Raw genomic sequence first — 60,376 nt, forward strand, 5'->3', positions numbered from 1 at the left:
TCATGCAAAAAAATGACACTTTTTAATTGTGTGGCATCCTGGTTTGGTGATTTTTGGTAGCGTGTTCCTGCTTTTCCAAAAAAGGCTCCGAGACGTGTATAAATGCAGGTGGATGGAAACGAATGGAGCCCCCCGGTAATTTTCACACCAGTGAAGCTTGGCGCTGCCATGTCCTGTGGGGAATGTGGGTGCGATCGGAGCTCAGGTGTGATATGAGGCGCCTGGCGGTGTTCAGACAGACGGCAGCGAGAAGATGCAAAGGCAGGCAGCCACAGACATCACCGGCAGCGGGCGGGATCCGCCGGCACGAGAGCAAAGCTCACCATCCTTGACTCGGTGACAGCGGACAGTGACACAAGGATTTTTCGATATCCAGTCGGGGGAGGGGGGGGGGGGCGTTTCTGGTGGTGTGTCGCTTCTCAGCCAATTCGAAACAAACACAGCCGTAGCTTCACGCAAACACGTGGGAGAGGTTTCACAACTCAGGCAAGGCCACATGTGCAGACAGAACACAATGCAAACAGCTATGCATACAAGGAGAGAAGGGCAGGTGGAGCTCAGATTAATGACTAATGTCAACCATTATGCAATCACTTCAAACTTTTTATTAAGAAACTATTTCATGTTAAAAGAATTAAAAGCTTTAAAATCACAGACCATCGGAGTATTACATATGCAGTTTTATTTGTTTGCAATAGGCAGTGACATGAATAAATGACATCTTCCTATTTTCATTTAAACATCATATACATTTGTCCTTCACAAACATTAACTCAAAAAAAAAAATTCAGAATAAAATTATATTTTATTTTTCATCATAACACTGGAGATTCAGGATATCTCAATTGATAAAGCATCAGACTTTTAATCTCAGGGTCTAGGGTTCAAGTGCTTGTTTGGGCAGGGGTCCCGTAGGGGCATGAAGAAGATCAGCTGTTTTGAAGCCGTGTGGTTCGATTGGAAAGTCGCCTGATTGAATCCTGTGGCCAGTAGACTGATGCCACTCTTAGGCTTTTGAGCACAATCCTTAACCCCCACTGGATGCTGGGCGACCCTCTATGTGCCTGTGTGTCTCATGGAAAGTATGATGGAACAGGTAGAAACACTATTTCCCCAGGGGGGTGAATAAAGTATCACTATTCTTTTCTTATTATAATTTATATTGACTATTGTGTTAGGACACCTGGAAATACGCAATTTACATTCTGTGGGTGACATAATTATATTTTAATTGTTCTTTTCTTTATAACCAATGTGTTAGGGCATCTGGAAATATGCAGTCCCTATTCAAGACTACGCCTTGGTACTAAGTTCATCCAGTCTGTATTTGTTCGGTTCCAGAATGATCTCTGCGCGGGTTAGACGCGGACCAGGACACCACATCCTTCGCCACCCGGACCCCCCAGGAAAACGTGCTGCCAACCTGTCCGGTCACCTGATCGCTTCTGCCACAAGCTAAAGTCTCGCCTCTTGTCTGCCTGCCCAATCATTTCCCTGCCTGTGTAGCGGATACTTATTTAGAGAAAAGCCCACAAAATCTCGGTCTCTTAGGAGCTGTTTTGTTAGCGCTGCACTGTTTTTCCTTGGCAGCAGAGGGTAGACACAGTGGCTGCTGGGGCAGGCAAAGAGCAGGGAGTGAGGAATGTCCTGAGCGTTGGTACAGAGAGCCGACTGGGAAATTTCCTACCGGAGCTGCGGTTTTAATCTCTCAGAGCCCAGGGGAAAGACACGAATAAGCTGAACTGTATCAATAACTTGTTCAAGCTGCAGTGAAGAACATGCAAACATAATTTGCTGCCATAGCCTTCAAACTTCCAAGAGCACCTCTGTCACTGTAAATCGCCAAAGCACCCCCTGCTGTTGATTTACGTGCATAATCTGTTGTCAGTTTGAGAGATAAGGTTGCATTGATGTTCACCTGCACAGGAACGTTCGGTTTGTGTCACAGCACATCTGTACGAATATAACTGCCTCATGTGCTCTTGGGTCTGGCTGAGAAGGATAATGTGAATTATTCAGAAGTGTGTCTGTTCGACGAGCTGCACGGCTGACGACAGAGCCTGTGAGGCACCAGCTCTTCGCATATTTACATTTTATTTACATTTAACAATTGGGGGTGAAAGGTACTGCCCAGGAGCCCAACTATGAAATCACTCTACCAACTGTGGGATTTGAATCAGTGACCTTTGGATTACAGGCAGCGCACCCTATACCACTGAGCTACACACCACCCCCATGCAGATCATCATCTTCATTAATGAGCATGTCATGTAGAGACATGGCTGTGGGACCCCCACATAGTTGCAGGCTCAGCAAGCAGACCCCGCAACAGGACCCTCTCATGGGGGACAGCCCATTACAATGGAACCCCCCCCCCCCCAACCACACCACAAGCCAGGGCACAGTGCACAAGCAGTGGAATTTCCTACCAAGTCAATCCATTAAACTCGAGTAGCACCAGAGAGGACAAGCGAGAATGACCTCACGTTCTGCTGAGATGAGTAGATCTGCCACCCCCCCCCCCCCCAACCACCCCAGTGAGGCAGGGAACGCCACAGAGAAACCTCATTCCTATCGAGGGGGGTCCACCTGGCCTGTGGATTACAATGGAAGTTCTTCAACACACAGAAGAATCAAGGCATCTCTCCAGGGGTCCTGGACCACCCTAGCAAGATCACTGATGATCATTTTACCTTCTCCACCATCAGGGAATACGTGGGCTAATCTGGTAACTGCTTAATCTGCCTGTAGCTAGATCCAGCCCGGAATTCCTACATGAGACAGCGAAAGTCTATTTCACTCATAACCACTATTCTACAGCACTGAGCCATATAACCAAGGCTCGTCAAGGATTTGGCAATCAAAATGTCAATTTGGCTTTGGTGTAGAAATTGGACACGACATATAAATGTCAATAGAAATTAGTACCAATTTCAGTATTACAAAGCAGAAAATGCTGGAATTGCAACAGGTTAATGTTTATCTCCCAGGTCACATGACACAGGCTCGCACATCCGGTCACACATTGAAGGGTCTCGACTCGGCCATTGCAGGAACATGCCACTTCTCATTTGTTCTGACCTTTCTGCGGTACCCCTTGACCAGTGTCCTCAGCTGTGTTCTTATCAGCCCAGAACCCACTGAGCTTCACCCTCGGGGGGGGGGGGAGTTGGGCTTTTCCACACTCCTGTTTCCTCGACTTTTTTGACTTGCTCAATCAGCGTGATTTTCTGTCATGTGACCGTGGGCAGAGTCTCACTTCCCTTCACTGACATCTCTGGTTCTTTCAGTCCCTTCGGTGACCTTTGACCCTGGTCACTGTAGCTGTTTTGGACCCCCTTTTTTTCCCGGCATGGGCCATTTATGCACCGCGATTCCTCTCTTTATCTAGGTCATCCTCTTCTGGGAGATTCTCCCGCTCTTCCCTTTTCCGTTATTTCGGACTCTCCCTCCACCTCACCACCCCCACCTAGCTTTTGGACGGTGGGTCCTGACAAGCTGCATCCACCCCCCCAGGAGATATGAAGGCTAAAGTTAGGAGACTCCTGACACTCTCCTCTTCTGCACTCTTCCGACGTGAGAAAGTGAAAAAGAGAGAAATCTGCTGACTCGGACCATATTCAGGCCAGCAGGGGGGTGCAGGCTGAACCCAGCTTCACCTCACGCAGTGCTCAGGGCATGGGGCCAAAAGCAATAAGTTCGGGCTTTTAACTGTGTCAATGTTAGCCCGAAAAATGGGTGGGACCGCAAGCAGTGCATTCTGCTGAAATGAAGACGTGAGAGGGAGCAGAGAGACCCCAGGGTGTTACTCGACGCTGCTCGCGGAGCTCGAGGACGTGACAGAATGCACTCCCGGCTCCTCATCTGCCATCCGGACGCCCATGGCAGGCGAGCACATCACTTTCTACACTGTGCACACTGATTTATCGCCCTTTTTCCTTCTCACACATTGTCAAGTTCAGTTTTTATTTGGCATACATGCAGAGTCTATTCTTGTACGTACTACTTGGAAACCACAGGGTGATGGATAATGAGTCAGACCTTCCAGTCCAGCATGAAACGGGGCCCAGTGACCAACTGCAGAACCGCAAAGTAACGGCTTAAACTAGAGATGAAGACTGGAAATTGTGCAAGAAGCTGTTCCAAGCCCCTGCAGCAGAGGGCGCTGTTTTGCTGAATCCTCTTGCAATAATAAGTATTTCCACAAGGCAGCAACATAACATGTGCCAGTCAGAGGCGTGCTGTGGTCAGTGCATCCCAAATAACTCAGTAAAGCAGAATGTTCTGGGTTATCTTGTATTGGCATCTTCTGTATCTCTATGTTGTCCAAAATAATTTCTACATTGACCATGTATGCAAAATAAATGGAAATGATGGAAAAACTGCTGATAGTTTGCTTTCGAACTGAAAACGTTAACATCACTTCAAAATTATACTCAGAAATTCATGGTTTACCCAATTTCTTAAAACAACCATTAAGAGTATTTTAAAGAAGTACAACCAGATTCTATAAAAGATTTGTGCTTATTTAAAACGCTCTTGGAAAAATTAAAATTGATTTTATTGGACCATTTCTTTTTAAATATTTAAATAATATCAAATGAAAGACGAAACATGTGGTCCATCAGCCTCACCAGCAATTCAGCTGTCACTATGCATAAATCCTCTAGATGCCTGTAGTGTGGACACCACACAAACTACTCGGGACGTATCCAGCAGAACCAGTAAGTGTGCCATTCAAACCTATTTGAAGAGGTTGATATTTTACTAAAATACTGTACTTCCTTTTCAGACGGAGCTACCCACTGGCTTCAGCTTTACTTATTGGGGTTGTGCAACACAAATCTCATTGTGCTGCACACAATTGTGTTGCTCAATCTTTGGGGAAGATGGTGGCACAGGAGGTAGTGCTCTCGTTCGGCAACTGGAGGGTTGCAGGTTCAAGCCCTGGTTCCTCCTGACCCCATCAAAGTGTCCTTGAGCAAGACACTGAACCCCAAGTTGCTCCCGGTGAGCAGGTTGGCACCTTGCATGGCAGCCTCCGCCACCGATGTGTGGATGGGTGAATGTGAGGCATTAAATGTAAAGCGCTTTGAGTACTCGTAGGAGTAGAAAAGCGCTATATAAATGCAGTCCATTTACCATTGCACCCTGACTTTTTAACTCTTGTCAGTTTCATCAGTCAAACTACCAGTTCCACTTGTTACACTTGACCTCCAGATGAGCAAGAAGGGGAGGGACTTACAGAAAGTGTAAAGTGTGGAAGAGAAGGACCTTTTCATCTAATCATTAAATTCTTACCTCTACAGAACTCTGTATGGAAACAGATTTGTGGCCCTTACTAACTCAAATAACGCTCCGCTAAGTTAGCGGAGAGCTGGTGAGGAGATGTTAGGGGTTAGCGGGCCTCTGAAAAGTGTAACACAGTTATGAACAGACACGGCCCACAGGAAAAACAAATCAGAAACATGGTTAAAGTTATCTCACATACATTCGCTCGCTCATCAGGCTGGATGTAATTGCCTGACATAAAGGCTGATTTATATTCCTGCGTCGAATCAATGCCGTAAGTACGACATAGCCATGGACCCTACACCAAGGCCTGATGTACACCTTCCCAGAAACGTAACCACACGGTGCACTGATGCACACCAAGAACTGTGATTGGTCCGCTTTTTTATTTAGGAGCAAAGAAAGCGTACACCCAGGTGCACTTGTACCACTGACAAACTGGAAGGCTATTTATACCTAGCATTAGGTAACACACCTTAGGCATCGCAGCAATCGGTCTACAAAACACTCAAGATAAATATTTTCTTTGTACTTTACAAGACCAACAAAAGTAAAGAGTAGTATAGACACTAACTTTCGACAGGAAAATGCATTAGTGACCAAATTTACAAATTTGTCTATGGTAAGTTCGAAGCAGCGCAAATGTAACCAGGACTTGATAAATAGATACTCTGTTAAATGGTTGTTTTTTTTTTCCTCTTTCAATCGCATGATTCGACCAATTAATAAATCACAGGGTGGGAAAACAAATGCAAGATCCAAAACTATGCATCACCGACCATTCTGCCAGTGTAATTGCTGAGAGACACAGACACACCAGCGCACAACTATAAATGCTTGGAAAGGCGTTGGCCACTGGGATAGGTCATGGCATAGGCTCCACGCAGAAGTATATATCAGCCTTGAAGCCCTAAAGCAGGGCTAGGCAACCCTGATCCTGGAGTGCTGGAATCCAGCATGTTTTCCATTTTACCTGATCAGTTTCTATCTGCCTGAGATCAGGCATGGTTCATCAGAGACCAGGTATGATGGAAAACCTGGATACTGGCACTCCAGGATCGGGGTTACCTACCCCTGCTCTAGAGGCTTCCAGAAGGGAGCACACCCTCAGTGCTTGACCGTGATGGTCTTCACCTCGGTGAAGAAATGGTAAGAGTCGCGTCCGCCCTCCCGGCCCACGCCAGAACACTTCATGCCTCCAAAAGGCATGTTGAGGTCCCGTACAAGCCAGCAGTTACTCCACACCAGGCCGGCCTGAAGGCAGCGCGTCACCCGATGCACCCGGGACACGTCACGTGACCACACTACAGCTGCCAGGCCGTAACGGACGCTGTTGGCGCGCCTGATAACCTCCTCCTCGCCGTCGAAGGGCGTGACGCAGGTCACAGGGCCGAAGATCTCCTCCTGCATGCAGCGCGAGGCGTCCTCCACGCCGGTGAGCACCGTCGGAGCCATGAAGTAGCCGCCCCTGTGGCGATCGGGCAGCTCCAGCGTGTCGACGCCTTCCCCACAATGCACCTGGGCTCCCTCCGACACAGCCAGTTTCACGTAGCCCCTCACCTGAAGGGGGCGCAAGAGGTGCCAATCAGCACTGTGAACAGGCCCAGTCTGTGCCACGTTATTAGTACACTGAAACACAATCAATTCTACTTACAGCCACTATTTTAAGATATTTAATGCAAGAAATATAAAGCTTTTTTCCTGCTGTGAGGCCAGATTAAAAAATAATAATAAAAAAAAAAGCATAAGGACAAATAAACCACTATCTTCTATAAGTACTCTAAAGCCTCGACCTTTTCTAAATGCTCTCTGCTGATCAGGGCTCCATTGTTGTTGCCGCTGTCACAGGGCGCCCCCGTCTTCCACAGTCGAATGGCAGCCACAAACCGCTTCAAGAACTCTGGGTAGAGGCTCCTTTCCACGAAGATCCTGCTGGTACAGAGGCAGATCTCCCCCTGGAGACCAAAAGAGGAACTACAACTAGTGAAAGTTTTTTTTATTTTTGAATCACAAATTCCTTACATATAATTTTCAACCACCTGCCCAAGACAAGGTTACAAGGCTCATCCCAGGCATCATGGGGAACAAGGCAGGGTACCAACCTGAAGGGGATGCCTGCCTATCATAGGACACATTCTACTTGTGGAGAATGCTTCTCCTCAGAAGACCCAGAGGAGTCATGTGCAACACGAATAGGAAACAAACAGAGGCAGGAATTGAACCCCCAGTCCACTGACCCCCCGTGCCACCCCATGGCAGTGCCCGGATGGGACATGATGACCACAAAGCCGCAGATTTACAGGTCACATTTCTAAACTGATACTGTGTGGAAGCTAATGTTTACAGGTGTGTGTGCAGGAACTACACTCACATCATCCGTGTTTGTAGAATAAGAGCACAAATCACTACTGAACTTCATTATTACTCAATAATTAAGGCAAAATGTGCTCTAGGTCTAAGGGAAATTAATAATTCAAGAATCATTCATTAACTGAAATAAGTAAATTATAATATTATAATTATAATGTATAATTTAAAATGTAATATTATAATATAATTAACAAGTGTGGCTGAGTGGGTGGCGCTGTAGCCACACGCGTCCAAGGCTGGCATAGCAGTTGAGCGGTTTGTTTTCTCTCCCACTGTTAGGTCGATTGCAGTTTCTAAATCACTCATAAGAGTGCGAGTGCATGTGTTCTCCACTGGCCCGGCATCTCCAGGGTCTCCCCTATTCTGCTCACTGCCACCCCACGCTGCCTGGGATAGGCTCAGGCTCACTGCCACCCCACGCTGCCTGGGATAGGCTCAGGCTCACTGCCACCCCACGCTGCCTGGGATAGGCTCAGGCTCACTGCCACCCCACGCTGCCTGGGATAGGCTCAGGCTCACTGCCACCCCACGCTGCCTGGGATAGGCTCAGGCTCACTGCCACCAAGCGCTGCCTGGCATAGGCTCCGGCTCACTGCCACCAAGCGCTGCCTGGCATAGGCTCCTGCTCACTGCCACACCACGCTGCCTGGGATAGGCTCAGGCTTACTGCCACCAAGCGCTGCCTGGCATAGGCTTCGGCTCAATGCTACCCTACGCTACCTGGGATAGGCTCCGGCTCACTGCCACCCTGCGCTGCCCGGCATAGGCTCCGGCTCACTGCCACCAAGCGCTGCCTGGCATAGGCTCCGGCTCAATACAACCCTACACTAGCTGGCATAGGCTCTGGTTCACTGCCACCCTGCAATGGCTGACATAGGCTCCAGTTCACTGCCACCCTGTGCTGCTTGGCATAGGCTCCAGCTCCCTGCCACCTTGCACTGGCTGGCATAGGCTCCGGTTCACTGCCACCCTGCGCTGCCCGGCATAGGCTCCGGCTCATTGCTGCACTGCCATACGACACTTTCTACCGAAGCCAGGTGATGGCAGCATCCATCCAGCCACACTTACAATCTCTGCAGTGATCTGATCGCAAACATCTCATACAAGGCTTAGTAACAGATCACACAAAGTTACAGTAGTTACATATTTACTTATTCAGTGACAGTAGCTTTTTAGTTATTTATCATATCATACTCGACTAATACTTGCAACTTATGAAGATGGGATATATATATATATATATGATGGGAATCACCAAAACAAAGTTAAGCAACTTCCCGTCCAAATGTACGCTTCGATGGAATCGCTGAGAAGCAGTGTGGTGTAAACGGCCCTGACCTGGTTGGAGAAGCTGGACCGGACTGTTGTCTGGATGCACTCCTCCAGGTCGGCGTCGTGGAAGATGACGGCGGGGTTTTTGCCGCCCAGCTCCAGGGACAGCCTCTTACAGAAGGGGGCGCTGCGCTCGGTGATGATCTGGGCCGTGGCCGTGCTCCCAGTGAAGGAGATAAGGGGCACCTCCGGATGGGATACCAGAGCATCCCCCGCCCCAGGGCCGGTCCCAAACACGATGTTCACCACCCCGGGGGGCACACCTGCAAATGGGCCAAGCTTTTAACGTTCGAGCTGCCAGCAATTTATATTTTACCCCGTTTAACCGCCGGGACCATTAGCATTAGCATACCGCTAACCCATCCAGAAAACAATGGCACAGCCAGTAATCCTCACAGCAGTAGAGGATTGCTGTCACCCACAAAAACACTTACACCCATAATACAGTCATTTTTATGTTATGTTTTTGTGCTCTGTAAGTAGGGGTGTATTGGTACTTTTCGGTATGTTTTCGGTACAGCGGGGGTAAAAAAAAAACAAATTGCTTATTTTTTTCTTATTATACAGTGGTTTACTTACAAAGTGTAACTGCCATTCTTAAATACAAAGTCTCCATCAATTTTGCTGCAACCTACTAACAGAAAACTAACATTTACTTAAAAGTACATCAAATATAAATATTCTCTCAAGTAAATAAAAATAAATATCCATTAAGGTGCATATTTAGAAAATTACCGCACCTGACCTGTACTGTATTCACATCGGCAGCTTTCTGCTTCATATTAGAAATGTGCAACACAGATATCGTCTCAAAAACTAAACAAACTAATAAAAATAAAATATTTTGCATAACAAAATAAAATTTCCATTATGGTACAACATTTAAAAAATAAATCTGTGCTGTACTTGCATGTGAGGCTTCATCCACCTCTTTCTGAAAAGGCTTCCACATTTGCTGCATTCGTTCAGTATATACAGGCACCGAACCAAAAGACTCACACTGAAGATTTTCAGCATGAACACACGTACCATTACACTCCTATCATTAAGTACTGGTTTCAACAGATTCATTTTATTAAATTAATCTTAATCCCACACCAGTAATAAAATAAAGCCCTCGCTTTAACATAAATACCAAAAGAACTGATCGCTTCAATCACTATTACAATAGGGTATGGGTGGTCTTTCGAAAATATACAAAAAGTGACTAATGTTTTCTTTATTTCATTTTACATTTGCTGAAGCAACGATGCAAATGGACTGGCAAGCCGCTTCCTCTGAAAACAGCACATTTTACAATTCATTTCAAATAAATTAATCTTCGTCTGGATTTTTTATTTCTGGACCTGAACTATTCAACTCTGAGTACCAGACCTTCTCTAACTGTAACCTACAGCAGAAATCTGACTCTGACGAGCATCATCGTTTCACAGAGGGCTCCTCTAACTCCAGGAAGCTGCAGTGATACGAGCGCGTCTCCTAAAGCACGCAGCTGCCATTACAGCTGAGTCAGAAGTTTACAAAGGAGCCATTTTCTGTGCATCGCCACCTACCAGCCTCTTCCAGGAGCTTACACATCATCCAGGCTGTGACGGAGGTCATCTCGCTGGGTTTGGCCACCACGGTGTTGCCCGCGGCGATGGCAGGGGCAATCTTCCAAGTGAGCAGGTAGAGTGGCAGGTTCCAGGGACTGATGAGACCAGCTGAACAGGCAAAGCAATGGACGATCGTTTCAGAAGGGTCACACAATGAAGGAGCCGCCCCTAATGCCTGATAATAAACACGTCTATGGCAATACGTAACACCACACTGCAGATGACAACCTACCGAATTAGACCACGGTTTAGAATCCCATGTGAGCTGCATCTGTTGGACCTTTAGTGAAGGTTCACCAACCTCTTATATACAATAACAATGCCATTTGAGCCATATTGTTACTGACTGGCTGCTGTGCTCAGTGCTGTTAAAAGACCAGCAGCAGCATCTATATAGAACAACAGAAAAATGGCAGATGGCTTCCCAATGTTCTGTCTTTGATCTTTGTATACACCCACTTCTTTTTCCATCAAAGAAAAGACAGGATCCTTCCAGTTAAAGGACTCTCCCAGTGGTAGGCTTTCTGTAACAAGAAGACCAAGCTTCCAGGTATACATAAAGATTCTGAAGCCCCACTCATTTCGACCCAACATCCAGACCTCAGACCTGTACCAACATCCAGCAGGCCGGGGACATCACGCTGATCCGTACATTCGCAGCAGACCCGTACCTACGCCCACAGGGCTGCGGATGGTATAGGTGATGCAGCTGAGGTGGTCCTGCTGGCTACATTCAGTGGTGTGGTGAAGGACGGACGTCGCAAAGAAGCGGAAGTTGTACACCGACCTCGGGATGTCGACGGTGCGGGCGAAGGTGATTGTCTTCCCTGCAGTCCAGAAAGAGAGAGAGAGAGGGCAAGAATGAAAGGCAGCAGAGGACCATGCTGTCATCCTGTCCGGAGTCAGAATGCATGGTGTTCAGTCTACCTTGGTCTCTGGATTCAGCCTGTGCAAACTCCTCCAGGTGGGCTTCGATGAGATCCGCCAGCTTGTGGAGCACCTGTGCCCTGTCCGAGGGGCTCCATGCAGCCCAGGCTGGGAAGGCCTCCTTGGCAGCCGCGACAGCCAGCTCCACCTGGCAGGGACCATACCCCGGTACATCAAAAGTACTCTGAAGGAGCACCAATCACCCTTCACCGCAACCTGCCTCGCAGGGCTGCAACTGCTTCTCAGTGCAAAAACCAGGTGAGAATCAGCCCTAAAAATCCTACTGCAGTGGGGAGAGCGACAGATGTCATATTGTCAAAGCGATTACACCAGTTTAATAACACCGGTCCTTGTACTTTAAGTAAAAAAAAAAGGTGCCCGTACACCCAAAAGATTTCCTATGATTTAAAGTAGATATTGTCTTGATAGTACACGAGCAATGTCAGGTGTCTAGTGTCAATGGTCACATGACCAGAACAGTCTAATTGCTTCACGTACTCTCATGGTGGGGAATTGGGATTAAACAGGTTAAAGGTTAATAATTAGTAGACAGGCAGCACACTGTTGACTCTGTACAGATCGAAGGTCCACTGCTGTGAGTCAGCAGTATATTTTCATTTTAACTGCTAAGACTAAACTCTGCAAAACATATCTGATGATTTAACACAAAGCCATCTATCAACACTTTAACCCAGAGTTCACAATGCTTGATTAGGCCACTGTGTCAGTTATAAACCATCATTTGCATCCAAAACAGCTCCCAGACTAAGCTGGGTCCTCCTGAGGCTTTGGTAAATATTACATTTACCTGCAAATAATTCCAGATTTGACAGTTATAACGTACAACAAAAGTGATATGCACCAGAAATTGCATTTCTTCTCGTGGTAAAAAGGCAAATACTAACAGTCAGGCCATAACGTGAAATCACTGAGCTCAGCCTTGTGACTTAAGGATTTCACATGGATTTTGAACGACTGTGCCTACAGTTTAGCTAACAATGCAGACAACCCTAAATGTTAATTTTAAGAGACTTGACCGGATTTGCACAGGACAAAACAAATGAAAAACACATGCAGCAACGTGTATGACAGTGCAGCATCACATTGCATAATCTCACCTCATCCTTGCCACTATCCGGCACTTTGCAATACACTTCCCCCGTGGATGGGTCATATGAATCTATATGTCTGGAGAACGGCACAAATTTGCCCCCTATGTAATTCTCCAGAACCAAATGAGTTCTGTGGTCTGCTGTTTTGGGCATGATTGTTGACCTAGATCTAAATTTCAGCCCGATGATGCTCTAACGTAAAATAGAATCTACAGCCCCGCGTTTGGGTGCATTTATCCAAACGCAAAAGCAGTCTATGGATACCGCCCCTCCCACCATAAAGGCAGTAGCTGAGGAATACACACAACCACGTGTCCCGCCGGCCAATCACCGCTGCGTACAATGCGCGTGCGTATCGCTAGTCGCGCTCCGCGAGTCGGCACCGGCGATTAATTTGCACCCACTGTTGGAAATATATGGGTTCTATGAAAAACTTGGAAGTTATAGCGTAAGAGGAATTATCTATACTAAAGCCTTTCGCCATTTGCCTACTTATTTTATTTATGTTGCATTAACATCTGCGAGGTGTTGCTTGCTAAATATCTTTAAATTTCTACAAATTGGTTAACTTCTAAACACACATAGCAACCCTGTGCTGGATAAATGGTTTGTGGACGAAAGTTATGTTGCTTAGATCATTTGTATGGATTTACAAAATGAATGCGTTTAAATGATTTCGTACTTTGCACCCTTTGGCGATGCCTTCTCCCCCAGTTTACGGTGCGTGACAGATAATCGTCTGAATAGACCCCATCGCACTTTACATTATTTTGCCCAATAAATTATACATGACAAACTAAAATCGTCTCATAATCAAGCGGTCTTGGAAAACTTCTAAATTACAAAAGGAAAACTAAACATTGAACGTAGGTATATAACAAACCCATCAAAAACTTTAGATGTTTAACTTTATCATTTTAATTCCGTGCTACCACGTTTAACCACAATACAAAACCTGTATGCAGCCTTTTGTCTCGGTTACAGAAATATAACCACAGGTCAAATAGCAGCCTGTCCACACCAATTGCTGACAACTAGGGGTTGCGGGTTATCCAACAGAGAAAAGGGGCTTGGTTATATGAGATATATTTAAAATAAAAAACAAGGCTGAGGAATTGTGCCATGCAGTAGGTCAGTTCATCAGTTCAGAAAAAGAAAAATTAGTAATGGAGTTAATTTTCGGTCAACAACTTTATTCGAGTAAATATTGCTTGATTTGGGAGGCCTATCCGGCTCTGCCACATTGGGCAATACATGTGAACCAATGTCAGTGTTTCATAACAGTCCTTGAGAACCTCCAAACAGTTCATTTTTGCTCCTTCCCAGCTCCCTGGAGACAGTCCACATTTTTGCTCCCTAGGAGGGAGCAGGAATGTGGACTGTCTGGGGGTTCCGAAGGACTGGGCAGGGAAACATGGACCTAGTTCAGTCCCCTGAAACCCACCAGGAGGGAAGCTGGAAAATAAATAAAAAATGGTCCCCCTTTGTTAAATATAACAATGCACAGCTCAATATAACCATTCACTGTACAAATAGACCCCATTTATCAATCCAATTTCAAATACATATACTGTAGTTTATCAAACGCATTCAAAAGAACAATTACCAACCATCTGAACATCTCTCTAAGAAAGGTTTTAGCCTACCCGTAGCTTTAATATTCCAGGAAACCACTGACCAGCTTCATGCTTAAAGATGTGCATGTAACTGACAAGGTCATGGCAGGTCAGACAGAGCACATTTTATGTTGAAGGAAGACTTCACCAGGGGAGGGTCAAAGCTCAAGGGCACTGATAAATGGACAGTTAGATACAAAAGTGTATAACAGATGATTGGAGACAGGAGGTAATATAGTTGTTTCTACAAATATATAATTCCTCAGGAATTAAGGAATAAAACAGGCATTAGAATTAAGAACTGGCAGTTATTTCTATTCCGCTTTTATTTTGAATGAATCAAGGAAATCAGACAAGCTGATTCCCCATTACGTCTGTCCATCTCCTACCCGGCTTATTTAAGGATGAGCTGTGATTTGAGTTCGGTACATTTACAACAATACCAGCAGTTAAGTGCTGCAGTGAAATAACTGAATGCAGGTGCATGAGAAACCCAGCACCACAAACCTAGACAGACACACAAAGTCAAAGGTTCTGTATCACTGAACAGAATGACTTTTACCCAATGAGTGATTCTAAACTCTTACCCTCTTAAGACCAGGTTACAGCATGCTCGTTATTCTTTGCATTTTAGAGTATTTCACAGATGAATAAATCACATTCACAAGACCACTGTCAGCATTTTGACAAAATCCAGATCGTCCTACGGGGGAAAAAAATACATTTAATGAGAGTAAGCCAGCTCACAAGGTGTTTTGAGTCAACCCTTAAAGTACCATTAAGAGTTTTGTTCAATCTGTAAGAGGAGAAAAACCTTTAAAGAAAACCATCAGTACACCATTGTAAACTTTGGCTCATTCACGACACACAAATACAGAGGCGACAATGATAGTTTAAAATCAAATTTAATTGAAACTGGTCTCCTTGGCAGAACCCCTTCAGTTCTTGGGTGTCTATGTTTCCTATGGCACTACGGGATGCTGGGAATGGTGGGGCAGCCTGCCGCTGCAGTGGGCATCAGACAAAAGTTAAGGACTGTAAATCAGGACCATTAAGACTGACTGACTGGGTGATGAAAGGTCGACAATTGTGACCCCCACTCCTGTCCAGGACATGAAGCATCACCATGGTTCACTTCAGGCATTCATTTTCACAGCATTTATCATTGGAAAACCACTGAATTGAAATCCTTGAAGACACATGGTCTACTTAACTATGTCCTTAGCTATTAGTTCTTTGGGCATATTTAATTGACCATATTTGGTTAAATTAACAGAGCTAGACGACTGAATTCGCCAAGTCATCCCAAAAAAAACATTAACAAACCTGTTCACAAACAGGTTCAGCTGGAATGCCAAAAATGGCAATAATTTATATTTATTCCTAGACTTTAATATTGCTATTTGAAGAGCCAACCCCTTCAGATATCGTTCTAGCTTGGCCTTTGAAGTTCTTAATTCAAGTGTTTTTCATGTGCAGCTGAAATAGATATACTCAACCTACATCTGCATGTGCTTCAGATTACGCAGGTAACATTAGGTTTTGAAAATGACCTCAAAATTATGACTTTCAAGCTACATATGAGAGTCCCTGGATTGTCAGTTATGTTGTTGCTGTTATTTATATTGTCTGAGGGGGAATGGAAGCAGCAGGCTGACCGCTATCGGTGCCGTCCAGGAGCAGCGGAGACACCACGGGCCGATCAGCTGAATGATGAGGGGACCTTCTGCAGGTTCTTGTCCTGAAGGTTTTCTTTACGCTCTGGAGCCTTTGTCATGCGAAACGTCTTTTCATAAGACGAAAAAAATGGGTGAAACTTTTCTGCCAGTCTGATGTGATAAAGGTGCAGCACTTTCCTGCAATCCATCAGTATCTTTTGAGATGGAAACTGATCTTCACTCTTTGATCTGCAAAAGGATAAAGATTACACAGCATGAATTTTAAGTACTGCACCATACATACGCTATATGGCCAAAAGTAGTACACCCCTGTAAATTGGCTACACCCACTGATTAAGTATATAATTAAGCAAACAATCACGCAATTTCTCCAACAATTGAGAAGGGGTGGTTACACAAGAGAATTTAGTGACTTCCCACTTGGGGCCATCATAGGACGCCATCTTTCCAGCAAGTCAGTTCTCCATATTTCTGCCCTGCTAGTGCTGCCCTGGTCAACTGCAAGTGAAGTGAGTGTGATGGTAAAAATGTCTGGAAGCAAGTTCCGCTGTGAAGTGGTGGTCACACAGGCTCTCAGAAAGGGACCTGATCGCCCAATATCAACACCCAACCGGAACAGCAGGAAATCCCATCAGCAGTGTTCCAACATCTAATGGAAAGCCATCCCAGAAAAGTAGAGGCTATTAGAGCAACAATGGGCCGATCGACTTCATAGTAATACCCATTGTTATCAAAATGAGGTGTTAGACAACTATTCACGTACTTTGGGTCATATAGTGTATACATAGCAGTTGCAGGTCTAATCAGATTATTTTTTTATGTGTTTTGATGTAATCATTTATTTTTAATTTTATTTATGTTAATGTTGTGTTATTCAATGTCTTTAATACTATGTTGTTATCTTGCACTAAGTGAGCCTACCATCTCATTTCACTGGGCATGCACATGATGACAAGAAAGTTCAAAGTTGCTTTTACTCGCTGCTATAGCGACAGCAGATCATCCTGGCTCTTACCTCGGTCACAACCCCTGCAGCTATTGTGGACCCAACGTAGCGCAACATGAAGCGACCCAGTTCCTTGAAGTCCTTGTAGAGCTCAAGTGCCACAGGTCTCTGGGTCTGTATCTCCACTACAGCATTCTGCCCCTTGTTAAGGCATCTGTGAGCAAAGCACACAGCAATTTCAGACATCCCTGAGACACAGGATTGCACAGTTAAAACTAGACTACCCGGACTAGCTCGAAACATTTTTCCATGGCAACTGCCTCATCGCCCACGTAAGCGCTGTCCTGTGGTCATTTCCTGTTTTATTGTGGTTTTTCATCACTCTGGATTTTGTGTACTGTGTGTTTTTACTGTAATTTCCCATACCTCTATCTCTGGAAAAATAAAGCATAATTACAAGAACTGGAAATACCAAAGAACCAAAAAGTGTGTGTGGTGGTTAAATGGCAAAACCCTACATTCTCCTGTCCGCAGACAGCCCCTACTAAGAGAAACTCACTTTGGTTTCTTCTTGAGGACTTCCCCACTGCTTTTGTGAAGGACGCTCACAAGTTTCCTGATAGTAGCCGGCTCACTGACCGTCTGGTAGTGCAGTAGCACCTGGTTATGCAGAACAAACAACGGCATGCTGAATGAGGCAGACGCACATCATTTACAGTATAACTTGAGGAACAGTGAGGCATCCTTACAGGAAACCCTTGGGTAACGGGGACCGCAATATTGAAGAGCAGGATTCTGGCTCGGAATCGGGAGCAGGCTCTGATCGGTTCCTTGAGGTCACAGAAGACACAGCCCATACTGCCAAGAGACGGAGGCCGATGAGGCCATGCCAGCACACCATTCGCCTCGAGAGAGCGCTGTAGTCTGCGGCATGTGTCACCTTTTATTTTCCACAATGTCACAAACTGACAAACCACAGAAGTCTTTCAGGGAAATCAAAATGCTCACGGTATGATTCACAGTTCGAGAAAAAAAAAAATCAATGAAATTATACCCACGGCACCAAATATAGCATTACGAGGGTTCAAACTGCAACTGGCAGAGGACCTCGCCCCTCTCAGAGCAGACGGGCAGATAGCGGGTTTCCTCATCAAGCTAGAGGGTGGCGCAGGCACCGCAGACGGGCGTGAGAGGAAGTGTGCACTGACTTGATTTTGATGATATCCATGCCAGTCACGGTAAGGCTGACATGATCCCCGGCGGCCGCCCATTCGATTGGCTCCTCATGCAGAGCAATACCTGGAAGTGAGAAAGAACAAAAACTGCCTGATCAGAAAGAGTCTCGGTCTGGAGGTGCAGATAGAGAAGCCCTTTCTCTCACTCACTCTCTCCCTCACTCTTCAATGTGCTCTGACTCATCAGATTTCACTACAAATGGAGGGAAAACATGTGGCCCTCAATGGCCTTTTGAACACGGCCAAATACAGACCTTTTGCACACAAAAACCCCAAAAAGGATCCATCTTGATTCTACAGACTCTTTTTTTCCAACTTCACACAGCACTTTGATGTTAAAGTCAGAAAGCGAAATAACTTTCCCAGCCAGCAGAGAGCGCCATATCCATCACTAATCCAGCCAAAAGAAAGACAGTCCCTGACCATCAAAGTTCTTACTAGTACCACCCAAATCACAATACGGACAGGCAACTATTAGTGTTTAACCCATTTTGGTTAATGACCAAAGAATACAGGTTAAACTCCATACAGGAAAGTTGATACAGTAAACACACCCAGATGACATTACAATATGGGAGTACTGGGTTCCATCTTGCTCCTGAGCTTGGATTATTACACAGATGTTTAACGAAATTCAAATCCTTTGATATTACACTACACCATCAAGCAAGCCCACCGTTCATGGGATCTATAAACAGGCTCCAGATGTAGGCTTTACTACCAATACTGGACTTTTTTAAATCTGTATCAGTAGCTCCCAAAAGTCAGGTTCTATGACAAACATCTCAGACATTCAGAAACATGATGCTTGATAAAAATGTATATGCAGTAATTACCCTATGCACAAATGCATGGCAAATGCTTATGCAATGCACAATTCCCCAAAAAAGCAGGTTTAGACAGCCCAACATGGTGCACTGAAATATTCTGAATTCACTTATGTATTTTCACTCTGATGGTAAGACACTGTCATAGAGCAAATGCATTTGATTATCTGTGGACCGAAAGGGGAAAACAAGTGTCCCAACTGCTTAGGAAACATCTCTGCATGTTGAGAGGAAAGTAATTGCTCAACCTGTCCCTGTTCCCTATTGGGTGGGGGGGGGCGGGGGTACTGGAATGCACAGATAGCCCACTGCTAGCTTCCTGTAGCAGTCAGCATCCCCTCACCCTCAGCAGTGACAGGCAGGCTAGAAAGCAGCCCTGGCGCTTGCAGGAGAGAGGCCCCGAACCAAGCTGCTCTTAGCCAGACAACTAAGGAAACCAGAAAAAATACTGAATGTCTGTTTGGTGACTTGAGAGCAATAAATAACATGATAGGAAAATGGCACACTGAGGAGGAAAAATGAAGCTCCGGAGAGGCGAAGCAAGCCAGCAGTGCACCATAGTGACCCCCCATTCACATCCACTGCATTTACATTATCTGCAAAGACAATCAGCCTAAATGCAAGATGGACGTTACCTGCATCTTCCCAATACTGACTGATAAATGAACTGCCTATGAGCTATTAATTAAATTAAAATACTGAACTAAAAACTTGAACTCGACCGCATTCTTTAAATGGTTTCTTTCATGCATGCCACCAGGATGAATGAAGGGATGGAATTTTATGCTTTGTTCCTGTACAATGAAACCCACAAAGAATCCGTATAATCTCTCTAAAAAAAAAAAAAATGGGTGATGGCAAAGTCAGATTTTGGCTCAGCAACCCAGGCTAATTACGAGCTAATCCAGACCACAAACGAGAATAGTGATCCACACGACAACACCCGATGAGTCACCGCGTGCGTGTCGCCATGGCAATGCGTTCCTGGGTGGGAGGTTCCCTGGGGTGGCGCGGAGCGGGGCGGCTCAGTACCCTTCACGGTGCAGGTCTCGTTGGGAGGCATCACCAGAACACGGTCGCCAGCCTGGACGTAACCGGCCTCCACCTTGCCGGTGACGCAGAAGCCGGAGCCCTGATCTGGGAGCAGAGAGAGGCGTCGCGGATGAGCTGGGGGGGTTAGCCTGACACGGACAGCCGCTATACGGCGGCTAGGTGGTACCCACCTTTGAAAACGTCCGAGACACAGAGCCGGAAAGGCTTCTCCACGGAGCGTGGGGGTGGCCGGAAGGCATCTGCAGGGGGTGGGGCGGGGAGAGACAGCAGGAATCGGTCAAAACTCAGGTCTGGCTGGGTCAGCTGCAGGTTCATCCCCAGCATGCAAGTCACAGCAGGAGAAAAATTTGGCTACTCTGTCCCGTCAACTCAGGGTTTCCATTCCCTCCGCAACCCCCTCCCGCCCCATGGGCGTGGGAAGCCGTACCGATCTGCTCCAGAAGACAGGGCCCCTGGTACCAGGCCGTGAGCTGGGGCAGTGTGCTCCTCACCGACATGTTCTCCCCAGACAGGCCGCTGGTGGGGATGTAGGACACGTCCGAGTCCTGGAGGACAGTGACACACACAGGCGGTGATCAGCACGTGGGGCGGGACAAAGCAGAGCCGCGTTCACATGGGTGGGGGGCAGGGCCTTGCCTTGAAGCCTGCCTGCTTCAGGAAGTGCCCAAGCTTGGTAACAATCTCCTGGAAGCGCTCTTGCTGCCAGGTCACCTGCGGGCCAAATGAAGGGGATTTTTTAAAGTGGAGGGCACAAGATTGGCCATAACTCATATGGAGGGGCCAACCTCATCAATAGCTGATGATGTGTACTGATTCGGTGAGTGACAAGGGAGAGGCCATTCCTGGGACCAATCAGCTTACTACTGTGGCCCAGCCCCTGGGGCGATGGCAGGGGGGGCTACAGCAGGACGACTCACCTGGTCCATTTTATTGACAGCCACGGCCAGCTGGGTGACCCCGAGTGAGCGTACCAGCAGGCCGTGCTCCCGTGTCTGGCCGCCCGCTTCAAAGCCAGCCTCGAACTCCCCACGGCTGGCGTCCACCACCAAAAGTGCCACATCCGCCTGCGGCACAAAGTCCCGTAAGGTCCAGCCACCCATGGCGCTGAGGTGTCAGCGAACCGCGAAGCGAGAAAGACTTCGAAACCGACAGCGAGGTTATCAAGCGCGTTCAATCAGCGGATGTTCTAAGCCGCTTACCCACCCACCCACTGCGGCTTTCGGTGCCTCCTTCCTCCAATCGGCAGTGATCAAGTGTGATTTACTCACGCTCGCTGCAGATCAGCAGACAACGCAGGAAGAGAGACACAGAAGCCTGTTCCTGTGCACATCCATGCATCCAACCATCCTCTAACCACTTATCCTAGTCACAGTTGTGGGAGTTTCTACACACGTTACGCGCAATTCAAAGAGAGCAGCCCACATGCCATTCAGCCAGTCAGCAGTTTCAGAGCACTCTGTCGGCCAGGGATCCCCAGTTCCGGTCCCAGTTTTCAACACAGTTTGCAGATTTCCCAGCTCAAACAGCTAATTATCAGGTTTAGTAGGTGTGGCCCTCCAGGACTGGAACTGGGGCACCCTGACACAGACCATCCCTACCCCGCTGGCTTCACGTGACCACACTGCCGCGTACCTGTGCTGCTCCAGTGATCATGTTGGGAATGAAGTCCTTGTGGCCGGGGGCATCCATGAGGGTGATCACCTTCGTTTGGGTTTCAAACTTAGTAATGCCCACATCCATGGTCACGCCCCTGACATGGGACGAATGGCTCAGTGGAAAGTGCTGGAGCAGATGAGTCATAGGACTGGAACATGCCTGAAAGCACAGCATCCAGCAGCACATACCTGTCGCGCTCTTCCCCCGTCTCGTCCAGGACCCAGGCATAGGCGAATGAGGCCTTACCGGCCTTTTTGGACTCCTGCTCGTACTTATGCATGGTTCGCTTGTTGACATTGCCCAAGAGGTAGAGCAGGTGGCCCATTAGAGTGCTCTTGCCCGCGTCCACATGACCTGCACACAGGCACTGCAGCTAATCACCTTCCACAGAACATCACTTTGTGAATGTGACCATGACACCGGGGGGCGGGGGGCAGGCATACCAATGACTACCAGGTTGAGCAGTGGCTTCCCGCCTTGGCGCTTCTCCAGCTCCGCCTTCACGTTCAACTGCTGCTTGGCCTTGCCAGGGGTCTTGCTGGGCGTGGGCACAGTGGGCTCCTCACCCGCCGCCGAGGCTGAGGGGGGTGCCGTTTTAACTGGGGTGTCGGGGGACGCCAAGCCAGGGCTGTCCTCAGCCACCATGCCCTTGCTTACGAATGACAAAGGGCCACCAGTATCCTCGGGGCTGCGGGGGGAGACAAACACAATAGCATCCTTCTTAAGGGTTTATTTTTAAAACAAGAGCTTTATTAGTTGAATTACTTAAAAACTCTTGTTTTTGTGTTTTTATGACATTTAAAACAATGAAAAAAAAGCATGGAAAAAAGGTGTCGGCTTTCTTCTTTTTCTTTTTTAACACCCACGCGTATGAGCAAACTCGGTAGTGCTCACTGGGCCAATGTGAACCCGAGTGCACCACTATCTACCGAACACATCCTCTGGACTTAAGCACCATCATCTGACACTTGTCACGCAATGCCACCCACCAATGATGGTGACAAATCCACATGGGGGGGGGGGGGGGGGGAGACACATCTGGCGGGCCAGTTCAGCATCCAGAAACCTTCAAATGGCTGGCCTCTATCCCTCCCACAGCAGCCATTAAACTGACTCACTGTACCTACCCCACATAAGCCAGCCTCATACTGGGACATGTTCACCATGAGTCAATCAGGACAGAAGTCTCTTTGCAGTTGTAACCAGGTCAGCATGGTAAAAGCAAACAAGTGGAAGGGATGACTGTGACAGCAATGGCTCCGAACAGTGAGCTAATGTCACTCGGGTCCAAGCAGTGGGACCAGCAGCCCTGGCAGTGACTCAGGTTCGGTACTTACTTTGGGACGTCAAAGCCCATGGTTTGCTTTTTGCCGGACACAGTCATGCGGGCCACTTTGGGGAGAACCTCGGCATCCAGCTTACTTCCCTGGGGCTCTCGTGCTCTACCTGATGAGACAGAGGGGATTACTAGTGCAGGGATCTGGGCTGCACGTCCTGTCACTGACAGCTCTATGGAAAAAGGCAGTCTGTGCCATTGTTTCAAAGCCAGGCGCCTCAGGGGGGAAGAAACGCATCACGGCGAGCCAGTCATAAGGCCACCGTGACTCATAAGTGTCATCTGCATGCTGGCGGGTCACAGGCGGCCCGGCGAGCAACGGGTTAATGCTGAAAGCCCAGCAACATTTTGCACGCTCTTTCAGGAGGGAGATCATCACCAACCTGAAAAAAAATTAACTGCAGACTTTCGTGTCGCAAACCGAACAATAACAAATATCCAGACTGTCAGAGCACACCACTATTGGTGCCTGGCAACCAGCAGGTTTATGCACCACCTGCCCAGCCAGACACTCTGACGCTTGACGGACACATGCATCATGCATCTAGGAGCTGCGAGGAGTGCTGCACAACACTAGGACAAAAAACAGCCTCATCATCCAAAATGCCAGCATGAAGTAGGTACCAGTGACATAAGGGGAAGTGGTTCAGATGAAAACAGCCTGAATGCTGCGAGTGAAACCGAGGGGCTCATTTAGAGAGTAACATCTAAACTTCCACATCCTCGCACAGGTATGACTCAGCCACCTGTGTAAACAGTGCCGTGTTCTGCTCTGCTCCACGGCACTATGATTCACAACAGGAAATGACCTCGGGGCCCGGGAAGCCCTGTACAGAGCATCACGCTGTTCTACGGCAGCGGCTCAGATTTGCTGAATCACGACGGGCCGGTAGTAGCGGCGACCTGCCACCAGGAAGCAGAGTGGTTAAAGGCACCAATTTGGAGAAAGAAGCATTAATTCTGGGAGGGCTCCTGCTCTCGCGAAACTGACTTGATTAGATCTAAACATCCGTGACGACCTCAAAACTGACTTCATAAAACCTTTAACTAAACGTTTTTAAAAAAATAACTAGAAAACTTCAATCGAATGGTAATAGAATAGAAAACTACTAATGTCTCAGCTTGTGAACCTTATTACCTGTAAATATTATATAACTGTGAAATACAGATGTATACAAATATAAACAAATGTACTGTATGACGCTTTTACCAGAAGGTGTCACTGTACTCAGTAGGAGTGAGGCTCTTACACAGATGCACCACCGGCCAACAGAGGAGCAACTCCCAGACAAAAGAGGGTCCTTTTACAGCCTAGAAACATATGCCCTGTGCTTTCCAAACACGCCAGAGGAGAGTCAGACATGAAGCGAACCAGGTCGTCCTGGGCTGGCATGTCTCCGTTACAAGGAAAGGAGGGCGGCTGTGAAAGTGATCGCACAGTGAAACGAGCTCGCAGAGGCGTAGCCCAGTGCCACCCAGCTCTGCCTTGTCATGGTCTGGCATGACTGCAAAGGCAGCTGCTGGTTTCAGTTCACTGCGCCACTCGAAGGCAGGGACTGCACTCTAGGCCAACATGCTCTGAGCTGGGCTTACCACCTCTGCCAATCTGCTTAATTTTTTTTTAATGCAAGCAGTAAAATTAGTAAAGTTTCAGTATCAGAATACTTTCTGGAGACAGACGGACTTCATGGAATAGAGAAAAAGTTTGACAACTGGTTTCTATTTCAGCCATTTACAGTTTTCCAAGTTATTCTGATTCATTTATATTAATTAATTGCTTTAACACAGTGTTTCCCAACCAAGTGCTCAAGACCCACAGATGATCCACGTTTTTGCTCCGTCCCAGCTCTGTACTGGGGGTCCCTGAGGACCGGTGAGAGAAACCCGGCTTTAACAAATATTGTCCACATTATAAATAGGAACATGAATCCTAGCAGTGCATTGGCTGCGGAAGCACGCTGCTGCACCAAGTGGATGGAGAAGGGCACTGGAAAACCTCCTTCAGCTCAGGGGAGCAAGCAAAGAAAGGGACAGAGACACCTGCCTGTCCACCTGCACTAAGGAGGCACTATTCCTACCAGCTAATTCAGCTCAGGGCCACAAATGGCCTTTGCAGAATGACAAGAAGGAAGGCCAAGGAGATCAGGGTCAGCACGTGATCGCACAGAGGTGATTCCTCAAAACTCTCTAAATAATTCAGAAAAACATTTTATTTGCAAATGTTTCATGTTTTTTAAATCATTAAATTGTTTTCTCATAGTCAAGAACAGAACATTTAATCATGTAATCAAATTAAAGACCTTATCTGCCAATAAAACTCAGATGTCCATTGATTGACAGACATAATTTACAGATTTTAATTTTTAACTATTGGGCCAAATATCTCAAATGCAACTGTACATTCCCTGGCAATGCGATGATGATTTTTAAGTCATCTGTTCATAAATATTAAATAGCCACTGAAACATAAGATCAGATGTGGGATGCTATACACTGATCCGCAACAGCTCTCCTCTCCCATTTTACACGTGGGTCATGATAATCATATCATAATATCATCATAACTCGAACAAGCAACAGCTCGACCGCAGCCAATGGGACAGAATACAGCACCCCGTGTTATGAGAGCATGCATTACGTTGAACTGCAGTGCCAATTAAGGCAGTTGATCATGACCAATCACTTGCACCATTTCCCTCCTCAGCAGCACTGTCAGTGCCAGTGCCACTGCCTACACAGCCAATCCAATCAGTAGCACCACCTTTATCAATCACCACCCACCATGCCACCTTTGCCACCATCATCATCATCTTTAACACCAGAGGCAGATACAGGGAATTTCCACATGACAAGGTAGCCAAGGGGAGTTTTTCTGGGGATGTTTCCACAGAAAAAAAAAAGAAAAAAAATCTAATAACCTAGAAGGCTGAAGGCAAAGCAGAAGGGATGAGATGATGATGTGCCTTTGGGGCATCCCCACACCACCTCAGTACAACTCTATGCTGGTCACCAGAAGCTTCTATACCACCTGCTGCCCACCAGGTCTCCATCGCCAGACCACAAGACTCCCAGAGGTTACCAAAGAAGGCCAGGAACTTCATTTCATAACGACGAGAAACTAAGTCACGAGCCCATTTCTAAAAGCAATATGGTCACTTTAAACCACAAACACCTGACATCACTATGACAGATGCGTCCACCATTCCCAGCCTGTGTGTGCAACGGGCATTTCCGACCTACGGGGAACTCGCTTTCACTTCTGCGCATTGTCTCAGGACACATGGTATCTCCCAGCTCCCCGGTTCCCCTTCCTGGTCCTTTCTTGTGCCCCCCCACCCAACCCCCCACCCACATGAGCATGTGACAGGGCACCGGCTGTTAAAGACATGTTATTTGCATAAAACAGGAACAAGAATAACCCGCCACGATAACAAACCAACACTTCCATTCTTAAAACTCCAAATATAACCATGCCACAAAAGGACGGAACACTTTCACTCATTTTTTTCATATGAATTTAGGAACTGTCGTTCCAGAAATAAAACACATTCGATTCTGACATCTAACCTTTTCTAACTTTGAGAAATAAAGCAGTCTTGTGAACTTCCAAACCACTAGCTCACCACATCCCACCTCACTGGCCATACTGGGACCCCCCCCCCCCCAAACATAGCACCAAGCTGCAGCAGGGGGCGCTGCAGAAGGTTCTTGATATCACTAGCAAAATTACCATCCCCTCTCAGACCAGAAGAGCCTAATCCTGATCTCAATGACAACTGCTCTTGAAACGCCCCAACTCCTGACACTTCAGCTTGCTGAGCAGTTACACATTTCAGTTACTGCTTACGGGTCACCAAGCAGAGACCTCCGCTAGGAGCAGTGAGTAGAGAGCATGTACCACGTTTCCATCCACTCCAAGTTTCAGGCTTGGGCTACCTCTTACCTGGAGAGCTCTGGTCCATCTCAGGAGGGATGGGGCGAAATTCCACACAAAGGTACCAAAATGGCCTCCTAGCCACTGGCAACAAACCATAGGTCACTAATGGGCACATATAGTCAGATGATGAATGGGATTTTCATAATTGTCATTTCTTCATTTGCAATCTGGAGGCTAAGTTTTAAGGAACATTGTCCATCAAAGGACACATCATTCTCATGCTATGTTAGCATGAGCAGGTTATGACTAATCAATAAGTGATGTTACCCAGGCCAGCGGAGCATGAAGTGCAACACTCAGTTCAGTGACAACGCAGAGTGTGGCACACTACACCTGGAAATACTGAGAGTTCTGGTGAAAAAGCAAGTGATGCTTCAAACTGTCAAATGAATAAATAATGACTCAATACACGTCAAACATGCGGCCTGAATTTCAGCCTGTTTTCTTATCTGTGTAAATCACATTTCTTAATCGTTTGTCACACTGGTGTTGTGTGTGTATATTTATATATATATATATATATATATATATAACAAATAAAAATGAAAACAAAGCCCATACAATACACTAACCGCTAGTATTAATCAGCCATTACTAGACTTTAGGATCAAGTCGTTAACACATCACCACATTCGTCCCTAGTTATTGGTGATCAGTGGTCATTGTTGACACACCACAGCACAGAGTGCACAGCACATGAAATGTGTCCTCTGCATTTAACCCATATGTCACATCGTGACATAGCAGGGGGCAGCTAATCCGCCACCCAGGGAGCAGTGGTTGGGGGCAGTACCTTGCTCAGGGTACTTCAGCGGTGCCTTACTGGACAGGGATTTGAACCAGCAACCATTCAATTACAAGTATGCTTCCCTAAGCCACCACTGCCCAATCGTAACATGAATGTGTTTTTTAATACTGCACTGTTATCAGAACCTACAGCTCTAGACAAGGTTTAATTTTTAGTTTTGTTAATTAAATGTTAGTTCTAGCCTATCCCGGAAAGTAACTGGCAATTATAAGGGCAGAGGTATTAAGCAGATGATAATTAACGCATTAAAGTGACATTGATTCTTTGTCAAAGTGCCCCAAAGCCGCACCCAGTAGAACCTGCTGGACAGTAGATGATCCCTTTTTGTACATGAAAAGCCCTTCACTTTTATCAGCTGTGTATTTTTGCAACATACTTCACTGCAGGAATCTTCAAAATTAGCGTGCCGCAGAAAGCTAACAGGCTCTGCTCGGCTACAAAGGGTGCGCTATTAAAATAAGACTGAATAAATCGAGAAAAAAAATAAGGGAATGTAGACAAAATAAACAAAAACTGATATCCGAGTTCAGCTACGCCTTGGCAGAGAACGTAATCTGATATTTTTCTGCTTGCTCAGGATAATTCTTTCATTGAGAAAGCTGTTGATTAAGTTATATGCATGGGATTGTTTATTCTCTTGGTATCAAATTAAAGAACTGCTCATTTTTAATAAGTATCAGTAAACCATCTAAAGGTCGAAAGGGTCAGATTTTCAGGGACAGTAAACAATGTCACAGATATCCATACATCATGCCTGCAGGCACCAGCACTGATGGCGAAGGTGGTGCTTGGTAGTGCCATGTGCAGCAAAGGTAGATGTGGGTCCATGTGCCGTTAAATGCATGTGCAGGGGGCTCACAGACACTTTGGGCAGCCCAGAGGCTATGAGGGGACAGTGGGAACCAGGAGAGATTTGAAAGGATCTTAGCAAAGGTATGCAGGCGATATGCAGGTGAGCCATAAGTCAACAGAATTTTGCCCAGCTTGCAAAAAAAGTCCCCTTAAAGGCAAAACGTCTACAAGTGCAGGCTTTAGGAGAGAGAGGAAATCACATTAACCAGGATCTGACCTCCCCTCTTGCCGTAGAAGCATCTTTGCTTTATCGGGAGTAAACTAGATGACATAATCCCATCATGCACTGCACTTGTCCATCAATGAGCATGCCTGTGCCCCTATGGGGCCTGCAGGGCTGTGGAGTGGAGTTGTGTTATCAGGATAGTTTCACAGTTTCTCTTCCACATTACACATCATCGGTTTTCAAACATCGATAACCCCAATGGCACATGAAATAACAACATGGACCTTAGAATAATGTCTACATACAGTGGTGCTTGAAAGTTTGTGAAATGTCTACATTTTTGCATAAATATGACCTGAAACATCATCAGATTTTCACACAAGTCCTCAAAGTATATAGAGAGAACCAAGTTAAACAAATGACACAAAAAAAAAAATCATTTGGTCAATTATTTATTGGAGAAAATTATCCTATAATACATATCTGTCAGTGGCAAAAGTATGAGAACCTTTTATTTGAGTATCTGGCGTGACCCGCTTTCGCAGCAACTTAACGTTTCCGGTAACTGCTGATCAGTCCTGCACATCGGCTTCTCCTTACAGAACAGCTTCAGCTCTGGGATGTTGGTGAGTTTCCTCGCATGAACTGCTAGCTTCAGGTCCTTCCACAACATCTCAACTGGATTAAGGTCAGGACGTTGACTAGGCCATTCCAAAACATTAACTTTATTCTTCCTTACCCATTCTTTGGTAGAACGACTTGGGTGCTTAGGGTCGTTGTTTTGCTGCATGACCCACTTTCTCTTGAGATTCAGTTCATGGATAGATGTCCAGACATTTTCCTTTAGTATTTGCAGGTATAGCTCAGAATTCATTGTTCCATCGATGATGGCAAGCTGTCTTGGCCCAGATGCAGCAAAACAGGCCCAAACCATGATACTACCACCACCGTGTTTCACAGATGGGATAAGGTTCTTATGCTGGAATTCAGTGTTTTCCTGTCTCCAAACATAACACTAAACCAAACCAAACATTAAACCAAAAAGTTCTCATCCATCCACAAGACATTTTTCCAATAGCCTGTGTCCAATATCCACGTAACCATTGGCAAACTGCTGATGAGCAGCAATAGCCTTTTTGGAGAGCAGTGGCTTTCTCCTTGCAACCCTGCCATGAAAACCATTGTTGTTCAGTGTTCTCCTGATTGTGGACTCATGAACATTAACATTTGCCAGCGCAAGAGAGGCCTTCACTTGCTTAGCAGTTACCCTGGGGTCCTTCATGACCTGGCCAACTATTACATGCCTTGCTCTTGGAGTGATCTTTGTTGGTCGACCACTGCTGGGGAAGGCAACAATGGTATTAAATTTCCTCCATTTGTACACAATCTGTCATAATGTGGATTTGTGGAGTCCGAACTCTTTAGAGATGGCTTTGTAACCTTTTCAATCCTGATGAGCATCAACAACCCTTTTTCTGAGGTCCTCAGTAATCTCCTTTGTTCGTGCCATGATACACTTTGACAAACATTTGTTAACACTGATAGATCCGTGCTCTTTAAATAACACGGGGTGCTCACACATACTTGATTGTCATCCCATTGATTGAAGACACCTGACTAATTGCACCTTCAAATTACCTGCTAATACTGGAGGTTCACATACTTTTGCCACTGACAGATGTAATATTGTATAATTTTCCTCAATAAATAAATGACCAAGTGAAATATTTTAGTCTCGTTTATTTAACTGGGTTCTCTATCTACTTTGAGGACTTGTGTGATGATGTTTCATATTTATGCAGAAATGTAGACAATTCTATAGGGTTTGCAAACTTTCAAGCACCACTGTATATATATGCAGGGATTAAAGTGACTATGGCTTTTCTTCAATTTTGTCTGCTCCAGGCAAGGTTCAACACCAAATGGCCTCAAACCTCATGCCTCTATAATGGCTCGACAGTGACACATGTGTCAGTGAAGCCTCGTGGAGTGCCGAGCCCAGACGCGGCACAGGCATGGCCTGGATGTGGCCACCCCGGTTAGGAGCACACCCACTAGGTAAACAGTGCAAGGTGCATTCTGTAAACAGACCGACGCACCTCCAGCTTTTGCTGGGCTGGAGGCTTAAGCATAGCCACAGGGAGACGAACACAGCGCACACCATTCTGCAGTCAACATGAGGTCATCGTGTATGCATACAAGCATTCACTGAGACTGCAGAGGCTGTTAATCCAGCAAACCGCACCTATGTGCACCTGACCTCATTAACTGGTACTTTCGCCTTTTCATTATAACCCTTTGGATCCATTTCCCCAGGCCGAACCAGACAGGGAGGTGTAACACCACGCTGACCAATCACGGTACAGCCTTCCCTGGCCTGCGACATGCCGCAGGCGTCTTTGTTAGCCTCCCTAGCTTGCTCGAAGCTGCCAGATGCGCGAAGCTGAGACATCCTGCCACAATGGGCCGCCTTGTCCCTTATCAACGCATCGCACCTTACGGCACCGTTTACCTTTTCACCTGAACAGGAAGCTGCAGGAGCGCCGAGTGGTGGGAACCTCAAGCCACTGGGGGTCAGTCCACACCGTAACCACCGCAACTGTCTCTGGGGGCACTTCTCAGACACACGTCAAAAAGAGGCACCTCCTTTACAGAGGGAGACTGCTGAAGACTGCAGCCCCACCAGACCGTCAGTCCAAGAGAGATAAGCCTGGCATGGTCCCTGCACAGACCACATACTATCCATGCATATTGACGGGTATACCTTGCATAGGATATACCCCCAGAGAACAGCAGCCAATAAGGCTCTTGAGAAACACTGGGCACACTTCCCTGATTGGACAGCACCATCCACAGAATTAGCAGATTTACATTCAACCACATTTACTCAGGAGGTTTTGACTTTGACTAAACATTGCATTAAACAATCATGAGATTAATAAATGACAAATTAGAATTGACTGATCAAGTTCATCACACGATACATGTTCAATTTTGATGGCTGAACAGTATTTGTAATATATGGTAACACTTTAAAGTCTGATCCTTACCTATTAATAAATTGTTACTGATCATTTGATAATACATCAGTGAACAAAAAGATTCATTTACAATTAAATTTTGAAATGTATTTCAATGATCTCATCCGTCTCACAAAATATTTACTTAAAAGCTTGTAAATAGTCATTTTAACTCATTTCTGAGTATGCTTACTAACCCATTGTTTTATATTTGCAGGCCATCCCAGAAGAGTACAGCTGTTTTGTAAATACCAGAGGCAAGATATTATTATAATACATTTCAAAATGTGTTTGTGAAGATATCCTTCTATTGATATATCATCAAATGGTTAGCAGCAGTTTATTAGTTAAGGAGCATATGTTAAAGAGTGTTATCTAAGACTTCTGAAGTAGTTTGGGCACACTTTTTGTGTGATTAATAATTCCCCTTTCACTTTTTTCTCACCCCCCCCCCCTTATTTTATAGCGTACCTAACGATTCCTGGAAACAGTCAGCCTGCCACCGAACTGCCTATTCTACTACTGCAGAAAGAAAAGCTAATCTCCATAAAGTTCATCCCACATAGCAGCAGAGCGCGAACCGTCTTACAGTTAAGAACTATTTTACATAATCAAATATTGATACTGAAAGTTGTGATTGAAGGGTGCCTTACTTAAGAGAACAGCAAAAAAAAAAGGTTACTCAGATGTTTTCTTTTAAACACGTTCAATCATTCAGACTGAATTGCTTCTAAATACACATAATACATTTCACCTACCCATTGACCAAGGGCCTACCCCTTCTGACCTATGAAACACACAGCACTAGTCACACAGCGTCTGAAACGAATACCTCACGTAAAGCTGTAAGCAGCCTGCCTGCCTGCATGATGCGCTGCCCCTGCAACTGCACGCACCGAAGTGACCTGTTTTTAATTCTCACCAAGATGTTAAATCTACAATTTATTTCATAACTGAGATAAGTGGCCCTTATCTAAACAGGTTCTTTATGAGTATGTGATGTGTGGACCATACTCAGCACACACGCAGTCCTGACAGCCCCAGGGCGGTGAAGGGGGGACAGCGGGCACCTTCACAGCATCCTGTTGCAAACTGTTTACTTTAAGTATATGCTGAGTGTTTCATTTATTCCCCTGAAGCCGACGACAACACGGCAGGAGGGGTTGGAGAGAAAGGCAAACAATCCGCGGACTGTGAGAACAGAGCCAAGGAACGCTGAACAGGATATGCAAACTAGGGGCTGGCTGATCCTGCATGGAGTTAATCGGCGCATTGGAGTGGGTCCTCTGAGAGCCCCCCTGTACCGGTCAGAATGCTACAGAGGACACAGCTGGTCCCAATACATGGGATCTTCTTTGTCATGACAGACTGAATCTTTGCCTATTTGTTTGTGTGTTTGTCAGTTCCTTTGTTTATTTATCAGACATTTTTATCAAAGCGACATTCAATTGAGAAAGCAGGGTCAGAAGCAATTGAGCTTAAGGGCCTTGCTCAAAGGCCCATTGGTGACATCACTCCACTGACCACAGGATTTGAAACGGTGATGTTACAGTCCTCAGAGCCACACTACAGCGCCCCGATAAGCCCGCTAAAGCGTCGATGAGGAAGAGCACATTGTTTTGGTTAATGCAGCACCTCTGCCAGAGTTCAGTTGCTTTATCTGTGTGTGGTGGTGTTGAATGGTTAGCCGGCGCGTCTATCAGAACAGGCAGCTATTGAGCCACGTTATCTGGTCCCTGCCTTTGGAGGGGATCCGCCCTTACCGGGCCCCATATTGACTCAAAATGGGACAGTCCAGCTCAAACCAATACTTATTACACATTATCAGGCATTGAGCTGCAAATAAGAACAAATAATAAAACCACAAATGGAAGAAACCCACAAAAAGTTTGGTGAGGTGGAGGGGGTGGGGGGAACACGAACAAAAATCCCAAAAGAACATACAACATAGTTTACCACCTTTATTATTTCTAATAACTTATAATGCTTGAGATATAGTAAGAGGCTTAATTATTCTCACACAGACTACATTACTGCTACAATAGTCAGAGAAGCTTTTAAGCTGCTGCCAAAAGAGGGTGCTCTGAACAACACACTGCAAGTACTTCAGAGTATCACGGCACTAAGCACTGCACTACTTCAAAGTTCCAAAAACTGAAGCTCATGCAAAACAGCATGCTGCTTAAATGACAAGTCGTAAACACAAGACTAGGATTCGGAGAGCTTTCCCCATTGCATTTCAATATGTGGCTAAAGAGTGCCAATACTGGCCAATCGTGTGGGCTGGGCCGCGGGGCCTTTCAGGGGCATTCCTGTTTGAATCAGCCAGCACGCTTCATACCTGCGACCACGACACTCCCCTGCAGCCTTCTGGGGCCATTTAGCCATACAGGCCACCTGACTCAACTGCGTTATTTGTCAATGACAACAGCAAGAGGTAACACAGCATAAGGCACACAAAGGGACAACAAGCTGAAGGCACAGACGGGCTAAAACCCACAACTCAACAATGTCATATTCTAATAAAACATTTCAATTAAGAACTTAAAGCAGGACAGCTGTATCTCATTTCCCTCAAAATACGATTTCAAATGGCCAGTGATGACCCCTCATTCTGTTGTATGTTGCACCTCTGTAAGCGTTGCTCTGTAGGGCTGGGAAAATATCGAAATGATGGTCCTCCTGCAGCCTCTGGCATACTTACTTACCTGAAATATTCATGCAAGCAACATTACAGAAGCAGGCAGTGTCAAATTCAGTGCAGGACTGCAGCAAGTGGGAGGTACAACATGATCTGAGACATTTAAGCTTAACCTTTACATACAAAACACCAGCAACACCACAGGACTAAACATCTCTGACCTTAATATTATTTTAAGCAGAGTGTTCATAACAAGTGGAGGACCCCACTGAAATAGATGTACCCTCTGAATGCCATTTCCTTTAGCTCTGTCCAAGAAAGATTGCTAGATTGAGGACAGTCACTGAAGAGGCAGGAACAAGAATAAGATGCTAACCAGACACAAGCTTCAGCTGCTAAAGGGAATCCGTCAAATCACCAGCCCTTCTCCAATTTACAAAATTTTAGTGTGTTAGTGTGAATTACTAAGGCAAGAAGCATCAGACTGCAAGAGGCTCTGACAGGGGACAGGGATGGGGAAAGCATCACTGCTTTACTGGCTTTCAAGATGTGAACATTAGACCTGAAAAATATATATATAAAAAACTGCACAAATGTTACAGGGGGAAGCATGCAAGCAAATAGCATTGCACCAGGACCCGAGTCAATCTTATCTTCCTGAATACAGACCAAATGAGAGGATCACTTTTTCCTACGTAGGTGGCTAGAGAGACAGTGGAGTACAGAGGAGCAGTGTGGAGCTGACATTCACACTGCACCGCTTCCTGCAGGGGCCCACACACACACACACACACACACACACACACACACACACACACACAACACACCAGGTGAACCAAGACAGCAAGAAACTAAGCTTCCTCCACTCATTAGCGCACACACCCAACCCCCAAAGAGCAGTCCCCATTTGCTGTGGATCGTAACACTTAAAATTTTATCTGTAAATATGACTGCAGGGTAGGGCTGGGCAATTTCATATTGATATTATATCACACATGTGCAATAATCACCAGGGCTTCAGATGACAGGCATAGCATTTGGCTGGATGCCAGCTTTTCCGTACTATATGGACATTTACTTACATCTACAATTTGTTAAGCGGATTAGTATTGCGGCAAAAAATATGAATGAGATGTGTTTTGTGACACCCAAAATTTAGTAATCTGTAAAAACTTGCCGTATCCTTATGTTTATTAAATTTCGTTAGCAGACCACACCACATAATAATACTGTTCTGGTATACTACGGTTTGGTATACTTCAGTGCGATATGCACTGTATCGGAGCACACCACATAATAATACTGTTCTGGTATACCATGGTTTTGTATACTTCAGTGCGATATGCACTGTAGCGGAGTGGAGCACACTACATAATACTGTTTTGGTATACTACGGTTTGGTATACTTCAGTGCCACATGAAGTGGTGGTGAAGAAAGGAACAGCTCAGCAGCCACAATATCTTTTGAAAGAGGAGACCTTTTGGATAAATAAGGTAAAAAGACTTCGGTAGTGTAGTGGTACTTTTTGCAGTTTAAAGTCTGACACATTTATTAAACATGTAGAATTAATACTGACTACTAGCATAATATGCCTCATAAATATTTTAGACGCACTACTAACCTGCTTAAGAAATCCCGAGCATAAATAAACGTCCATATAGTACGGAAAAGCTGGCGTCCAGCCAAATGTTTCACCTGTCATCTGAAGCCCTGGTGATTACTGCACATGCACAATATAATATCGATATGATATCGCCCAGCCCTACTGCAGGGACAATGTTTGTTTAGAATGAATATCTAACGATGGTTCCTACCATGAGTTCAAGCCTAGGGGCAGACGAAGGAGGGGTGGGGGCATGTACAGGGGGGCACAGGGGGTGTATTGTGGGCTGGAGCAGGGGTAAAAACACAGCCACTCACACTGACCTTCCTTTAAGAATAACACTAAAAAGTAGTCCAATGAGCGAGTGAGAGAGAGAGAGAGAGAGAGAGAGAGAATTCGATCCTGCATTAGTCACAGTCGGGGACTTAGGGGCCTGACGTCACAGTGTTTTTGCCATAAGAGAAAAAAAAACGAGGTCACTGAGAAGCAGAGGGTGGTTAGGAGGGGGATTCTACCACCTTCATGTGGGCAAGTGTACCCGCCCCCCCCAACACACCCTGCCAGCACAAAGGCCAAGTACATTGCCAGTGTTTACATTTAGAGTCAGCATCTCCATGAGGCACAAGGCATCTAAAGAATAATAACACTAAACTGCATGCCAACAAGAATCCTGTCCTGCCGCTGAAGATGTAAAGAATACCAAGCTTATGAAGTCTTAAAATTATTACTTTATTCTCCATGTTTACATTTTCTATTTAAAATGTCAGATTAAAAGAAAAAAGTTGTGAAAAAAGGTACAAAAATGGAAAAACTAAAACACTGAAGCACATCGTTAGCAGGCCTGTGCGCGGGGGAGAGATGCCAAAGCTGGCACCGTGAGAAAGTTCAGAGCACGCCTGGCTGTGCACTCCTGCCACACAGTGAGGGGCCGCTTCAGAACGGCGTGCTATGGTCTGCTACCTGCGGGCCCTGAAGGGGTGAAAAGTTGGCACTGCGTGAGAAGGGAGAGGCAGACAATCGCACACGGGGGCTCAGTGCCACCTTACACAAAAGGTTCCAGGTGGCTCCGAACTGGTGACGCTGCTCTCACGGCGGTAAACCAACCGCTAGTCCTGCAGCAGGCCGCACACCTGCAAGCTGCGTGCCCTTTCCCATCGACCGCGTGAACCCCGAGGAGCCTCCCACAGGCAGTGGGCGCCTCCGGAAAAACCGAAAGATTCTCAGCCTCCCACTCGCCAAGGCCATGGTGGGCCGCTGATCCTGGTCAACGAGGCCACAGATGGTAAAGGAGAGGGAAACAGGTGACTCGTCTGTCGGTCCCCTCACAGGGGCTCATCTCTGTAATAAAGCACAAACCTAAGCTCCGACCTTCATAGATGCCTGCCCGCTACTAACGTCTACCAAAGAAACAATCTTTTTATTAATTCCAAAAGCAAGAACTGAAAGCGGCAAACTAAATTTACATATAATCATGTTTTAATACTTAACGGCTTTCACTTAAAATGAAACTTTGGAGACCTCAAAGTGAGATGAAAGCTCACACTGAGAGCCTATGAAATGGTACTTGAATAAAGATGGAAGCCACTGAGGTACACATCTTCAGTATTTGAATGGAACAAGCCAGGGGCCACCCCTCTACTCCCGGGTGAAAGCCTTCTTCTGATTGGCTTTCACAATGTCATCAGGGGAGGGAGACAAAAAGTCAAACGGCTGGATGCTAAACAGAGGCCCCTGTTCCCTGGTCTTGGCCATCTGCATCTGCCTACTGTACAGGAATGACCTGTGGTTAATGGCCACCCTCTTCTTCAAGGCCCTGCTAGGCAAGTGGAATGAGAGGGCCAGGGCAAACACAGATGGTGTGCCAAACACTCTGCGATCTAGGTTCAATGGCAAATGAGCCCCAGGCGAGATGGACAATGACCCAGTGTCAGCAGTGCTGATGGGAGACTGGATGAGCATGCTCAGATCAACGGTCAAGGCCAGACTCTCCACAGGTGGCAGCTGGGGTCCTCGGGCTCCCCCGTCACATCCTAAAGAAAGGGGCTTGTTCCTGGGCTTCTGTGGAAACACCTTGTTCGCCTCACAGCCCCCTAAGGCCTTCTGAGGCAGGGTGGAGTCTACGTTGGAAGGTGGGGCAGAACTTAGGGTGGAGCTGAGAGCAGAAGCCTGGGAAGCAGGACAGGCTCGGTGCTCAGAGGCCAGCTGGGCCAGAGACACAAACCCCGGTGCAGCCAAGCTAGACGACGTGGACATCCCTGTTGCTGCTGCCGAGCAGAGGTCTGATGGCATGGCCTGTGGGGCTGACAACCAGGACCCCATGTCTAGTGGAGCCTTTAATAAGTTCACCAAATCGAACCCTGGAGGGGCCTTTGAAAGAGGCCCCAAAGGGAACCCCAGTGGCGAATTTAAGGAAGGTCCTACTCTCCGCGGAGCCTCTGAGATAGACACTGAAATGGACCCTGGTGGGCCATCCAAGCCAGACCCTAATGCCAGCCCCAGGGTGCTGCTTGGCTGAGGTGGCGACTGAGAGGTCTTGCTGCTGTGCTCTCGCATGAGCTCTGCCAGGGACATGCTGCCCTCGCTGCGGACATGCAGCTGGTGCTGGCCAGAGTCCTGAAGACTGGCAAGTGACAGACCGCCCACAGAGCCGGATAAGGCTGCCAGGCCCACACTGGGGGAGTCCAGGCTCAGCGCGGCCACCCCCCCTAGCACGCGTCCATCCAGCTGACCCAACGGCACTGAACCGTCAGCCACAGGGCACAGACTCCAACTGGAAGCACATTCTGAAGACGAACCCTGGGATTCTCTTTGGGAAGCTGTGCTCTGCTGAAGACCTGGCTTCATGTCAGGCTGTGCTAAGAGCTGACTAAGACTATAAATGTCCCCGGAGGGCTGGGCAGGTTTATTGAACGTTTGTTTTTGCTGAAGGGGTTCAGTCTGTAATGAAGAGAATAAGGCGTCTTACCTTACGATAGCCAATGAGGGTCAGTGTGGATTCAGAATGTCACAGAAGGACCAGGAGACAGTCCCAGGTTCACACCATGAAGAGAGAAGGGAAAACAGGCATTTTGTTAAATGTGTTCATGAAACGCCATTACATTGATATCAGTGGTTTACTAATCACGCGGAACATCTAGTTCTAACTGATGGTAACATTCACAAGTGCCATCACTGAAGTTAACACTCCAGTGGAAGTTCATGTGCTGCCCACATTTATGAAACCCACGACAAAAACCCAGTGTCTGTGTGTCACATGCAAGCTATAAGAGCGCTTAACATTTTTCACAGACAGCTGGAGCTAGCAAAACACATCTAGCAAGTCAGCGAGCGGGGCTAAGTAGCTATCTGGCACATAACTATTTCAGTCAGACCTGTTTGCATTTCCCTAAAGCGAACTAACTGGACGGGTAGCTTTCACAAAAGACATGTCAAAGCGACAAAACTTTGATATGCTCCAGCCCATTATCATGATATTAAGCATCAGCACTTCACTATGTTGTGCTGACTTGCTTGAGTTGTTAGTTATACATCATTTTTGGCCTGGATGCCAATTACCCAGAAATCTCTACGTAACCAGCTAAGCAAGTTTAAAAAACACTAAACAAGGACCTGTTTAAAATTTAATGCAACAGACTACAACCCTCCTAAGAGGAACAAAGGAACCACATCAACATCCCCTTTGTACTTCTCTATACCTGCCATTCAATAATCAAACTCTTTTAAAGGGTTTTTTTTAATCATTATAATTGTTCTATGCTCTACAGCATCAGGGGACAAGGCAAATGTTCATTATTTTCTTTACTATGTTGACCAATATCGAGGAAGAGCCCCACAGTCCTAACCTGCCACCACCCTCACAATACCAGCTATAGGTTAAGCAGCACAACACACTTGCATACCTCGGTCAGGCTTTGAAGCAGGAGACGGTACTTCTGGTTGGTTCCGTGGGACGACAGGGTCTTTTCCTTCATCAGACAGCACCAGGTCAAGGGCACGCTGTGGGTCAAAGTCCACTTTGAGAGCAGCTTGAACGAGGACTGACTCTGGGGTGGAGTCCCCTAGGACTGTGCGCATCTGATCCAGGCATGAGTACAACCTCCCTGGAAAACATGCAGAAAACTGCAATGTGCACTCTCAAAAGACACACATACGTACCTCTGCATCATAAAAATGGGTAGAGGGAACTCAAGAAAAATATTCAAACACAGATTCCCCCTTAAGGAGGAGTTTTTTTTTTTCTTTTTCGCTGAGGACTCTTTTGTAAGCTCAGTGAGTCCTGTGGACCCCTCTTGGAGTAAAATGAAAATATCCATTTTGGGGAGAAACGTCACAGGCAAATAGTAAGAAAAATAATTAGCATTTGGACAGTTAACCGCTTTTCTCGTTGTGTGGCTGAACGTTGGTTTCATTCTGGGGGTGGACGGGATCCCCATCAAAGTCAAACTGTACCCAACATTTTTAAGAGCAAGAACATACTAGCTTCATTCTTTATTAAAAGGCGTGACACATATTCATGAGGGAAAAAAAGCTCTCTGACACAGTAAAGATTAATTACAATGACTGCCAGGTTACAAATTAATAAGGCTGAAAAACATCAAATCTATTTACAGATTTTCATCTGCACTATTTCCCCTCAAACCAAATAGAATTTTAAACCATTCTGATAGGCTGTTCAAGACAATGAATGCATGAAATGATCTTTAACAAACTGAAAAATTAGGCTCCACAATCCCCACACCAAAACTGCACAATTTTTAAATCATAGCCAAAACCAACAGGCTCAACCAGCTGCAACTAAAAAACGTACATATTGTCTAACCTGAGATCATTAAGACTTTACCTAATGTTAGAGAATAAATCTATGCAAGCAGGTAAGGAGTTCAACTTAACAGACACCCTTAGGAACACAAGACACAGCTCTTCAGAAGCATAAATATATATTTTCCCCTCACTAAATGTTATACAAAGATGGCACATGACAGTTGATAAAAGCAAGAATTAGAGAGCAATAAATCAGAAAAATAAAATGTAATAAAGTTCAGAGTGTTTTAATGTATAAAGACTGATCAATCAATCAGTTTGAGCAGTGCAAATTAATTGCATACTGCTGTCTAGAAAGGTAACAACTTGAAGGAAAAAAGTATGTAGTTCTGAGTTGTCATACAGAGAGACACACTGAAGTCCAAGGCTGTGAATCCTCCATAAGGGTCTCTAATGCTGCTCCTACCTTGGTCCAGGGGATTGAGGTTGTGACTCATGCTGGGTGACATGGGTGTCTCCTCCTCAGCCTCATACTCTTCCTCCTCTAGGGTTTCTACACAGCTTGCCTGCTTGTCATGCCGAGAGTAGATGAACTGGGCAGCTATATGATCAACCAGAGAGTATCCTCAGAACAACACTTGGGACACAGTAGCAGTCCTGCAAGCATCAGTCAATCTCAACATTACCTACATCTAAGCAGATTCCACCACATGCAACACTCATCCTCAATTCAAGGACAAAGAAGTTAATGACGTAAAGGTTTACTTCACGAAATTTGGCTGTTAACTTTACAAGTAAATGGGAATATGGATTTGTTAATTTTATAGCAAAATTCAATATTACTGTACACTGGCTTGCAAGGAATAACACAAACCTGTAGCCGGTGATATACAGTAGTCATCGTCCACAGAGTGTCCGTATACATCGTCATCTTCAAAGTCTATTAAATATACACATATGATAGACAAATAGATAAATATGATGAGCACGGAAGGTACAATTAAGAAAACATACAGGTAGCTATTGACTATGATAACTACAGAACCATTGGCTTTATAGACTTAGCCGGCTACGTATGTGTTTCATAATTCAAACTATAGTTTTAGGGACAAGTACTTAATAAAGTTGTGGCAGAGTGTCATCTGGTTAGCATATACTGCTTAACCTAGTAATACAATCAACTTCGACTAAATAGATATCTAGGAAGCGAGCAACATATGAAGCTAGCATTAGCCAAACGTGTGTGAGGTAGTAGTAGTTTATTACTGTATGTATTATTTTGCTTTACAGTTTTAAATCCAAATGACGGATGAAACGGCACCTCAGTCTGGGCCGTACGGATGAAATGACAACCTTTCAAAACCGACACGACAGCAATAAATCTGAGTATCGCTTTACAGGCCTTTGAAGGCATACTTTGAAAATGCACTCAAAGGCGGTTCAGAGCATCTACCTTCGTCGTAGTTATAAGCGCGGACATTTCTGTGTCGAGACATTTTGTACGTTATTTCTTCTCGACCCTAGTGTACTTCAGAAAAACCGGACAGTTGACAGGAGTCTGGTAGCCACCGCGAAAGCCTCACTCTCCGTCCGCCATGTCAGCTTCCACTTTAAACCCCTCGCGCAGGCGCGTTTTCCACAGTCACGTGACACGCTGCTCGTGGCTAGTATGCTGCAAAGCGTGGCTCAGCTCCGGCAGGGTTTGGGTATCTGGAACGGTAAGTGGGCTGAATGTTCTTAACACAGTACTGGCAGGGCACTGTGTGTGTAACACGGTGGCTTGCTGGCTAATCCCATATCCATGATCAGTGTCGCTGTATTGGGTTGCCAACACACTCATCTGGCGTGACACTCGCGCTTTCTGACTCTCACGTAAGAAATCTTACGGCAAATCTTTATTATTCTATTATTAACCTAAAAAGAGCTATCTTAAAACTGTTGTGATGGTTTGCAAACCCTACAGAGTATTTACAAAGTAATAAATGAACATACACGTAAGTGTAAGTGCGTTTGCATGTGTGCAGACTTGTGTCGAATTGAAAACCTTGCTCCAGCCAGCTGACCAAAGTTGACAACACTGCAAAACATTTAGACAGGAGTCGCGTTCAGACTGAACTTAAACATTATCGCATTCATTCCTTTTTGAAGAGAAAACAAATATACTTTAATTTGTTGCAGCAATATTACATTTGTAACACTAATTGCAATATCCGAGTAATCCCATTCAGGTCTCCAGTCAGGGTTTCATTTAAGACATGTATGATAGTCACGTAAGTTTTATATAGATAAATACAAAACTATTCACCATGTGCCCCAAAAAAACTTAGAGTATTTCATCAAGGTATGTTGTGTCTAGTAATGACTAATGTGAATTGTTGGAGATAATGGAGAGCGAGCATGATTCCATTGTCTTACTTGACATCTGAATTACACAAAACAGGTTGGTGTCACACTTGTATTCAGTCAGAAATGAAAACAGTTCTCTGAACCTCGATACACAGTGATGTTATTTGGATAAAGTCATCTTAATTTTAAAAAATGTGTCCAATATAAAGAGATAACTATCCAAGTTGCATACAACATATTAGTCCATCTATTTTCTATAACCACTTGTCCTATACTGGATTATGGGGCTGCCAGAAACTATGAGCACGAGGCAGGGATCATCCCAGCAAGACCCCATCACTGGGCAAACACTATAAAAACTCCAATTCACCTTAGCAGGTTTTGGACTGCGGGGGGAAACTGGAAGAAACTCCAGAGCCACGGAACCCTGGTCCCAGAAGTGCAAGACAACCATTCTAATAACTGCACCACCGTGCCACGCTACAAATAAATAATTGACATCATCAAAAGAAAAAAAATGACATGCCCTCACACTCACCTCCAGCGCTAGCCAAGGTTAAGGGTCACGAATGCACCCACAGGGCTTTCATTTCCTGTACTTCCTTTACTATTTTCAAAATGTGTTAACCACTGAGGGTCATGCGAATGAAACATAAAATTTGCACATATTTATGAATAGCTCATTAATCTTCAAGAACATGCTACAAATTCACCAAATTCCCAAGATTGACATCTGCAGTGCTATCAGGCTTGGTTTCAGACGGCTTATCTTAAGTGCAAGGTGGCAGATACATAGCTTTTGCTTTTTCTATGCATTGCTTAAGCTACAGATGACCAAAAAAAATCAACAGCAAGTACGAACTCTCTCATTTTATTTCTACCTTCAACTGTGGGGCTATTTTTCCATGCAACAACTCTTGAGTCTAGCTAGACTGACAAACTTAAGCAGCTTTGACACCCACAGAGCTAAAAAACACTATGTACATATCTACAAAAATATGAATGACTCAATCTGTCTTGGTTGCATTTCCTGAGATGCCCATTTGAAGCAAAGGCTCATTGTCTTAATGTATAAGTTTTGGATCTATGAACAAGCATGACAACTGGGTCTCTGACATCAAAGCAGTAAGGTCAGACACTCACATTCATTCAGTGGCACACGATGTTCAACAGAAACTACAGAATATAACGATACACAGCAGTAGACAACCATACTACATGAATGAGATAAACCTTAGCATCCATCTTATCGAAAAACATTTTTCATAGGCAGTTCACAACTGATCAGTCTTTTTCATTTGCCTTATCTCTCTCCAGGTTGATGAACAGCTCTAGAATTACCTTTTCGTTTCACTGAAAATTTGAGATTTAATTGTAAAATTGTCTCTTTGAATGAGGTCAACACCCAGATAATATAACAGTAATTTAAAAATAATAATAATTAAAAAATATAAGGATAGGGCCTTTTCTTCCCATTTTTTTCTACTGAAGATTAGTCATGTGTTTTGAAAATAAAAACTGATAAAGTGGATGTAAAGGGCAACATGTTCATATCCCACCTTTGAGGTGCATGCAGAGTCTTCATGGATCATGAGCATCTACCAGCTACTCTGCTTTCATCCCACAGTCCAAAGACATGCAGGAATTTTAACTGCTGACTGTAAAATGCCCATAGTGGATGAGACTGGTACCACTACAATCATGATTGATTGACTGATAGATAGATAGATAGATAGATAGATAGATAGATAGATAGATAGATAGATAGATAGATAGATAATTGTTGGAAGTGACAAGAACATTCAAATGAGTTTTTTTCAAGAAAACTTTAATTCCAAATTTCAGAAAACCAGAGTTTGAAACTTCCACCAATCTGCTAAAATTCTAGTTAAAACGTTGTATATTGGATATTTCCCTTTGGTTTTGCCACTTTGTTCTGATTCATAAAGGAGTGGCGTAAACTAAACTATTAAAAAAAAAAAACTTCCGAATATTTTCTGAAAAAGCACCATACAAGTAAAATGAATCAGGGAAAGTGATATTGTTCCTCTTATTTAATAGTTCCGGTTGTAGGAAGCTCACGTTACAATACACGAAACTGTACTATTTCACCTGGCTGAAGACAGCATAGACTATGGAAATAAAACGATATTTCTACGTTAATTAAAGATTCGGAGAGTTTATATTGTGATCAAATTAGTACTGGTATTAATACTTTTCAAAATAGCTTGTCTTGGCAATTGTTTGAAGATTCAACTGGATTACCTTGGCATACGATGTAGTACAACAGCAAAAACACAAAGCTTTTTGCCCAGATAATAGATACAGCCCATTTTAAATGTATATCACTTTAACCGGTTTTTAGAAACGGTATGTAAAAGGCTCAAGTCAGTATAAATTGGCGTCCAGGCAGAATTACACCGCGATTACGGACCTTATTAAAACCACGCGGGCAGTTTTTATTTTCCTTTCGCAGAGATAATATGCCACGTTGTTAATAGCCTTGATGTGAGACAGTAACGTAGTACCACATTTCATCGAGCTCATAAATTTACATCTTAATGTGACATGTGGGAAACCCACCGGAGCTCGTCTGACAGCACGGCGCCATGTGCTGTTCTAGCGCACGCGAACGCACGTCTAATTCAGCTAAGTCTCTATTAAGTTCTTATAGTTTTATTCATTTGCGAATACACAGGTTTACACACTCATATCCGGGAAACAATTCGACTTTTAATTTGCCTATAACGTATTTCATTACTAACAGTGGGATTATAGAGTATTCTGGGGGGTAATTCTCTCCGCTTAGAAACAGGTAAGACACGTGTCAGTTTTTTCTCCATTTAACGTGAAGTTTCATTCACGGAAAAAGCAAACCATTTACAAGTTTCTGACCAACATTTAAACTTCGGAGACAAATAATATTGCTCGATCGTCTGGAGTTTACTAAGCAAAATAGGTTTAAACAAACATTTTGCAAAGTGAAACTAATATTACACATGCGAGCGTCTATACAATACAAATTAAATATTAACTTTAGAAAGTCCCTGTTCACTTCTAGCAGCTTTCTAGAAAAGCATGGAGGACATGTTATGCTCCCAAGTATCCACAGTAATAGCAAACCAAAAATAAATACAGGGGGGGGAGAAGAAACTTAGTCAAACCGATCATTACCACTCCTGCTACATACCCCATTCCTTAATTGTGCATATTCTCCACAGTAACAGTTAGCCCCACCTCAATAAAAAAAGAAGTAATGTTAAGTGCTGAGAGTTTAGCGGGGACCGGACCGAAAAACGCGCCTTGCTCGCGCCGGGGCAGCAGAATATTGCGCTTGCGTAAAGAAATGGGGCGCCAAATTTAGCGCGGAGGGAGGGCCCTAAAAAGCTTTGTTTGATGGCATCTGTTTACACTCCCTTCACTCTTTAATGTCAACCTGCTCCTTGTCCCGAGATAACTCCAAGTGCTATAGACGAATACTTGCAGCAAGTCACCGCTTTCTTACCTTGATGATGGCTAGGCGGCCAAGGCATAGGTACGGTAAAGCATTTTTTTGTTGTTTTCCGCATTAATGCATTGCACTTTAAAAAACATAATATTATTTATGTGATTTTACGCATGCTTATGCAGATTATTTACGTAATTGCTATAGTTTTTTGTAATAAATGTGCTTATACCTGCTGTGTGAAGGTGCACTTATCAGCGTGTGGGTAATAGGCTGTTGAAGGAGCGTGGACTTTATTTAATTTCATTTCATTTTTTTACGATATGGTTTTGATAGTTTTGTGGAAATGTCACAGCGAGCATATGGCAGATGGGGAAAGTTTTGAAACGGGGCAGCCCGGCGTGCCTGCGGGTCGTTTCATTTATATTTTCATTCATTGCGAGGGGAAGCAGGTAGCGGAGGTCAGGTGACAGGTGGGCATAGGGAGCGCTGCGACCGGCCGGGATGCGGCAGATGCGGGCAGCTTACGGGCTCAGTGCGGGAGGAATTAGCGGCAGTGTGTTTCTTCATACGCGACACGCTGTGGTCTGTTCTCCACCATGCCAATCGCTCCTAATTGATTTAAATGGAAGTTAAACATTTCTAATCTAGTTTTTATTGATCTAACATGGAATTCTTTATGCAATTAGTATTCATAATAATTTATGTTAAATACGTTTCGTCATAGTTTTGAATTTTCAAAGAGTGTTTTTTATAGAAAATTACTTGAGATCGCTGTTCTATGGAAATTAGAGGTTACAACTTAGGCGTCCATGGTACTGCCACACCGCCGTTTCCCCTGAGTGTTTTAGCTGCAGTTTGGTAAAAGGTGACTTTGTAAGCTCAAGGAGTAAAAGTAATTTAGAGAATAAACTCGTTGTGCAATTTGACTTGCGAGTCAGAGAGTTTGAGATGAGGCGACCAGAGTGACTCACCAATGTCAGCTAACCGAATAACGAGAGGACCTGTTTAAAATGGTTTGTTACAAATAAATTCTCGTTTTTAAATCGTTGTTCATCCAGAAACTAAGTATGAAGTAAAACAACTTATTTTGCATAATAGTGCCGTATACGCTATTAATTGGTTTTGGCTTAACCGTTTCTGTGCTGGTCCCATATTTCATCTGCTACATGTCGGTTTATGTAACTTTAATTTTATTCTTGTGAGCGCTTTATTTCACTAATCTGAAACTTCAAGTTTTCGCCGATACGTTTATTACAGTTTTTAATGTGATCAAAGTACAATTAATACTCGTTTCATAGACGTACGTTATTTCCATGTATATTGTCAGTGGGGGGAAATTATGGTACTTAACTGACTCATTTGGTCAATAATGCATAATCTGAAAAATCTGACTGATTTGCACCGACATTATGTATTGTTTTGGTAATTAATTCATATATTATTTAAAATATACCTGTTAAGGAAGTAGAAATAAAGCAAGTGTGGTTGTCTAGTTTTCCTTTGTTCAGTAGCAGTAATGGTTCCTAATAGTGTTTGTGCCAACAATGTAAGGGTTAAGTTCATATAGGCTTTGTGCACAAAGGGCATTATCTCCTGCTTCAGTGTAGTATTCTCCACGTTTAACTTTGTTTTGAAGTTTGATTGGTGGAGTTTCTGCCAAATGGCTGATTATCTTGTTGTCCAACAATACATGCACAGGTCTGAACATGCAGAAGTCATGAAAAAGCAATTAACGTTGCCAATTCTTGTTCACGTATCTGTGGAAACCAAAAACATTAAAACCAGTTTTTCAAAATATGTACCTTACGTCTTACTTTACTCAAACCTGATCCTGCAAGATTTACTGGTTTTGTCAGTAGTAAGTTTTTTTTTTTTTTTTTTTTTTTTTTTTTTTGGATGAGGGGGGGGGGGGGCTTATTTTTGTTTTCACAGTTTTCATTCCACTTTTTTTATGGAACAAGGAAAAGTTTCAGCTTCTTGTTTAATGCTGCTTCTCCCCCTGTTTTATAGTGTGTACAGCAGCGACGAGGAAGATGATGATGTGGAACTCTACGACCACGACTACGATGGACCAGTGCCAAAGTCAGGGAAGCGGCATCTCGGCAAAACCCGGTGGACCCGGGATGAGGTGGGCAAGAGCCACCGATTGTCCGCTGACTTAGTTGACCTGCATGTGTGTGTGATCCACTTGCATCGCACATGCAACTCATGTGATTCCAAACCATACAAATCCAAACCAAACTACCAGGGTGTAATGATGTCTTAGCGACTCTCTTAGTCAACCTTAGTAATAATGGCTGGTGTTTAGTAACAGTCACTAATATTTCTTTTGCAGGATGAAAAATTGAAGAAACTCGTTGAGCACCATGGTTCTGAAGACTGGAAAGTTATTGCCAGTTTCCTTCCTGTAAGAACGGCATCTTTCTCAATGATCAGGCACTAGGAGGCTCTTGGCCTCCCTTCAACAATTTTATCTTCCTTTTCGCAATGACATTATAGATCCTTCTTATATCTACGCTTTATATGTGTCCATAATTAACTCGTAATATCCACCTTGTTAAAGAAATGCCTTGTGTTCTAGAGCAAAGGAGATACTACCAGGCCATGTCATTCATGACCGTGGTTTTTCACTCTAACATTTTGTTTAGTCCATTTGCATGTTTCTAAAGCCAGAATTTGAGGTAGATATCCGGACATGTATTAGCCGATTTGCATTTCTTTGAAAAGATTTCGAGAGGTGTCATTTATTTGAGATTTGTAAAGTGTCTCCTTTGGCTTGGGGAAAATGGGAATCCGTTTTGATAGTCCACTTTAGAATGACCTTGCACCTGTAGGTGATTTCATTTCTCCAAATAAAACTTTTAATCGAGTTGTAGAAATAGAATAGAAAACTAGAATTGTTTCATTTCTAAATTACATAAGGATTTCAGGCACCTGCTATTTTCATATGTAGTTTAAGGGAGAAGTCTGGTCGAGCACCAGCCGGCGAATGCGGTCAAGAAACAGATGTACGTTTTCAATGTCTTGAAATTAGTAAAGGGTGGTAAAATTGTGGAGAAATGAGCTTGAATAGTCCCTTTGCCTGAACGGCTCTGCTTTTTTCCCCCATTTCTGAGCAGAACCGCACAGATGTGCAGTGCCAGCATCGCTGGCAGAAAGTGCTGAACCCAGAACTCATCAAAGGCCCGTGGACCAAGGAGGAGGACCAGCGGGTAAATACCACTTAACTTGCTAAATAATGTGTAGACTTCTAGGACAAATGCCCTGTTGGTTTCCTCTATGACAGATTACATGAACACTTAATTTAGGTGAGATTGAGGTGAAATGGTGTTTAGATATATTGAGTAATGTAATAATGGACCAATGAAATATGGGCCTCCTGGAGGATAATTTATGTTCATTACTAACACTCATCCAAGATTCTGTGGAACCATTCATTCTAAATAGGGGGGGGTGGGGGTCGTCAACACTCCTGTTTGTCATGGACTCTTTTAAATCTAACGTGTTGTGGGTCGTGCAGGTGATTGAACTGGTGCAGAAGTACGGGCCCAAGCGCTGGTCCGTCATTGCCAAGCACTTGAAGGGCCGGATTGGTAAACAGTGTCGGGAGCGCTGGCACAACCACTTAAACCCTGAGGTGAAGAAGACCTCTTGGACGGAGGAGGAGGATCGCATCATCTACCAAGCCCACGAGAAGCTGGGGAACAGATGGGCTGAGATTGCCAAACTACTGCCTGGAAGGTAGCAGGACCCTGTACAATCCCCATGCACTATTATGGGATGCCATGTTTGTCCAACTCTGGGTTTGAGTTCTTAATTCCTCCCAATGTGAACTCAGCAAAATCTTCCAATGGTGTAATATATGCAGAGTGTGTATGTACCATAGTGGATGGAGTAATATATGCTTTGACAGTTTGGTGGGGATTGCAGAAGGTTAATTTTTCATGAATTCATTTCTTGCACAGGACTGATAATGCTATCAAGAACCATTGGAACTCCACCATGCGGCGAAAGGTGGAGCAGGAGGGCTATCTGCAGCCGGCCCCTAAGCCTGGCCCAGCAGCAATGGGCCCAGGGTACTCCAAGTCTAGTCAACTCATGGGCTTCACCCACCCCTCGCCCCCCTCCCAGATACCCCCGCCATCACCTGTCAGCGGTGACTTCCCCTACTACCCCGCCTCAGAGACACCCCGGGTATGAACTGCCTGCACTTCCATATGCTGATGTGTCGAGGCTTAAGCATGACTGCTTATTAGCTTGTGGCAGAGGTTAGCATTAGCTAGCTAGTTCTTTAGGCTTGAGCTACTCTTGTAGTTGTCATGCTACACTGTGATGCTAGCAGGTAACAGGAATCTCTTAGAAACCCATTCTGCAAGCTGTTCCAGTTGCCCAAACCTGACCTGACCTGGAGGTGCGATCGCCTGTTGAGACTTGCTCCAGACTGAAATGCATTTTCTGCTCTCTTGATTTCGTGATCCAGGTACCTTTCCTGCATGTCAACATTCTGAACATCCCAGATCGCAGGGCCGCTGCTATACAGGTAAGTGACGGTGCTATGGCTGAACAGCATATTGCTTTAAGTGTGTAACAGGTGGATGCTGACCTCCTTAAGTGTTGTTTTAAGGCTTGGGGTTATGTAAGGTGTATAGAAACAATTTTTAAACAAATATGCATTCAAATATATACCGAGGATTGAACACCGTGACTGTGCTGATGGCCGGCGCAGTCTCTATTCGTCTGTGTCATCCTGTACACCTGCATTTTGACTGGGTCCTTCACCTCACTCGTCATCACAGAGGTGCTATAATGATGAAGATCCTGAGAAGGAGAAGCGGGTGAAGGAGATCGAGTTGCTGCTGAAGTCGACTGAGAATGAACTGAGAGGGCAGGCAGTCTTGCCGGTAAGAGTGCTTTGTTTACCGTCTGCGGTATTTCCCCAGAGACTTTAATAATGTTTATCATAACGTTTAAAGATGTTATCCTCAGTACTTTTAAGAAAGCAGTTTTTTAATTTACTGGTTTCTATACCATTTTCTGGTTTTTAAAACTAGAGGAATATCCATTAAAAGTGAATTTCTTTAATTTGAATCGATTTTCCTTAGCAAGTTACATAACTCTAGATCTTACCAAATGCACATCTAATAAGATCGACCAGCCTCCACTTTTCCCTCCATTTGCTAGTAGCTTAAATATCCTTGGCTGCGAACTGGTTGCAGGGCACAGCTTATCTTCCAACCTGTTTATGAAGAATCCAATGGTTTCTGTACCATCAGTGCAAGGAAACATCTGGGCCTGATTTCACATGCAAACTGCTGAATTGATGCAATCACCTTATCTTGTGCAAGGCGGACCTGAGTTCCCTTTCTGTGGCTCTCTTCAGGCCCACATGCCCAGCTACCCAGGATGGAACAGGACCTTGGCTGATGGGACGGGGCCCCACAGGGAGGGCGTGACCACTTCCTGCCTAGGGGAGCAGCACCCGGCAGCACCACCCCCTCCACTTGACCGTGGCTGCCTGCCGGAGGAGGGTGCGTCCTCAGGCCGGCCACAGCCAGTGTCGACCCTGCCCGACTACATCGTCTCCGTCATCGACTCGGTAAGTGTGCGTACGGTGGAAGAAGATCTGACAGAGGGGGTCTGTCGCGGCGCCACCCCTGGCCAAAACCCGCCAAGATGGAGTGAAACTGCCCCTGAAAGCTCTGCCTCCTCCATCTTTCAGGACCCCCGGGCCTGGGGGCACAGGCCCAAAGCAGGTGGTGTGGGCCAGGCCAGCAGGGCTGCTTCTGGGGCCCTGAACGAGCCAGCTGTCAGTCAGGACTCTGGGGGCTGCGTCTCGCCCAAGGGGGGGGGCGGCGACGAGGCCGACAGTGGAATCTTCACTCTGTCCTCCTTGGCCTGCTCCTCCCCTGGGTTGTCCCCTGTCAAACACCTGCCCTTCTCGCCTTCACAGGTAGCTGAGAGCCAACAATGACTGAGAACGGGTTCAGAATCAACAGACTAATCAGCACGTAGATCAGCGTCTAATTAGTGTAACTCCTCTTCAGTGCCTTAGGCTCAATCACTGCTGACTTTCTGCCTCTCTTGGATCAGTCAGTCCTGTGTAGGAGTAGGTCTCAAATTGAACCTCCATTTACACCTTGGTCTTCTAGATCCCCCTTTGATTCACTGTTGCTCCTGAGTTCCCTTTCTTCACCTTTGATGGACAAGCACAAGTTGAGTTTTGTGAAGGTTATATTTTTAGCTTTTGGTGCATTTTCCAGGTTCTGTATGAAGTGTCAGTAACTGGTAAAGAGATGTATGCAGCGATGTAAACCTCAGAATTCAAAATTCAAGCTCTTCAAGACTGATGTTAACGTGAAACAAGGGCCAAAACCCACGTCAAACTCAACTTGTCCTCAAGAATCAAAACATGGCATTTCACTGTGAAAATTCTAATGATTTTTTTGTGTTTGCATTTCAGTTGATATTAACATGCCATTGTTTGTTTGTTTTTGTTTTTCTTGCAGTTTTTTAACACGGTTCCAGAAAATTCGGACATTGATCTTCTACCATTAACCTCAACACCTCTTTGCTCCCAGAAGTCTTTGAGTGCAGCTTCTCTCCATCGTGACCACGCGCTCAAGCCTCAGAAAGAAAACGACATGTGAGTCCTATCTCCTCCTCGAGCATGTCGGCGTCACCGTGACAGGACCGTCAGTATCAAACCACTATGCTTTGCTTTTTCGTAGTTTCCGAACCCCTAACCTCCGGCGATCGATCATGGAGACCTCCCCTCGAACGCCCACACCTTTCCGGACCTCTGTGGCTCTTCAGGAGATCAAATACGGTCCGTTAAAGATGTTGGTGAGTCAACAGCATTCAACACTTTATTTTTTTTTTACTCTGAGAAAATGCAGCGATCTCGTAAAATCATCTGAGCCCACATGACACTTAATGTTTCCGAAGAGTAATGTGACTCTCCGTGGCCACGCGCCCAGTTTCCTGTTATGATGCCTTTCTGATCCTGGAAAATACGGGTGTTTTCCAGCCGCACAGTCCCATGCAGCCCGACCTGGCTGAGGTGATCAAGCAGGAGCCCCTGGAGGACGAAGCATCTCCAGGGATCGAGCTGGATGACCAGCCATCCTTGAAGAAGATCAAACGAGAGGTACTTTCCATTACCGAAGTCTCGATGGGCTGAGCAGCCTCAGGTGGTGTGTAGGGTTCAATAGCTGTGTGTGGGTTGACCTGCGCTCCATGCTTGTGCAGGTGTTACCTAACTGGATGCGTGTGGGTTAACCCATCCTCGATGTGCTCGCAGATTGACATTGCTTGTGAGCGGAGCTGCCTCCAGTGGGAGGGGGAGTCTCTCCAGACCCAGCTGTTTCCCCCGAGCAGCTCCCTGGACAACATGCCTGTGAGTGTTCTCCTGTGTCCACAACAAGCCAGCACGCCTCCCTCACACCAGCTCGACCTTGACCGTCGAGAGACAGGAATGGACAGCTTTCAATAGCATCTAGCTCTTAGCCTCTTCCAAAGGTCCTTCCAAAGGATCTACTCGCAGCTGCAAAGAGTCTCAGCCCCATTGCATGGGAACATGGAGGATCTGCTGTGGACCCAACAATACCTCTGGCATTAATACAGTTTTATTGTGTTTCTCCCTCCTAGGACCTCCTTACCAGCTCAGTGTTAATGGTGCCTGGATGTGAAAAGGACGAAGATGGCCACGTTAAAGTGTACCATGTTCCACGAAGGCCCATAGGGAGTCCCATACAGGTAAGGGGCGGGGCTTGTGGGTTTTGTGGCCTTTGTGGGCTTTGTCAGTGCATCTGGCTTTTCCTCAGTGATCAGGAAGTGAAAAGATATCAACACACGATCTGTATAACAGTTGGAATTAGTGATACCGATTAGAGAGCAGCTGTAAAGGTCTGGATGTTGAAGGTCTTTGCTAATGTAGGACTGACCGTGTGGTTTTTAGAAAATGTAACACTGGGGCAAAAGTGATTATTCTGATAAAATATAAAGGCTTATCTTGTAAATCGAGGTTTTGTTGACATCAAACAGCTTCTGTGACAATTTCACTTGTAAACCTGGTACGTTGAATGTAACTACAAAGTTGTGAGCATGCTAAGATAGCAGTGATACTGGTACACAGTTACGGAGCAGTTCTGCTACTGCACAGCTATATAGCTAAAGAACCTCCAGTGTAACACTTCACCTAAATAAACCTTCAGACCTTTGAACTTTGTGCATTATTTTCTGTGGTTATTTTTTACGAATGTTCTCCACTGAAAACTTGACGCTGAAATCTCTCCATTTCTCTGCCTTTTGATGGTGATAGATGAATGCATGGGAAGCAGTGGCTTGTGGGAAGACGGAGGATCACCTGCTGGTGCCAGAGCCAAGCCACAAGTACATTAACACTTTCTCTACCAGGACGCTGGTCATGTGACGGCCTCAAGCGCAATGATAGAAACAAAGGAAAACACTTCAAGTTGATTGTAAAACATCAACTCTGTCCTGCATGAAGCTGGTGGAGATGCAGCACAGAACCTATTTGTTGTGGTACAACAGTTGGGAGGTGTCATTGTGCACAAGCTTGTTGGATTTCAACAAACCAAAGATGTTTCGATGATGTATGATAATGATGTTTTACTCTTTTTTGTGAAATGGAACACATGCCTAAACTCCCTAGGTAAACTTAATAACTGTTAAATGTATTTTTATTGATATTAATATAAAGAACAACAAGAATAATTTATTTTCCATGAGATCGTTTTTCTGCTATTGGCAAAACAAGCAGTGTTTCTCTCCAGTATTGGGTCTTCCTGACTCACACGTTTGTGACAAACAGACAAACAGTATGTGTCTAAAAGCATTATTACATACCAAATTAGTTCACGGGAAATATTTAAAAAAGTATAACATTTCTTCTGACGTATTTTGACTACTTGGTTTTAAAACTACTATTGTGTGTCTTTCAGTTTTGTCCTTTTGTTTAATTCAGTTGTATTTCATGCCAGCTTGCCCGTAAATGATACTGTATGGAAAAAATTTCTCTTTTGAACAAATGTACTTTTTTTTGTTTTGTTTTGTTTTCGTTTTGTTTTGTAGTACAGTGAATGCTAAGGGACCTAGATGTTGTTGCTGCTAAGGTTGGCATGTTTTATCTAAAGAAAAGGCAGGGCACTAGCATGAGAATTATTTTTTCACTGTATACATGATACAGTACAGTATCACTAGGTCTGGGGAAAACTGTTTTCAAGATTGTTTTTATAGTGTTGATTTTTTTTTTTTTACGTTTGACATCTGCTTAATGCAAAGTCAGCTGTAGCAAAGTTTCTGTGACCCATTATTAGCTTACAAAAATGTATTATTTCGTTGCCCTTTTTTACTACCATTTTGCAAAACTCTCACAATTCTGTTTTTATAAAAAATGTGTTTACTGCCCTGTAAATAAAGGTGTGTTTTTTTTCAACTCTTTTGCTTTTTTTTAAAAAAAAAAACAACAACAACAAAGAATTCAAGTATTTTAATCTGGCCAAAGGTTCAGTAAGAGTGAAAGGTGACTTAGCCTCACAACGCTCACAATTCTGAGCCTCACAACGCTCAGTTTTTTTAATTCTGTAATGACCTGCTACAAGGTGACCTTCATGTCAGCATGTAGATGACCTCAAACTCCAAGCGGTGCAAAGGGGTGCCATCAATCATGTTCTTCGGAGCAGGACTGTTACATTATGGCCCAAAAATGTTCATATTTATGAAAGTTTTATATCTCCAGTGGTTAGTCTTACCCTGCCTTCCACACTTTTTCTCTACAGCTCAGTCCACACATTTTATATATATATATATATATGTGTGTGTGTGTGTGTGTGTGTGTATATATATATATGTGTATGTTTGTTATTTTGGTGTAACTAGTGATACAGGGTGAGTACGATGCCGGGATTACGTATTCTATGGAATAGAATGACATTATAACATGAAGACTTGTAGTGTTTGGTATGGTGGGGTATTTCCATTGTTTTCACACGACAAAACAAGCACTTTCGGGGTTATGGGGGCAGGCAAGAGCATCTGTCACACACACACCCACCCACCCACACCTGTCAGGGAGGTCTGTCTTTATGACTTCCTCACTTTCTCTTCATTCCCCAGAGTACTGGTGCCACTAAACCTGGCTATTGTGACAAATATGAGGTCCAGCATAGTCTCTTGAGGGAGCACACTTCCTTCAAGAGCAGCAGCAGTGGGCATACAGGTCTATATTTAAGACTCCATGTTTTCACATCCCCATTGGCCACCTGCCCCTTAGCTTTGCTCCCAGAATCCCTTGCTCCACTGGGCAAGAAAGCCACACAGTGGGATGCTGCTCAGCCTGTTTACTCACCGAAAAAGGCTTCATAGGCTGACTAATATGGGCCTAATCAACTCACCATCAACAAGAAAAGCAAGGCACTGTATATGCTCTATACATAATGCAAGTATGGGCCATACATTTGTCAGTATGGACCAATGTAAGTCACCAATGGTATTCAAGACTGGCTGAAAGAGGTGGATGATGACTCAGGTGAGTTTTTAAAGCAGAGCAAAGAGTCACTTGGTGTTCGTTCACCCGTATTCCATTGTCTGCAGTCGGCTTGGTGCAGCACGGCCCTCGGACATCCACAGGATGAGACCCTCCTATGAAATGCAGTGAGAAGCTGTACGGCTGCTCCCAGGTCAAGGAGACGGAGGCCTGGGCTCTAAAGTAGCCAGTGTGCGGCTCCCCAAGCCGCTTTCAGCAATTCTGATACTGAAAGGAGCAGCTCAGAGGCGAAAACAAGAGCGACTACAGTGGCACATCGGCTCCTCCTGTGTCTGGCTGCTTTCAGTCATGCATGTGCTTCACGCAATACTAACCACTGCCCCCCCCCCCCCCCCTCGCCTGAGGCCTGGGGGGCAGAGGAGCCTGGGGCCTCTGCTGGAGACATGTGTGTGTGTGTGTGTTTGTGTAGATTATGTTTATATTACATCGTGGGGACCAAATGTACCCCACAATGTGATAGAAACGGCTATATTTAGAGAATGTAAAAGTAGTTATTTTGACGTTGTGAGGATCACCATTTTTCAGGTCCCCACAATGATTTGTGTGTGCAATCAAAAGACTAAAAATGCCAGTAGTCTCATACTTTGGTTACTTATGGTTATAGTTAGGGCTGGGAAGGGATTAAGGTCGTCATGTTGTGATTATAGTTTCCCCCATAATGAATGGAGAGTCCCCACAAAGATATAAATACAAACCTGTGTGTGTGTGTGTGTGTGTGTGTGTGTGTGTATGTGTGTATGTTTTTCACAGAATCAGGTTACAGGGGGTGGGGGGGGACAGCCTACACCTTTTGGTCTCTCAGTGATGGAGGAAAGCCAGTCAGCTCATGAGTGAAAGTTTACATGACCGTATCTGTGTGGCTACTATGGAGTCGGGTTACAAGTGAACCTGCCTTTGTATGTGTCTGTGGTGGTGTGTAGTCTGTGTGTGCTTGTGCGTGCGTGTGTGTGTGTTGCACACATAAGTTTATCATTTATATATGTATGGATGTTTATAGACTGGGGCATAGAGAGAGAGACTTTCAGAACAAAGTTTCAGAGCGTGATGACTACTTCCAGCACCCTATATTGGGGAGACACACACACACACACACACACACCTGCATGCAGGGCTGGAACGACAGCTGGCTGAGAGAGTGAGCGGGCAGGAGAGTGGGGGTGAGGGTGGGTGGGGAGGATGCCCTCACTGCCACACAAACAACACAAACACTGGATCGCAGGTGTGGCCTCTTGTGTAGACCTATTGTTTCAGAAGCTGAATGCAAAAGCCTTCGTAACCCTCACAAACATGCAGCTCGTGCAGCATCCACACATCACTGCCTGCCACATATGGCCCAGCATCCCATAGTCAAATACACACAAAAAAAATCTGTCTCTTTCCATGAGTTCAGTCAGCAAATCCCAATGAAATCAGGGTCTTGTTGAAAACTGAGTTTAATGCTGAAATGATACCAGCTTTGTTGTTTGTTAGCAAAAACTACCTGGATCAGGTAGCAATACATTTACACAGTACCACTCAAATGTGTGGGGACAACTGCTTTTGATGCATTTGTCTCTGTTTTAGTTGTTATTCACCCTAGAGTAAAAGGCAATGAAGTAATGCATATCAAATATTGCTACAACCAAGAGAAGTGTTCACCGTCAAAAATTATTCTCACATTTTAGACTCTCCAGCCCCTTTTGTTTCAGTAACAGCACTGCAGACCCCTGACATACTTTTAATCAGTTTCCAGATGTAGCCACCTGGCATCCTTCTCCAACAGCCCTGAAGGAATTTCCACAAGTTCTGGGCACAAGTTGACCACCTTGCTGTTACCCAATTCATTCCAAACTCTATAGCTCAATAGGGTTTAGGTCAATTTAGGTTGATTTAGAGGATTGTGGGGGTCAGATGATTTGTCACATCTATCTATTTCCTTGTTCACAAGATGATACAGTACTTACATAACATCAAGGTGGGGTTCGGATCATTATCTTGTTGAAAAACAAATGATATTCAGTTGGTGTATCCAAACTTTTGACTGTACACGCTGAACCACTTGGGTTTCACTGTAGGAAAAAAAGCATAGAAAGGAAATATGCAGTTGAAAGTCAGTGATGAGCACATTGCTCATATGGTGAGGGGCTTCCCAGACCCCCAACCCCCCCCCCCCCCCCCCCCCCCAGTGACAGTGGTTCTGTTTTTCATTCTTACACTAGTGGCGAAAATTGTGGAGACACATAACGTTTTTGGCATTATGCCTTAAAAATTACTACACGAATATTGGCGGTAATGTTGATAATGAATCAAAGAATGTTCCAATATCATACATTGCATGTTTAAATAAGTAGCTACAGCACCAGTTGAATAAAGTTCTGCAATCTCTAAAAAAACATATTTCCACAATTTTGGCCACTAGTGTAGCAAACGGCGTGTGAAAAAACTTGCAAAAAAAAAAAAGCTTGAGTGAAGTGTCCAAAACTCCTAGAAATGACTCTCTGCAGCCTCATCCTTGGAGAGGAAACCCCTGTGAGCACTTGGGGAAGGTGTATCTGTGTCCGTGCAGAGCCAGGAATGGCAGTGCTGTTTCCTGGGCCACTGCACTGCCAAAACAAGGCATGTCCATCAGGGAAAGATGTCCACCGCAGCCAGACAGCTATTCACAGGTCAGACTGTGTAAATACCCTAAAAAAGGAGGATTAAGCACTAGGCACCTCCGAAACACAACTCTTGTGTAGGAAATGCATGCACATCACTATTTCATAGAAGAGGAAGTAAAGAATATGCTTCGAGTCAACTCGCTGCTAACAGTGATGGTACACAGGGAACTGCAGATATAGATGCAGTCCATGTACTAGCCCATCTCTGCAAGTCAACAGGTACTTTTCCGTCCTTTCTTATCTGCCTTAAACGTGCCCTCTGATGCAAGAGTATTTGTTCAGAAATTCAGTTTGTGTGACCTGTCACAATAAATTAATTGCCGGATGTTGCAGAAGTGGCTTTTTTCAGATATACACAACTTGCTTAGATTAATATAGCCTGATTTCCCCATTCCTCTGTGGTCATACCCTCCCCATCAGCCAGACGCGAAGAACGGCCCGCCACCCACCCCCCACCCCCCCCAACCACTCACCCCACCAGCATCAGGGATTCTCAGGCTCTGTGCTCCGAGATGTACACAGCTGCTCCTTGCGGGTTTGCAGACCAAAGTCTCAGATACCCTCTCCTCACCCCCACCTGTGGCTTCTTAGTTACTATTTCACTCTCCCAA

General features: G+C 45.0%; 3 protein-coding genes across 5 annotated transcripts; 1 reads left to right on the forward strand and 2 right to left on the reverse strand.

Moving 5' to 3' along the window:
• Positions 1-3,949: 3,949 nt before the first annotated feature.
• Positions 3,950-14,982, reverse strand: aldh8a1 (aldehyde dehydrogenase 8 family, member A1). The gene is made up of 7 exons (XM_048986545.1): positions 12,635-14,982; positions 11,517-11,664; positions 11,261-11,416; positions 10,548-10,697; positions 9,001-9,257; positions 7,086-7,247; positions 3,950-6,852 (listed from the first exon to the last, which is right to left on the reverse strand). Exons 1-7 carry the CDS (start codon positions 12,779-12,781, stop codon positions 6,400-6,402), a joined length of 1,473 nt encoding a protein of 490 aa, XP_048842502.1. The 5' UTR covers positions 12,782-14,982; the 3' UTR covers positions 3,950-6,399.
• A 148-nt stretch (positions 14,983-15,130) lies between these two features.
• On the reverse strand, positions 15,131-42,406 carry hbs1l (HBS1-like translational GTPase). Of its 2 annotated transcripts, XM_048986541.1 has the most exons (19): positions 42,219-42,406; positions 41,640-41,705; positions 41,232-41,366; positions 39,904-40,104; positions 38,800-38,964; positions 22,978-23,086; positions 22,084-22,328; positions 21,829-21,994; positions 21,617-21,734; positions 20,902-21,048; positions 20,621-20,695; positions 20,412-20,529; positions 20,155-20,223; positions 19,964-20,068; positions 18,078-18,168; positions 17,619-17,727; positions 17,429-17,529; positions 16,939-17,083; positions 15,131-16,151 (listed from the first exon to the last, which is right to left on the reverse strand). In XM_048986541.1, exons 1-19 carry the CDS (start codon positions 42,259-42,261, stop codon positions 16,140-16,142), a joined length of 2,220 nt encoding a protein of 739 aa, XP_048842498.1. In that variant the 5' UTR covers positions 42,262-42,406; the 3' UTR covers positions 15,131-16,139. The 2 variants fall into 2 exon arrangements, with proteins under 2 accessions (XP_048842498.1, XP_048842499.1); XM_048986542.1 differs by lacking the exon at positions 38,800-38,964 and having other exon boundaries at positions 42,219-42,405.
• Positions 42,407-45,757: 3,351 nt separating this feature from the next.
• On the forward strand, positions 45,758-56,016 carry myb (v-myb avian myeloblastosis viral oncogene homolog). 2 transcript variants are annotated; one of them, XM_048986543.1, is made up of 16 exons: positions 45,758-46,646; positions 48,570-48,687; positions 48,895-48,966; positions 49,679-49,771; positions 50,080-50,300; positions 50,525-50,753; positions 51,040-51,099; positions 51,356-51,460; positions 51,940-52,155; positions 52,279-52,509; positions 53,066-53,202; positions 53,288-53,402; positions 53,587-53,706; positions 53,860-53,955; positions 54,207-54,314; positions 54,880-56,016. In XM_048986543.1, exons 1-16 carry the CDS (start codon positions 46,540-46,542, stop codon positions 54,988-54,990), a joined length of 2,139 nt encoding a protein of 712 aa, XP_048842500.1. In that variant the 5' UTR covers positions 45,758-46,539; the 3' UTR covers positions 54,991-56,016. The 2 variants fall into 2 exon arrangements, with proteins under 2 accessions (XP_048842500.1, XP_048842501.1); XM_048986544.1 differs by lacking the exon at positions 52,279-52,509 and having other exon boundaries at positions 45,767-46,646.
• The last annotated feature ends 4,360 nt before the right edge of the window (positions 56,017-60,376 follow it).

The sequence above is a fragment of the Brienomyrus brachyistius genome, chromosome 19, assembly GCF_023856365.1.
Source record: "Brienomyrus brachyistius isolate T26 chromosome 19, BBRACH_0.4, whole genome shotgun sequence".
Lineage (NCBI taxonomy): Eukaryota > Metazoa > Chordata > Actinopteri > Osteoglossiformes > Mormyridae > Brienomyrus > Brienomyrus brachyistius.

Excerpts from the sequence above, each read along its gene's own strand:
- aldh8a1 (XM_048986545.1), bottom strand. The coding sequence starts at position 12,781 with ATGCCCAAAACAGCAGACCACAGAACTCATTTGGTTCTGGAGAATTAC. Across the intron at positions 9,258-10,547 it reads TAAGCTCCTGGAAGAGGCTG|GTGTGCCCCCCGGGGTGGTG; the intron begins GTAGGTGGCGAT and ends GCCCATTTGCAG. Across the intron at positions 7,248-9,000 it reads GGTCCAGCTTCTCCAACCAG|GGGGAGATCTGCCTCTGTAC; the intron begins GTCAGGGCCGTT and ends TTTGGTCTCCAG.
- hbs1l (XM_048986541.1), bottom strand. The coding sequence starts at position 42,261 with ATGTCTCGACACAGAAATGTCCGCGCTTATAACTACGACGAAG. Across the intron at positions 38,965-39,903 it reads TGCTTCAAAGCCTGACCGAG|ACGCCTTATTCTCTTCATTA; the intron begins GTATGCAAGTGT and ends TCGTAAGGTAAG. Across the intron at positions 21,049-21,616 it reads TGATCACTGGAGCAGCACAG|GCGGATGTGGCACTTTTGGT; the intron begins GTACGCGGCAGT and ends TTTGTGCCGCAG.
- myb (XM_048986543.1), top strand. The coding sequence starts at position 46,540 with ATGTCAACCTGCTCCTTGTCCCGAGATAACTCCAAGTGCTATAGACGA. Across the intron at positions 50,754-51,039 it reads CCGCCTCAGAGACACCCCGG|GTACCTTTCCTGCATGTCAA; the intron begins GTATGAACTGCC and ends TTCGTGATCCAG. Across the intron at positions 52,156-52,278 it reads TCGTCTCCGTCATCGACTCG|GACCCCCGGGCCTGGGGGCA; the intron begins GTAAGTGTGCGT and ends TCCATCTTTCAG.